The sequence below is a fragment of the Punica granatum genome, chromosome 8 (assembly GCF_007655135.1).
Source record: "Punica granatum isolate Tunisia-2019 chromosome 8, ASM765513v2, whole genome shotgun sequence".
Lineage (NCBI taxonomy): Eukaryota > Viridiplantae > Streptophyta > Magnoliopsida > Myrtales > Lythraceae > Punica > Punica granatum.
The window spans coordinates 12,955,009-13,027,097 of record NC_045134.1 but is presented as its reverse complement, the minus strand read 5'-3'; the positions used below and the strand labels follow the sequence as shown (position 1 = coordinate 13,027,097).

Sequence of the window (72,089 nt, the reverse complement as noted above, 5' to 3'; positions counted from 1 at the left end):
CTCGATTGGCTGACTCGCGAATCCCTTATTCTTTTCTATCTCTATCCCTTTGATAAATCTATCTTCCCATTATACCGTACATCGAACATCAACCTCCGGTCCTTCGTCGACCTTAGTTCGTCCATCGACCTCGAGTCCTTTACCTCATATACTCAACCTCGGGTCCTCAAGTCCTCGACCTCAGGCCTTCAACTTTACACCCTCGACCTCGGGTCCTCAGGTCCTCGAACTCACGTCGTCCTCCACCTGACATCGTCCTTTGACCTCACATCGCCTGTCGACCTCACATCGCCTGTCGACCTCGGGTCCTCGACCTGACGTCGTCCTCGATCTCACGTTGTCCGTCGACCTCGGGTCCTCGACCTCATGTCATCTTCGTTCTCATGGCTTCCGTCGACCTCGGGTCCGTGACCTCAAATCGTCCCCGACCTCACGTCGTCTCTCAACCTCATGTCGTCCCTTGACCTTGGGTCCTCGACCTCAGGCACTAGACCTTGGGTCCTCTATTGCCTTCCTTCGAATGTTCCCCTTACCCTGCAACACCCCAGGATTACCCCCACGGAAGACACTTTGACGCCCCAGTTAGAGATAGAGAGAGAGAGGCTCTCAAATGCTGGAGAAGGGAAGAATGTACTTACCTTTGCCCTTTAGTGCCTCCTATTTATAGAGAAATTCTCCTTCCACATAGAGTACTCGAAGTGTATTTAATGGCATGTATAACTTACGACTATACACAATCGGATATTAAGATAAATCGTTGAGGTAGAACAATAATGTTATTTTAGACTTATCCGTGTTTGTCGTATCACTTCTCCTTCTCAAATTATCTTTCATACCAGACTTCAAGGCTAAGGGGATTCGATCGAAGTCCATCTCCCAGGATATGAAGTGGAGAGGCTACCATTCAGAAACACAGGGGCGGTTGAGGGTTTTATCGAGGGCCATTTTTGGGGTTCTATGAAGAGATTGGCTGTGGTAATAGGGGTTCCATGGAGGTAGAAGGAAGAAGAAGGTACAATGATGATGCTGGTAGTGGCTAAGATGAAGGTGGCAATGGAGACTAGGATGGCTGTGGTGGTGACACAGATGAATGTGAGACAAGAAAGAGGCAATTTTGGAATTTAAGATGACCACATGGTGATAATCCAGAGAGCCTCCCAAGATGGCTATTTGCATTACTACCAAGGTAGTAATGTAGATTGCTGAGGCTACCCAGATTAATGGGAAAAGTGTCCCAGTCAAACAAAGCAACGTGTGGGTCCAGGAAATTTAAAAGTCACATTATCAATAATCTGGATAGATTAATTATACCAAACTTCACCGGAGAGTAAAACACTTTCCATATGTTTACTTTCAGATCGATCGGGAATAATTTTTTATTGGCAAAAAAATTTTAAGTTCTCACACCTGGAAATTGTGGAAATTTCTGGAATAAATGGAATCTTAATTAAATTAAACTTGTTTGTTCAGCATAAGAAAATGACAAAAAAGCACTTGATAAAACTTGCTTTTCTTTTATGCTTGATCAATCAACATAAATTTTTTTTTTCAAAATTGCGGGCAGTGCCCCCGAAAATTTCTTGATACCAAAATGGTCCCATTTGGGATCAGAGATAGAAGGAAGAGAGAGTGAGTCGAGGAAGGCGACGAGGGGAGAGGACGGTGCAAGCCCCATTTCAGCAACCACCAATCCTGACTAGGTCGCCAAGATTGTGAGCCACCTTGTTTGTTGCAATGATAGCCGAAGTTGGAGTCACCACTGGCCAGAGTCTCTTCCCAAAGAGAGTGGTGAGATACGAGGTGGAGGCCCCGATCCTACCGACCGTCATCCAAATGAGGTCGCCGGTACCACCGTTTAAATGAGGTCACCCGCGGTCCTAGATTTCAAATTTTCAAAATTTGCTCCATCAAATAGTCTTACTTAATCAATTAATGACTAAATTGCGAGTTCTTAGATCAAGGAGAAGGTAAAGGCACTCAAAATTCTCAGGAATTAAAAAATTATCACTGGGATATGGATCATTATTTCGAAATTGCAGGAATTCGAAATGGAAGATCCAACATGTACCTGTAGGGTGATGCTAAACTGGGATGGACCCTTTTTTTAATGAATAATCTGAGGTAGACTTGTGAACGAGATGTCGCATTGGGTCTGACTTCAATCGCGGACTTAGTCGGAACTTCGACACCAATGGCTGTAATTCATAGACCGGCCTGTGTATGTCGAGAAGGGATGACGTTGCTGCGAAGAAGGGCTAACCGAGGACAAGGCCTCAGATACGGTACGAATTTTCTTGATAAAAAGGTAAAATATTCTTTTTCCATATTGCTATGTTTTTTTATTTAATGAAGAGAAATTGACATAGAAAAGAGGCAATATTTGTGTTGCACTAACAGACAAGAAACCTTCGAGTCATTTGATGCTTCTTTCATCTCCATAGTCACAACCTTCTCCTGGATTTTTATTGAGTTCTGCAGCATCAACAACTACTTTCTGAGTACATTCCGGTAAAATCGAGTTCACTGTCACCACCTACATTCCGGTAACATCGAGTTCACTGTCACCACTGCGGGTGATGAACTATATATGTATGGTGAAATCTTCGTCGTCACCACCGAGATGTACCATGTAATTCAGTTACAAATCTTCACGCAAGAACCAAGAAAAAATTGAGGAAAAACAAATTCACCAGCTCTTGTATGGGTAACTCACGGGGTTCCGCAAGAATCATTATTCGTATACCACCTATAGGTTAGAAGATTTTACTGTGATCTTTTCAATTTACAGTCTGTACAGTATAATTACATAAGCCTCGGAGTCCTCATAGAGCTTTCTGATCGAGCCTCTCGTTCCAATTCAGGCAACGAATCAAGCTGTGGAACCAGTCCCCTGTTTGGTCAGACTTGTTGACCGTAGGAAGCGGGTGCTGGCTCATCGATATTCGGACAGCATCCCCCCTCGACAGCTGCTGCCTTCTCTTCCCATCAAATGAGACCCACGCATTGCTCCGTGCATTGTCAGGAATCTGCATAAGCAGAATCCCAATCACCACAAATTTAGGACAAGTCTTTAAAGTGTTGAGAGAGAGAGAGATAAAGGAAGAGCGAACTGCCTTTCGGAGTAGAATTCATAGTTCAGACAAGATAACTGTTCTTTTGGTTAACCGTCTTGGAACTGTCTTGAAAACACTAAGTTCTAAAAGGTGTCTTCCTTTAGAGATTATCAGGAAGCAAACTTTTTGCTGCCAGTTTTTGCTAAAACCAGAACTAAACCGAATAAAAAATGTAGTTTTCATCAATCCAGCAATTGCCCCTAACAATAGCTACCACCGATAGCGACTGATTACTACAGGATTCCGATCATTAGTGTCGGTTTCAAAAACTAATTCTAAAAACAGCTTGCCAATCCACCCGATACCCTCTCCAATCCTCTTTCAACATCGGTCATACGCAAAATTCCACATTCACTGCAGTTTGGTAACAATAATTGCAACATATTGGGAGGGGGGGGGGGGGGGGGGGGGGGAGAGAGAGAGAGTGAGTGAAAAAAAACACTACTATGCTTTGTTTGTCTCCTCCTTTCAAGGAAACTCATGTAACAGACACTCAACCACCACCAATCAATGTGCTATCTGCAAATTTTATGCTCATAGTTTGCTTACCTTCAACTCGAGACGTGCAGAATCAGGAAGAATGACGGGTCTGAAAGAGAGGGAGTGTGGGCAGATCGGGGTAAACAACATACATGGAACATTTGGGTGCACCTGAATTCAAAAGATCATGTTAGGGAAACACCGCTACACTACCATAAACTGGTGCTTTCTTCCTATAAACATCGCTCCCTTAAGCCACAACTGAATAATAATTATACAGTAACTAGACTCTGAACATATATCAGACCCAAAGCACTCCAGATCAAGTCCTTGAATAAGTTTGTTTCCTTATCATAGAGCGTATACTGAAACATCAAAATTTAAGAACCATGAGCGCACCATAGAACCTCCTGCAGCTGTTGAGTAAGCAGTACTGCCCGTTGGTGTGGCTACTATGACTCCATCCCCTTGCACCTAAACCAAAAATAAAGGATTAATTGGAATCATCAATAAACTTAAGCTATATTTTCTATATATTTTTTTCATTTAGTCTTATTTTGTAAGAATGCAGTTCTATAAACTGACCTTAGTAATAAGACGCTCATGCTCATAGCATTCTATTTTGGAGAGGTAAGGATTGGACCCTCGGTCAACCACAATCTCATTCAGCACATCAAATACTTTCCCGGGCATCGGTTTACCATTTCGGAAGATTTCACAGCGGAGGCGCATTCTGAGAGTTATATAAACACCTTCTACCGTATCATTTCCATGGATGACCTGTCTCAAATCCTTCCTGTAATCTTCAAACTGGATAAGTTACAAAGAGAAAAGGGTCAAATATCTGACTTCTCATTGAAGATTAGCAAAAACCCCGGGGTGGGGGGAAGGGAAAAAAAGAACTGCCCAAGAGATGGAAAAAAAATATAGAAATTTTGTTAGTCGACTGATTAGAAGTTTAAAGTGAGGAGTGGTAACATATATCAGGTTTGACTTCCCACAGCATTGTCTAACAAGTTCCGAGCCCTCTGACCACCATGAGGGTTTTGAAGAGGCTCAAATTACTTGGTACACGGGCTTTTCAATGACCTAGGATTAGCTACTTAATGAGCCTCTCGAAATTCAAATCGTGTTCCTTAAAGAGAGAAGGGAGGAAGACTTACAGCATGGGAAGTGAGAAATCCTAGTGACCCTAGATTGAATGAAACCACAGGTGGGACAGCGCCTCTGAATAAATTTGATGCATGTAATATCACACCGTCTCCTCCCATACAAGCCACAAAATCGACCCTCTCATGAAGATCGCTGTTTAATAGAGTCAACAAAGATAAGTTGCTGTTTTTTAAACTAACATAGAATTTACTAATATGTGGTAATTTTGGTTACTTTTTTTCATTCTAATCTCAAGTTTCAATAAGTACCTTGTATCTTGACTATAAAATGTTTGGATAAATCCAAATCCTGGGATTCTAGCAAGGATATCATGCACCTCAGGTTCAACAAGAACATTCATCTTCTCCTGGTGATACAAGAAAGAAGCAACCTACGGGAGAAAATAGAAATGGTAATCATTATCACATAACACAGCCTTCAAAGATACCAGACCATGGCAGTATTATCCCATTTTACAATCAGTAGTAAAGAGAATATCAAAGAGCCTTCAAAAACACCTATTTTATTATAAGTGGAAGTGGACGTTGCCCATTAAACATAAACATGATAATACATCATCAATAGGCTAGCCTTTCCAAAAAAGAATAAAGAACATGTAATTTCAGGCTATTTCCAAGGACAAAAACGCTCAAGCACTTTCAATTAAAACGTAACAGTAGATCCAAAGTACATGATGGCTTGTTTTGCTTTCATAAAAACTGTCAGGAAAATTGCAACATAAATCAATTAGACACATGATTCACTTCTTTATGCAGTATAATTGTCCAACTTCATCAGAGTTTATCTACACACGTTTCCTGCAAATATTAGCTGTAAAAGAAATATTACAATGCTAGCTTATCACAAGCAACATTAGATAAGATAAACTTTCAAATATTACCTCTTTAGTTTCTTCCATGAGTTCAGGCCCGATCTTTTTCAACAAAAGAACAGTCTTTGGAGTAGATTTCCACATAAGCATCTGCTGCTGTGTACTAGGGTGGGTAAAGGCCAAGGATGACTCAGTCACCTTCTCCCGGGCGCAAGAGAAACCATCTGTCCTGACCAAAAACATCTCCGCTTTCTTTCTCGATTGCACTCTCACAACACCAGTTGCAGAAGCACACATGTTCCCTTCAATTTGCTCAAAACCATCATTACCTAGAACTACAGAAGCGGTTGCTCTGTTTCTTTCCTGATTCTGGACAGTTTCCTTGGCCAGATTCTTACCGTTGTCATAGTCTACTTTGATGGGTGCACTAGTAGAGACAGAAGCAACCCTTTCCTTTTCAATAAACCCATTGACATACCCCTCCTTCTTATCATTGGTAGCTGGTTTTCCATTCAGATTTGGAGACGGATTCTTGGCTGTGAGGGATCCATTAAAGTTTCTTGCGTCAACAGATTGTATTGGTGATTTAGGAGTGGAGTTTTTGCCCTTCAGTGTTGCTTCCATAAGTTTACGGTGAAAACTGAAATAAGTGGGAGGTGAGATACTTCTGCTTTTGAGGAAACTTGTCATCTCCTTGCGGGATAAAACATTGGGTGGAGGTATCTGAGCTCTCATAGGGTCAATGTCTGTGAAGCTCCTCTGAGATCTCACCACATTACTATTTGGCTCCAGAGCTTCATTGCCTCCACTAGACCTATTACCAATGTGGCCTCCTCCAACACTTCCATTTCCTGTTTCAACTTTCAAGGGAGCTTTCTCACTAGATATCCCATTCGAGCTGCCCACTTCGTTAAGCATTATTTGATCTTCCTCTTCTCTTGGGGACGAGCTACCTTCTACGATCAACGATTCAACTGAATTATCCACCCGAGCAGTAGCTTTTTCTTCTGAGTCCATCAAAGTAGGGACAAGTTGATTAGAAAGCCTACTCATGTACTGCCGCCATCGGGAGACCATAGCAGAAGTTCTCCAAACTCCTTCCCTGCTGTGGAGATACAAGGGCCTCTTCCTACAATCTGCCACCAATGCAGCAAACTTATCCACCTGCTCCATTGTAGGAGCAGTCCCCACCTCCACAGGGAGCCGGAACAACTCAATCTTCCCATGCGCAATAGCCTCATCTAGGACCCCTTGATAAAATTTATCCTTCACTGATTCTGCTCTGAGATCTACGATAGTCTTGAACCCTTTCATTATCAGCCATTCTAAGCCCTCTTCCGTCACCTGTCCACCCTTCCAGAATGCAACCTCGGAGTCCTCACTGGCCATGTCTTCCTTCGATGTGGACAAGTAGACAGGTCTCCAATTAGCAAGCAGTGCATGAGGAGGAGTCTCATCACCACGGCCAAAGCCTGTATCATAACATACGTTCTTCAGTCTCTGCAATTTTCTCCACACGTCAAGGTTCCGATCATCATCATCACTAGGTGTTAAAAAGTCTTCAAGGGCAACGTGTAAGCTCTCACAGCACCGTTTCATCTCATTCCTGAAAATGGCGAGCGGGGGAAGATTGTCCTCCATCAGGCTCATGTCTCCAAAGTGGAATGAGTTGTTTGCCATGGAGATTCTTCCTGAGAGAACATCCTCTCTCCCTTTGTTCAACAGAGATATTATGCATCCCAGGACTGACACTATCTTGTCTTCCAGCAATGGTTTCTCCTCAGAGGGATAATCGTAAGGAACAGTGCATTCTCCAGTGAAAGGATTGCAGAGCGTATCCATCAGTGCAGCATGAAGCCCTTCGGCTGCTCGGAAAATACGGCAGTAGGCTTCGACCTCCGCAATGTCCCCAGGGACTGGCCCGATCCAGTGGGACTGCGACTGCGATACATCATGGGAGTAGCCAAATTTCTGATTGAAACAAAAACAGTGTCAACTTGGGGTATTATCCATCAATTTGTCTAAAGACAATGCAATACTCCCAGAAAACTGCTCATCAAAAGATGCAAAGTGTTGATTGCAAGACAAGAAAGCTCTCAAAATTTGATTTTTTTTGCCAAACTTCAGATACAGAACTTATAGTTGCGAAATACCGAAACCGAGTCAAAACAACCCGTAATAAGAATAAAAGAGGAGATTACAGAACTGCAAAGAAACATAAACTTCGAAGCTACTGAAGCATTTCAACCCCAACTTCTCCAAGATTCGACGATCATCTCCCCAACTTGTCAGCTACAGCAAAGCTAAAACGAGCAATCGAAATCAAACTCATTCTCCTCCCTGAACGCCTCCCTACTAAGTTCAAAAGCCAGAATTTTTCCGGTCGAAAAGTTCCAGTCGATCTCCGGCACAGTAGAAGAGCAGAAACCGAACAGATTAAAACCCGAAAGGCATAGCGCAGAGCACACACCAGACACCAACCTGAGAGTCCAGCCGGAAGTTGGGGGAGAAGGGCTTCGAAATCTCCGCGCTAACCACGAACCTGATGCGCTTGCTGGGAGAAACCAGGGACCCGTACCCGAGAATCCGACCCGAGTGCAGACTCAGCACCCGGGGGCAATAATGGGCGGCCGCCGGAGGCGACCCGTTCATGTCGAAGACGTCGACCGCCAGGTGGCGCGTGAAGAAGCAGCACGTCACCATGCGCGTGAACTATAAAATGAATCCTCCCCTTTCAGCTCGATCTGCTACTGGGTCTTTATGGGTTCGTCATGCCATTGCAGGATTTGCTCCATGTAAGAGGAATTAACCAGTGGTTGTGTGATTTGAAGGGGATGATGATGGGACTGTTGAAGGGGATGAGAGAGTGGATAATATCTTTTTGGAGGAGTGTGGATTATTGGCGGAGGATTAGTGGTGGTGGCAGTGTTTGGGGCTATGTGGATTTTGTTTCCTTCCGTTGTCGAGTGTCTCTCGTTTGCCGCCTGCGAGAGCTTGTTCTTGATTTTGACAGTCATTGGCGTTCTCAGATGTTCTTCAATGTCTGTTTCGAGCAGGGAAGGGAAGCGGGTGAAGGAATCCTTTGCCCTGCACTGCCCTGCCGCATGTTTCCCACCCTCGATCTTCCCGAATGGTGAAAATTGACACGAGTTTATGACGTGAATTTGCCGCTGCAAGAGATGAATTTAATTTTGGACATTAGCTATCGGGGTCACACCTGACCGTCGGATGCGCTGTTGTACGTGGACCCCACGCGGATCCGACACAGGCGAGCCCGCTCGATCTCTCTTTAATTTTACCTTTCCTATTAGTTTTCTTCCAATAATGAGTTGCATTTAGTCGATCAGATTAATAGGATTTATGATTAAGATATGATGTAAATATAAATTGGACTATGCTAAAAGGTGTTTGCAGAGCGTTTGGTTATATCATCGTGATATTATGTCAATTTACTATACTGCCTTAACTAATTTAATAAAAGAAAAGATTTTTCGGTGGACTAAGCTGGCTAACATCAATACAAAAAAGTAAACCGGCATGTGATAATGGAGGCCTTAATAATATAGTCTAATAAAAAGCGACCTCAGCGGTTAGGAATTGGACGAAGAGTGGCAACTCTCATTAGAAATAGCTCTGCTTACAAGCTAATTTGTGCAGCTTTCATTACTTTAAAAAAAAAAAAAGGAGCTAATTTGTGCAGCAATTGTCGTACTTTTTAAGTATGAGACACCGTAATCTTTCAATTCCTTGCAATGAACTCCCTAACTTTCTCATTAAAAAAAAAAAAAGAATAATCTTTTACTCCAATACAACTCAAGTCTATGTGAGAGAGGGAGAGGTGGAGTTTCTATTTTTTCTGCTTAACCTATGATCTGGCTTTCCTGATCTTCTTCATCTTCTCTGATAATCCAACAATCCTCTCTAATTACTGCAACCAAGGGGTTATGATCAATGAGCCCCAACCACCTTGATCAACATAATTGTCAAGGAAAGGAAAAGAATCACAGACATCGGTCGAGGTCAACCTAGTTCAGTTGACCTCCGTCCGGCCTTGATCAAGTCATCATCAAAGACTTCGCTAAGTTCCAGCAAGTCCAAATGAGGTCGCTTCATGATGCGGCTTGTAGGCCATTGCGATTGTTATTAGAGGGTACTAGAGATGTCATAGAAAATAGCAATCATATCACATCTATTGAATTTGAATGATATGATTCAACTAGAGAAACCTATACACGGGCATGACGAAGGATCACATGATGACAGAATCAGACATGAATGCGAGTTTAGTGATGTGCACGTGCCAACTAGACCAATTACAAGAGCACGAGCCAAGCGAATCCAACAAGTCATGCGAAGGCTAGTATTGTCTGTCCTTGGAGGAGAGGTTGAGCTCTAGGGCGAGATACGTGTGGAAGAAAAAGCCACGACCATTATTATCCTACAAGTCCAATTAGAAGATAATCCAAGTATAAAGGACTGAATTTAGATTATTTGTTCCAAGATATAATTAGTTGCTTTAAATAAGTTGGGCCTATTTCATTTTTGGGGTTGCTATACTTAGAATTTGTTTTAACAAAGTCCATAAGTCCATTTAAATTAGTAGTTAGTATCACTATATATAATGGCATGTGGCCTCCATAGAGAGATCGAGCAAATTACATTCAATTTGTGCGAGATATTTTCTCCGAGTTGCTCTTCAACAACTTTGTGGCTGATGCAAGTGTGATAATTTGTAATTCCCGATATTTATAATATTGGTTTCTATCTCCTTATATAACTAGCAGATCAATATTTCATATTATAACATTAGTTTCTAGCTCTTTATAGTCAGCAAATCAATATTTCCTATCATTGAAACCTTCATTGGACGATTCCGGGTTTGACCTCATCCTATTGTTGCTAGGTCTCGCGGCAGGTTCGTCGAGGTTCGTATCATTTGGTATCAAAGCAACTAGCAATTTTCGGTGTCATGACCTCAGGCCTTGTGGTACCTGCAATAGCTATTCGGATCATTACTCACATCCCCTTTCTTCTTGACTTGTGAGGGCGTTGCTAAACCAAGTCGCTCGATCTCATTGAGAACAGCGACTTTCGATGCATTGAGGGGTGTAAACTTCTGGAACCAAGTAGACTGCTTTTGGTCTAGACGGTCTTCCTCTTTCAAGTGATCTTTTCTTTTCTCACCTACATGCTCTTTCTTCTTCCATGCGGAGACGGACACTTCGACGACCATGGACTTCATGTGAGTGTTTATGTGTTCACACGGCACATGTTGGTAAAGGGTGAGAAAGACCACATTGTGCCACGTGAAGGCAGGTGTTAAGAGAGATTAAATATTAAAGAGAAATCTACGAATTTATAAGAGATTGAGTTTCACAATCTACCAACTTAAATTTTTGTATTGGAGATGAGTGTCAATTGCTTATAAACCCACTGAAATTTTAAAATATCATATCTAATATAAAACCCCCTCCATTTCGAATACACCTCCACTTATTTATCCTAATGAGTCCAAGTAATTATCCTATATTGTATAGTCTACCACCAATCATGGGATCAGACGATTTTGTCTGGTTGAATGTTGACCAGCCATACCATGCATTCAAATTATCATCATTTAGGCATATTAACATTCGCTTCGTGACCAAATATATGATAGTAATTAGGCGTGTCATCTTAGCCTTAGGGTTAATCTCACTAAGGACAAAAAAAGAAAAGCATTAAAATAGGATCATTTCATTAAACCAAAAAAGAAAATGCATAGTTAACTTAGCCATCCTCAATTAAATAAAATGAATTGAACCCTAAGCATTATGATATAGTCTTAGGATTAATTCCGTTACACATTGTAGGTCCATTGAATGAAGAAGATACATGTAGGATAAATCATTAGCTAGTGCATAGAGACATAAACAATGGCATATAGACTCGGGCTAATAACTTGAAAACACAAAAAGAATAGGTTTAGACTAGATGCATCGCTCTCGTAAAAGATACAGTTAAACAACTTGGGGGAGGAAATTATCTGTTTTTTTTTTTCCTCAGCTGGAGGAAAAAAATTATCTTAGCCCTTAGGCTTGAATGAGGCAAGTAGGCTAACAAAATTAGAGATTAATTAAAAAAAAATTCGTTTAGCCTAGCTGATAAAAAGACATCTCACGAATAAGGCTTGGACTTTCGGCTCCCAGTCATCATCTTGGGCTCATAGATTTTAATCTAGATATATGCACTGCACTTCCTAGCACATTGGCCCAATCCATCTTCGGATCATTAATCTCATAGGCCCATCTCAACTTAAGCCTAGGCCCATTCTTTCGAGCCCATTTCCTATAGGCTAAGTCCACTTAGATTAGGCCCACTTGCCTTGCACAATCTACATTCACTTGTTTTATCTCCATCAAAGCTTTCTCTCTTTTAAACCGTTTCGGATAACGTGACCCTGACCAGCCGAATAGGTAACAATTGGATTTGAATGAAAAAGGACCAAAGTTAATCTATCAAAGGTACGGTCCATATATCTCATAGTTAAAATTAGCATGTGACGAAGGAAAATCTAAAAATTATCATGCACCTGGAAGCTTTGCATCCGCTCATCGCTGTATGCACCTTTCCGTTGCCCTGAAATATTTTCCGTAGGATTACCGTGAATTTACTAAGAAATTTTCCTCGGAAAATCCCTCAGTAAATCACTATGTTCTAGTTCTGGTAGCTAGGCATATTCCCACGCGTCTTTATACTAGACGAATTATAAATCACTATTAATTCATAAAACACATATAACCTCAGCTTTCAGAAATTTATATAACAAGAAGAAAATAGTCACATGATTGTTTCATGTATAGGAAATACTAAAACTATCATATGTTTATGCACGTAATCTAATTTTAATTGTCGTAATCTCATGATTTTTCATTATTTTGTGCGACTACGAGATTACCTCAAATATTTCAGTTATTAAACATTAAGAAACCGTAATGTCAGTGATCCAAAAGTTGAGATTAACTTGAAGTAGTCTAGATTATTTTAAGTACTCACTTTTCACTTGTCCGTTACTCTTTTATTTATTTATTTATTTTGCTGGAATTCACTTGTCCATTACTCAAAGTCTAATTTGATCCAATAAATAATTTGTTAAAATGAGTGGTCAATATTAAGTGACACCATTGGCCGACCATTTGGAAAACTTCCTGCACCTCTGAACGGAGCACGCAAAGATATGTTGTCTTTCTCCCTCTTCCACTTTGGCCCTCCTTATCACGGCCGATTGACAATCTCCGATTTTGATTTGACGGTTTCGATTTGATTAAATGTCATTTAAGGTCCAATTATAAACCCAAGGGACAAGACTTGTTAGTTGTTTAAAACTTTCAAGCACTGTCCGATAAACTAAAGTATCTATACAGAAATTGCACCTTTTATCGGGTTGTCTGGAGATAATCACCTTGAGATATGCAATCAAGCATTATTCCAAACACCACTGTTAAAGATTTGATCAACTTCGTTATTTGCCCTTCATCTACCTTGATTACAAACTCTATGATAAAGCTTGCTTTTCATTATATATCGCCATTACTCTTTATCAATTGTGGATCTCACGAAATGATGTCTTATATGTAGGTAAATCTACAGACCTACATGAAACTGTCAAAAAAATCAAGAGGACATACAGGGAGCCCTCCAGCACTGGACACAACATGGGACAACAAGAAGGAATCTTGGCATTCGCATCACAATAGCTAGAATCAAGGTTGAAACCTACAAGATATGAGTGGGGCTTCATTAGCACTGATGCAACCTGGAACATCAACAGATCATGCCTTACTGGTGTCTCACAGCGACCAAATAGACCAGCAGCACTCTCATGGTTCCAAATCTCGCGTGAAGCAAAGCCACTGTAAGCAGAAGCCAAATCTGTCCTTCTTGCTCTGTCCATAGCTGCTGACAGAGGATGGCGAAAGATTTGGCTACGTTGTAACGCCATGCTTTTAGTGAATGCCATTTTATACCCACACGATGCACTATGGGAGATTAGGAGTATAGTTTTGGATATTATTAGTGTGTTAAATCTTTTTACTGAATGGTTATGTACTTGGATCCCAAAGTCGGATAACTCTCTCGCTCATGACTTGGGCCAGTTCGATTCTATGTCAAATTTTCACTTTCTATGTACTTATGAGGGGTGTTCTAACCTTATGTAGATGCTACTACGGATTAATAATATTGTGCATTATCTAGCCAAAAGAAGAAGAAGAAGAAAACTTCCAAGCACTGACAAGGGGACACGTGTCAATTACAAGCAAGGGCCAAATCCGTATATTTTACGTGTAGCAAATTAGAAGACAACAAACTCTGTCGTTGGATGATTTTCTGACTGAAATTCAATTTGAGTATTGTTGAATTACTAAAAGTATTAAATTTAATTACAAAGTTACGTGTTCATTTATTATTTTTCATTGAATATAAACCCTTTTATAAAATTTATTATGTTTAAAAAATATTTTGAATTACTAAGAAAGTAAATGTTAATATAGCATATTATAGTATTTGATATGTAATATGATACGATGAATTATAAATAGTCCATTGTGCCATGCCGGTTAAATAAGTATGAAAATGATTTAATAGTATATTCGGATATTTAAATTGCTGTTAAATAGGTACACATAATGGGAAGAATGACGAACGTTCTTGCATTATCTTCACATTTATGAGTTTAGGAAGTATTAAGGTATATAAACTATCTAATTCGTTGGTTAAATGAAAAATCTCTTATATATATATATATATATATAGACACTTACATATAGGTGTTGACGATGGGAGCACCAAGAAACAGGCAATCATGACCTAAGAGTATAGCTCTAAAATGCTTACATGAGAAGCTCTCATTTCATGAGAATAAATAAATAACTTCTGTACATATAGATGTATGATCTATGCCCAACCATCAAACACAAACTCAAGAGCGTGCAGGAAATTATGTTTATACCCTAATATTAATTTCACGTAAAAAACAGGAACATAATTTCACGGAAATTATATTTACTCACAGACAATATAAGTAAAAGATAATGTAGTTTAAAAAATCAGTGTGTTTATGAGATATATATATATATATATATATATATATAAACATAACGGAAGTTCACAGCTGCTAGTATAGTCTACTTAGTAAAGTGGCAGAGCTACAAAGGTCATTTATTTATTTAATTATTATTATTATTATTATTATTCCAAAATAGTTGGCTTGATGGTTAAAGGAAGAGACTTGGTGAAGTTGATCCCGCATTTAAGTCGCACTAAAAGTCATACTAGGCCATTTACAAGCATATGCCCGGACTGACCTATCCCTTGAACTTAGGGGATATTTATATGAATATTAGTGAAACCGGAACGTTTCTTACAAAGTTTTTTTTTGGCAGTATAACACACAAGTTGAGTCGTCAGAGAAGTGGGGAAAGGGACCACTGGTCACTTGGGTGAAAATGGAGACCAATTGCAAAAGCAATAAAATCAAACATAAAGACATCAGTGCCAATAGCAGTTGGGTTGGCTTTGTCAAGAGCCCCATGAACAAACCCTTACTTGTTCTGCCACTCCGAAAGTTTATGGTCCTCTTAACCCATAATAGAAATGTTCTTTAGTCTTTAACTTACCCCTTTCCCATTAACCCATGCTCCCCCGTCCTTTTCCTTTTTCCTCCTCCTTTTTTTTTTCCCTCCTTTTTCTTTCCAATAATTCTCTTTCCACATCCATATATCTATATCTTAATTCTAAAACATAAAAAGCATTTAATTACATATACTTTCGGAAGACAAAAAACAAAAAAAAAACAAAAACAAATGCTCAATCGTGTGGACAACTTATTTGATTCTAAAATGTCGTCTACTTCATTTATGCATAATAGTTAAGAATTGATATGTGAGTACATAACATCTCATATGAAGACTGGTTTATCGGATCCATGTGTTGCACGAATTTTGTTAAAAAAAATCTTATAAAAATTTAAATATGAAAACTATAATTTCTAAAATTTATAATTTATATCAACATGTAAAAGTTTAATTTTTATATTGTATAAATTTTAAATGCAGTAAATTCAGACTTTTGATAGAAGAATATATATATATATATATAAAATATCAAAAGTTCTTAAGTAAGGAATTCATGTAATATATACATTATCACAATTATCAATATAATTTCTACAAAAATTTATTTAAACTTTAAATATTTTAGATCAAATCGTTAGTTTTATCTAATGAAAGAATAATTAATACTCCCATAGCCTATCAAGATTTTTAAAACTTCAATATTTGCTTGTTGTTTATTATGACTGATAGTTCATATATTAATTTTCTTAAATTTGAATACTTTAAGATAAAATGACCTAATCACTAAATGAAAAATTGACTTAATTAAGCTTCTATAAGATTAGCTATAATTCTTAACATTTTTATATTGATTTTAATTTTATATAATTATAAATACTTTTTAATTTTCTTAATTATGAATATATTTATTTATTAATGAAATAACTATATATGATCGAAATTTTCAAATATTCTTGAAATTTTCAAATATTATTTTCTTTGAATATTTTCTTTATATTCATACATATTTTTATTATTAATTATAATATTAAATAATATATGTTAATTTTAATATAGTATATTAGCATATGAATTAGTAATGAATTTATTGTTTTGCCCCCGTAATCAACTTTATATATATACGAGGATGTTCAACTCGTGTGTTGCATGGATTTTGTTCAAGAAATTTTATAATAAAAAAATGACCTATGAAAATAATAGTTGATATGGAGAAGAGAGTTTGCGTACACTACAATTTTTCATCTTTTTTTTTATTCTACAAATTTGAAAATGGTAAATTTTATGTTACAATTATAAATATTTAATTTGAGAATTATATGTAAAGATTTGTGTACATAATTATCATTTTAATTATCAACGAAATTTTTTAATAAAATAATTTTAAAAAATTATGTTAAGTCCAAATTCTCGATTTTGTTCGGTAAAAGAATAGTAATTATAAGACCTTTAAACTTTTGGACTTTTTATATTCTCCTATGATTTTTTTTATATAATAAGTGTTCATGATTTTGAATAAATTGATTTTAATAATTTATCTAATGAACCTTTAATTTCTCTTTTCCCTTATATCATTATTACTCATAATAATAAATTATTATCATTTAATTTCATTATAATATATTGGTATTAATATATGAATTAGTAAGACTTTTACTATTTTACCCCTAAATATTAGGTTGGGAGTCAATTTTATATATTATATAGATGTATCGATGTTACATGAAGATAAGAGTTTCAAATATTAATGTTACACGCTTTTTTTTTTAACTTAAAACTTTTTTTTTCTAGTGTAATTGGTATTTAGAAGTCCATTAGGCCATGACTAATCCAGTTTGAGCCGAATCGGCACACTAAGGGGTAAAGTTCTCTCAGCGTGGATTTTCTCCATTCACAAAATTCGAACATGAGATCTTAATTTCAGGAGAACAAGCGTTGAATCACTTGAAACAACCCTCGTTAGTTATGCTATAGTACTTTACAGATTCATATATGAGGATTGGAAAAACAACTTAGACCCACATCTTTAAAAAGATTAAGGACTATAGTACGTAGCACATGATGAAATTTTGAGTCGAGTACTGTCTTAATTTTTTCAATTATAAATGAGCCTAATACGAGAAAATAGAAAATCTATGGAACCTCTAAATTTAAGTTACCAAGCGAGGACATGTGTCACTGACGTAAATCTCATTTGTCAGTAGTCTCTTAATTTTCAAGTGAGATATTCATAGATATCTCAGCCTATTTTTACTGAGATTAGTCCTATTCGGTTATCAACTAGAGCGATGCAAGCCTAGCATGCATAAGGAATTCCACTAGTGAGAATCGAACCTAAAACCTCTGAATCCCAGATCGAGTGCAATGCTGCTGCACCAGACCTTTTTATCTTTTTATTATTCCCCTAATGGTGTCTCCCTCATCTCTCCTTACCCTTTATATCTCCTGCCTGTCTTCTTTATTTGCAAGAAAGAGAGGCATATTAGGTGGGTTTAAAGAAGGAGGAGAAGAGATCAAGAGAAGAGAGATCAGAGAGAGATGGGGAGAGGGAAGATTGAGATCAAGAGGATAGAGAACTCAAGCAACAGGCAGGTCACATACTCCAAGAGGAGGAATGGCATCATCAAGAAGGCCAAGGAGATCACTGTCCTCTGCGATGCCAAAGTCTCCCTCATCATCTACGCCAGCTCCGGCAAGATGCACGAATACTGCAGCCCCTCCACCACGTATTAATAATCATGAACCCTTACAATTAGTTTTTTTTTTTTTTTTCCTTTTTTGATGATTTTCATGGTTCTTTACGAAATAATAATTTTGAAAAATATGTCTATATGTCTCTGTGTGTGTGTTTCATGAATATGGAAGGTTGGTCGATATACTGGAGCACTACCACAGGCTGTCCGGGAAGAGGCTCTGGGATGCTAAGCATGAGGTGACTTATTTCTTCTTCTTCTTCTTCTTCTTTGGAATTATTCTCCTTTTCTTTTCATATAATATATGTTTTGTTGCAAACCCTAGGTCGAAATCTTTCGTATGTGTTTGTTTTATTTGTGTTTTTCTCCGAGGAGGATGATTTTTCTTTCCTTAAAATATTTCAAGAAACATGAGTAATGAGTTTCATGAACAGATCCATAATTGGTGTGATCTTGAGATTTCATAGTACAAAATTTCATTATTTTATATACCAAAAAAAATTTAAAAAAATTAAAAATAGTACGAAATGCAACAGCTATGAACAGATCTGGTAACTTAACATCCTCCTGCAATTCCCTTTTATGTGCAAAACTTGCAACAGCTTGAAGAGTTGATTTTTGGTTCCCTGATGGAACATATTAGATCTTCATTTATTTGCAGACCTAAAAGCTATAGCTAGGGAGTTTGTCGAAAAATCCGCCGTGTCTTTAGCTGTTTCTTAATTTGGTGAAATACATTAGTGTACTAACAGCTAGGGTTTTTCAAAATCGTGTGAAAATTGTTCTTAGAATCTCAGCAATGAAGTGGACCGTGTCAAAAAGGAGAATGACAGCCTCCAGATCAAGCTCAGGTGAGTTATCTACTTCAATTTTTATCAATCTCTCGAACCCTGACATTATTGAATAGTGAATACCCCATGGTTGTCCAAACCATCAACTTACATTACTATACATTTGTTCCATGTTTTGAACATTTTGAGCTTTGAGGCAAAAATCGTTGTACATGAGTGCCCGATGGTCTATGTGCCGCATGTTGAATTTACCTAACCGTGAGACGACTCTCCTATCAATTCTATGATTCTTTTCTACACCTGTTTGTGACGGTAAATTTGAAATTATAGACTGATATCTAAAGTCTATCTTCTTTCGAGATTTTGTAGGCACTTGAAGGGAGAGGATATCACATCCTTGACTCATAGAGAGCTCATTGCACTTGAGGATGCTCTTGAACAGGGCCTTACTTGTGTTCGACACCAACAGGCGAGTACTTGAACTACGAGTACATTAGCATGTGAAAAAACTTTGTAAACCTTGTGAAACAAAAGCAATTAATCTATTGCGCATTCTTCCTTTTCTTTTTCTTATGAAACTTCTAGATTACCACATCCTGCTTTAAAAACTTCACTTTGTTAGATAATATTTATTACTTATTCATTTACATATATATCTTGTATCTTTTTACAGTCGGAGATTGTCAAGACTCACAGGAGAAATGTAAGCACTAAATAAATAAATACGTATAAATGTAACTCTTGAAAATTGTTGATTGGAGTTATTAGTCATTGGGTTAACTTCGATTACTTCATTTTGATCGAAATTGCAGACAAAGATGTTGGAGGAGGAGAACAAAGAGCTCAATTATATTCTGGTAATCTGTGCTTCACTCACCCACCCGGACTTCTTAAGCAAAGCCATACTTGCAAATGTGTGAATGACTCTTTGTTTGTCTCAATACATTTCAATCCAAACCTGCTCCCCCAATCCACTCAAAAGAGAGGCCTAAGCCTTTGAAGAACTACCACCAACTTATTAAAAAAGCTCTTTAAGCTTGTTTAAGGAATGCAGGTTCGGTTTATTATTTACTACTTTAACAAAACTTTTCGAATCAACGAGGATTCATTCAAGTACAAGAGTCTCTCATCTGAATGAATGATCTGTTTTCTTCTTGCATTCTGTTTAGTTATATTTGTTTTTATTGTCATATAAAGGTATCCAATTCCCGATTCATATATATAAGCTCCATGATCACGCTCTTGCTCATTGCATTTGTATATTGATGCCTGTCAAATGGAAGAAAACTTCTGTCCACGTGAATCTTAGTTGAGCATCATTGGTTTGATCATCCTTTCCCATACCAAAATTCGTAGCACGATCATCTATCCTTTTTTTCTCTGGAAAACAAGATAATCCATAGTATAGCCTGTCCAATCTGATGATATTATATATTACTCAATCAATCTACTAAGAACCTTTATTTTTCTCCCCGAAAAATCAACGATCCATTTTTACAAAACGATATCTCACTAGCTCTTTACAATGGTTCCCGTTATTTTTGTCTTGGTGGCAGCAGCAACAACAACAACGGGAAATGGCTATGGCAGCCGAAAATGTGAAGGAGGCAGAATACTACCAGAGGCTCAGGGACTACCACTCTCAGGGCCCTTTCGCCTTCCGCGTGCAGCCTTTCCAGCCAAATCTGCAGGATCATATGTGAAACCTCCTGCAATTAACAACTAAGAGAACTGTGTGGAAAGGGTTTTGGTTTCGTGGTTGGTCTATGTGTGATCGCACAATCAATTCCACTAGCAATTAATATGTAAGCATTTCTGGTGTGTGTGTCTCTGCAATATGTGATGTCTAAGAAACCTCCTCGCCCGGCATGCGGAGTTTGTATGCTTTGTGTTTGTCAGAACTAGTAACGGACAAATATGTGTGTGGAATAAATTGCTTGTGAACTTTATGACCAAAGTGCTTGCAGGCTTATATAATTCTATGGCCTTTATGTTATATATTATCTTTCACTCACTCTCTCCCTATGTGTGCTGTTGCATAAAGTTTGAGTGCATCTCAAGAATAACGGTTTTTGTTTGTATTTTGTCTAGTCAAAATTGTTCGAACATATGTTGCATATGTTGATTGGTATAACCCTACACTTTGTGTATTTGGTTTGATAAGATTGCATTTCCACACTCACAACGAAGCCCACTTGTAGACTCTAGTTCGTATTTCTACCAGATCTATAATCATTCGACATGAAGCATGAAGACATGGACAAGGAAACTGCTGATATTCTCATATAAAGGGATGCGAACAGGGCGGATCCAAGATCCAAGCACAACGGGAGTAATAATATTATGAACTTGCTATATTCTCCTAACCACTCACGATGACCTTAGGTTGTAAAATCACCAAAATGCAAGGGTTGTTCACTATATCTAATTATTAAGGGGATAATAGGATAAGTAGGCTTATAATTTAAGATGAGTTCAAATTTTTGTAATAGTTTGTAACAAAAAAAAATTCAAAAACTGAAACATTAAGTAGAATCTATATATATATATATATATATATACACACTATTATTTAAGCAAGAGTTGGATTTTGTAATAACCTCCACATTTTTAGGATGGTTGAAAGATCGAAAATAACATTTTATTCCTACTTTAAATATCATAAAATTCAAAATAAAATAGAAAAATTGAAGGACAATATTGTCCATTTGATATTGTTTTCCTCTCTCTTGTTCCTCCTACATGTCATTCTCTCATTATTTTGTTCTATCCACTCTCGGACTCTCAACTCCAATACTTACTTTTTTTTATTTTGAGGTATGCCTTCCGTGTGTAACGTGGGTATTCTCTAGTATATATGAAAGCAAGAACATGTTCGGCCTAGTCAGATAGTCTCAAAACGGCAAGTTGTTGAATGAAATTTTCTCAGATTTTTTAGTTTTTTTTAAGATATAAATCTGTTTAAAAATTTTGAAAATATATAAATATAGATTCGTGGCGGTCATTATTATGTCATATTTTAGCTTTCTTTAAAAACGAATTTTTAATTTTTTCGAAACATACTAATTTAGATTTGCGGGACTGTCTTGATTATTTTCTCAAATATTGAGCGATTTTTGGAAATGAAATTTTAAATTTTTTAAAACATATAAATCTAGATTTGTAGAGCTGGTTGTTGTTTTCTCGGTTTTTCGAGCTCTTTTTAGAAAATAAATCTTTTAAAAATTTTCAAAACATATAGATATAGATTTGCAAGACCAAATATTATTTTTTCAATTTTTGAATTTTTTAAAAATATAAATATTTTATGAAATGATTTAGATAAAATAAATCACGTAAGTTCATATTTACTTTTTTTAATAAATCAAATCGATCATATCATATTTATCATAGATATGATGGATTATACAGTTGATTTTCAAAAAACAAATCATATTATATTTTTTTATAAATATAGATATGATATGATATCTATATAAGGCGAAAGTGCCACACATAAATTGTGACCAATTTGGCTCTAAAAAATTATTGTTACCACTAGACGCAAGTTCTTTAATTTTTGGCACGCATGCGAATATATTTTAGTATGTCTATCATTAGACGTAAAGGTGAACTCTTCAACTTTTTTGTCTTTTCTCCGGCATAAAGTTATGTACAATTTTCAGAATCTCCAATTTTATGTATGTCATTAACATAAGACACGATTGAACTCTTATATATATATATATATTTTTTTTTTTTTTTTTTTGCCAGGGGTGCACGTGATTTCCTCTATTTTTTAAAGGCGATTGTTTTAATTTTTTTCTCTAATAAAAGAACTATGTTAGATCTTGTGCGATGCATGGGTTCCACGATTAATATAATATTAAAATTAAAACAACTGTAAGGGTTCTTTTATATTAGTTTGGAAGGAGAATTGAGAGGTATCATCTATAATTGACTCTACAATTTTATTTTTTCCACATGTAAAGGAGTGAAAGAGAAATTAGTGGATTCAAATTATGTTTTACACCATAATTATTTTATAATTTACCAAAACATTAAAATTATGGGAAATAGAACCACTTTTTCTTCTTTTAACATTTTTTTTACCATCCAGCAAAAATAACTTTTAATTTTTTACCAAAATCGAGTGGGTCAGCTGACCCACTTCTACCGACGTGGATCCGCTCCTGGATGCGAAAATAGCGTTAGACAGATATATTTTATTTCTACTGTATCTTCATGTTAGGATGCTCTGTAGTTTGATGCAGTTAAAAATTAAAAGAAAATATCAGGTTTATATAGGCAATAAAATTTTCCTGCTATTATAAGTAATACTTTCGGCTCTCGCCTCGTAATCATCTATTTTTTATAAAAGGACAGGGGAATAACCAAGTCGGATGTTCCAAAACAATGAAAAAAAGAGAGTAAAATACACTTTACCTCCTAACCTTTGAGTTTAGTTGCACATTATTTCTTAACCTTTGAAAATTTGCATCAAACCCCCCAACACATTAAAGAATAAGCACCGTGCACCTTCATTTTAATTTCCGGCCAGAAAATGTCACATGCACCTTAAGTGACTAATTCAAAGGTAAAAAAGGTCCATATATGATCAATTGCATTAAAAACAAAAATAAATAAATAAACGGGAGGACTTGGGCATGGCTAATGGCACCGCTGCACCACCCATCGTCACCTCTATCTCTTCCAAGATGATATTATCCCTCTTGACACCCAACTCAACTAACCTATCAAGTGGGAGGATTTTTCACTACCAAAATACAACGATGGTGGAGAGCCGAGCATTTGATCCCAGGGACTTGAATAAGTCCAGAGTATCCAATATGCTTGATAAAATTGTTCATAGTTCATCATCTTCACTATATCCTAATGTTCTCTCCATATCTCTGATTGTGTTTTATTGCCCTTCTGATGACGTATTGCAATACACAAGCTAACATTTTCCTTTTGGATTGCAATACCCCGATTTGAAAATCGTGTCTTTCCCAACTCTTGCAAAGCCCAAGAATTGATGTTGATGGTTAAAAAAAAAATTACAGACCGTGTTGCTTCATGGCATATTCTTTGTCAAGAGATGATCTCAATCCTTCCTTCTGCCCTGTTCTTCGAGTGCAACTCTATTGGATTTCCCATTTTCTTGGGAAGGATAAAGGAAATCGATCCAAGATCTGTCTTTGTGTATCATCACTGTGATCTGAATCAGAAAATGCAAATTGTTGAGCAAACATATTTGGCAATGAAAACATGAATCAAGATGTCTGTATTCCCCAATACAAAATAGTGAGCAATTCGCATGTTGATCCTGAATACAAACAATGTTTTCTTTTTCATTTTCAATTCAATTTTTTTTGCTGATTTTTTTCTTCCAATTCAATTAATTGTATATGGACCCTTTTGACCTTTAAATTAGTCACATGAGGAGCATGTGACATTTTCTGACCGGAAAAGTGTCCGAAAATTAAACATAGGATGCACAGCGCTTATCCCTTAATAGGTCGGGGGTTTGACGTGAATTTTCAAAGGTTAGGAGGTAATACTGGACTCAAAGATTGGGAGGCAAAGTGCATTTTACTCCAAAAAAAAAGTTGTGGATGAATTAAAGGCTTCTCTTTATTATTATTATTATTTTTTTTTATGAATTGAAGGCTTCCTACATATCCAAGAAAGAGCTTCTTAATTTTCTTTTAATAGGTCACATTCCCAAATTAAACAAGGCCTACCCTCATATTAAAGTCAGGCCAAGTTAGGCCTTTTTCAGCCAATGCCAACTAATGAAAATGCACATTTGGCTCGACTTCATGTAGTAGAACAAAAGGGAGCCTCTAAAAGGTGGATTAAGCTGTAAAAGCCAAATTGTATTCCTCTAAAATGTACAGATATGGCTCTAGCCCTTAGGCCGATACAAGAAAGAGAAATTACAAAAGGAAGAAAATAATCTACCTACCAAGATTACATATGAGTATTAATGCTATTCTAATATACAAGATAAATACAAAAGATCCATATTACTCCCCTCAAGTTGGTGAAGGAGGATCCAGAATTCCCAACTTGCTGAGTAAGAATTGGAACCGGTCACAACCCAACGCCTTAGTAAAAACATCTGCAAGCTGCAGTTTAATAGAAATATGTGCAGTAGCGATGAGTTAGGGCTTGAGATGCTCACGAACAAAATGACAGTATATCTCAATGTGTTTCATTCACTCGTGAAAGACCGGGTTTGCAACAATGTGGAGTGCTGCTTAGTTGTCACAGAAGAGTCGGATAGGATGTGAGAAATGAACTCCAAGAAAAGTCAATGAATTGCGTAGCCAAATGATCTCGCTGACTGTTATTGTCATGGGCCTATATTCCCCTTCAGCCAATGAATGAGAGATGACTGTTTTCTTCTTTGTCTTCCAAGAAATGGGACATCCCCCTAATGTGATGAAGTAGCTTGTGATAGAGCGTCAAGTCATCGAGCAGCTTGCCTAATCTGAGTCGCAGTAAGCCTCGAGCTCTAAGGAATTCGGCTGAAGATATATCCCTTGTCCCGGAAATTATTTAATATAGCGGAGCACCCTCATAGCAGCATCCCAATGGGCCTGCCTTGGATCCTACATGAACTGGGCAAGTATGTGAATTGGGCAGCTAAGCTTTGGTCTTGTGATTGTTAAGCAAATTAGACGACACAAGACGCCTATAACTCCTGGGATTAGAGATTGGAGGACTGGAATCAGTAGAGAGCTTTTGTTGTTGCTCCATGGGATATAATGATGGCCAAGAACCTAACATTCCAGTTTTAGAAAGAATGTCCAATGCATATTTTCGTTGGCAAAGGAAAAGACACGAAGACAACCGCGAGACCTCTATGCCTAGGAAGTATTTGAGAGAGCCCAAATCCTTGATATAGAAGCAGCAGTCGAAATGGGTTTTGAACAGATTGTAGTGAGTAGAATTATTCCCGGCAATGATCATGTCATCTACATAGACAAGGACCGCCAGATAAATATTGCCCCTGCACTCTGCTTGAAACCATACTTAATCAAGGTTGCAGCAAACTTCGAAAACCAATTGCGAGAGGCTTGTGTAAGACCATATAAAGACTTTTGCAAGCGACAAACAATACCCTAACTATAGGGCGTGTAGCCAAGGGGGGAGCTCCATATAGATCTCTTTATCCAAATCACCATGCAGGAACGCGTAATAAACGTCCATCTGATGCTTTCCCATCCACGAGCCACTGCTATGTCCAAGATGCATTGGAGGGTGACGAGCTTAGCTACAAGTGCGAACATTTTGTTGAAGCCCACCCCTTTGACTTGAGTAAAACCCCTAGCTATCAACTGAGCTTTGTAACGTTTGATCGGTTCTCCACTTAATTTTGAAGACCCATTTGCAGTCTATGGGTCTCTTCCCTGGGGGGAAGACGTTCTACGGCCACGTCTGATCTAATTCCTAGGCTCGAAGCTCCTCGAACATAGCTTTGGGCCATTTGGGATCTAGAGCAGCCTCTTGGTAGGACCTGGGCTCATAATCACTGTCGATAGCAGCCAAGAAAGACAGGTGCCTATTAGTAGCACCAAAATATGTGAGAAATTTTTCAAGGGGATAGACCGTACATGAGGAGGAGTTGGTTGTGGGTGAACTTGATTGTGAGGACCGAGGATCAATACGGGTAGTATGAGAGACGATGAAGTCCGAGAACCATGCTGGAGCTTGTGTTTCTCTGTTTGAACGTCGAAGAATTGGCTAATTTATTGGCAACTTGTCTGGTGAAGTCTTATTAGAAGCAATTTACCCTGCTGGTGATTGTGGCTCAGCTAATTCAGCATATTTAGGATAGGAGTAGCCCGCTGATGATTGGGCTAGTGTCACTGATTGTGGGCCGAGCTGCTGAGGCGAGGTAGATCGCGAGCTGGATCGAGAGGGTGTGGCGAGCTCGGGTATGTCGCGCAATAGCGTACCGAGTTGAATGGGCTGCGAATCGGGTCGTGCATCAGATCTTGCTTGCGAACTCGAGTCCAGCCCATTCACTGGTTTCTCTCATGGGCCTGGATTCAGCACAAATGGTGGACGAAGCCCATCATTGCCAGACTCCCCTGACTTCGTTTATCAGAATCAGCGAATAACGTGTCTATCCAAGATCTGATTGCTGACTCGAATTTTCAGAGAATGGAAAATGTCCTTCATAAAAGCATACATCGCGGGAAATAAAAATCTCTTGGGTCTCCAAATCATAGACTCGCCACCCCTTTTTATCATGAGGGTATCCAACAAAAATACACCAATGAGCTCGTGCATCTAATTTATCCTTATCTCTGGGCTTGTGATGACCATAACATAAACAACCAAAGACCCTCAAGTGAGAGTAGGACGGCGGCTTATTGAATAATACCTCGTATGGACTCTTCCTATTGAGAATCGAACTCGGGTTGATATTGATTAGGTATGCTGTAGTAGCCACGCATTCTCCCCAGCGAAGCTTGAAATAATAATATTCATGCAATATTCAAAATGTGCAGGTGTTTTCGCTCCACACGCCCATTTTATTGTGGTGTTCCGGTACACGAGGTTTGGTGTATTATCCCACTACGGTGGAAGAAGTCCCGCATCACTTTGGACAAGAATTCCGTTCCGTTGCGACTACGGATTATTTGAATCGATTGATTAAATTGAGTCCGAATTGAATTGCAAAAGCTAATCAAGTATCTTTGAGCCTCAGACTTTTCTCGCATTAAGTAGAGCCATACACCACGACTGTAGTCATTGATTTTGGTCAAGAAATAATGAGCTCCATGTAAAGACTTATGCTTATAAGGCCTCAACAAATCGCAATGTACTAGCTAAAAAATGTGGTCTGCTTTATTCATACTTAAAGTAAAGCTAGAGCGAGTTTGTTTCACTCGATGACGAATGTCACATACTTTCTAATTATTGGACTTATCAATTAACAGATTAATGCCCTTAAACTTCAATGGACGTCCGAGACGACGATGCCATACTTCATCCTCTGCTTCATTGGCCGCTTGGAAAGAAGTGATCGGAGCCGTCACCTATCGCAAGCAGTAGACCTCCTAAGGAGTTCACCCACTCCAATCGTCCTCCTCTTGGTGCGGTCCTGCATGAAACATAAATTCACGAGAAACATTACTTGGCAATCCATGTCTTAGGATAATTGTGCGACATAGATCAAATTGCAATCAAATTCGGGCACCAATAAGACATCGGACGACAAGAATGTCCCATCAAAATATTGACTGTGCCTCGGTGAGTGGCACGAGATGTCCCTCCATTTGCTATATAAACTGGAGAATCTCCATTGACAGGAGATAAGGAGATAAAGAAATCTGCTCGCCTCGACATATGCCGTGACACTCCTGAATCAATAATCCAGTCATGTCCCAAATCAATACAAATTAAATCATTACCAGTATTCGGTTCCAGATTAATCTGATCGGGATTCACATTTTAAAGGAGACGCTGAACAGCCTCTGTCAGCGGAGCAGTGGGTCGATTGGCAACGTGGGCCTGATGGGCTGGCTGGCTTCTACTGCCGGCGAGTTGGACCTGGCCGGCTGTTTCTGCCGGGCCTTCCCTCCGCTGGCTGCATATTGGGCTCGAGGATTGCCCTTTCTTCGGCTTTCCCTTTGTCCTGCCACCCGGTTTGAATTTCGATCCTGATTTCCGGGTCGTTCCGTGAAGCTTCCAACACGTACTCTTCCAGTGACCCAACTTCCCCGCAGTAGTCCAGGATGGACGAGACCCTCCCCCTTGTTGCCATGTATTTGGCCCAACAGAATCAGTTGATTTCGCCACAAAGACGGCTACATCATGAACAACCATTTGGTTGATATACCTTAGTGACGGACGGCATGGAATCCTTGCTCAGTATGTTCGATCGCACATTACTGAACTCGGAGCTCACTCCCATGAGGAACTGATAAAGCTTTCTCATGCTCGGCACGTCAGTAGTATTCACGAACAAGCCGCCCTTCCAGTTTCAAATTAGAAATTTCATATTTGATCTGATATATCCGAACATCATTACCTTGAGAGAGTCTCTCCCTAAAATCCTGTAAAAGCCAAATTGTATTCCTCCAAAATGTACAGATATAGCTCTAGCCCTTAGGTCGATACAAGAAAGAGACACTATAAAAGGAAGAAAATAATCTACGTACCAAGATTACATATGAGTATTAATACTATCCTAATATGCGAGATACATACAAAAGAACCATATTAGAGCCCAACATCAAGTAAACCTTCTTCCCTTTTTATTTTTCTTGAGTTCATTTTCCAAAATTCAGACAAACAAACGCACTTTATATGCATCGTAACAATCCCATACATTAGAAAGGATTTCTCCAATATGATTTCCTTTTAAAATAACTTTACCAGGAACCTTATTTCCACAGGACAAACATAGCGTACATATCCAACGTCGTTTTTCGGTTGTTACGGACAAAGTTCATTGTGAAACAAATCATTTCCAGTTCCAAATGTATCCCACCACATCATTTACAATTCACCACTCCCATGTTATAGTAACGATGTCGTATGGCATTGTCAGTACTTCTTCAGCATCCTTCTGATCTTGACAAAGCACCAAGTCTTAGTCAGTGTCTTGTACTTCTTCCACCCCCCGAAATACCTCCCAATCACCTTCTTGTAACTTGGCCTCTGCCTCACCATCGCCCAGTAATCTGCAATATTCGGCCTGCTGTTTACGTACTCGTCCTCCAGGTCCAAGATCGCCAATCGAGCAAGCACAGGAATGAACAGAACATCAGCCATGCTGAACTCTTCCCCTCCCAGATAAGCTGTCCCACCGAGCTGCTCATCAACCTCATCGAGGAGCCTGATTAGATGTTCCTTGCTCCATCTTACGACTTCCGAGTCCCTCAGTTTCTCTTCCGTCTCATAAGCTTCTTTTAGCTTCTGGTGGTAGGCACTTGCAAGGTCAGGGGATTCAGCCATTCTTGCAATCACAACTCGCCTTATGAACTTGGACACTTGGAGGCGCCGTTTCTCGGGGACGTGAGAGAGGGTGAAGAATTTTGGGTTCCATGCCTGTATTTTGTGCATCCATTGTATTATCTCCTGGTTGCTCTCTTTTATGTTATCGCTAATGAACGAGACCATTGAGATTCTCTCTATGTACCTAGAAAAGAGAATTGCAAAGACAAGGCAGTGCAATCAGTAGAGTTCTGAGATAGTATCATAGTACTTATTCCGTCCCAAACAACTGCATCACTCCATTATATATCCACTGCTAATATTCCTGATCAATTGTACTCTATGCAACCAAGAGCATACATAGACCTTACATAAATAAAACTCTGACGATTTACAGGGAGAGGAACAAATAATGTAAAAGGTTTTAGCTTTAGGATGAGACTTACTGGATTATTTCAACTGTATCAAAGATAATGTGTGACCCGTTCTGGAAAACAGGGAGTTTCGCAGTTGGGTTCATCCGGAAGAATGATGGGCTAAAGTTTTTTCCCATTATTGGGTTCACATGGTATGATGTGTAATCGATGCCCTTCTCTTCCAGAGCTAGTCTCACCTTTTGGCTGTCCAAAGAAAATGGGTGATGATAGAGCTGCATATTATTTTACAGCATGCACTCAGTAACGCGCTGTTCTAAGAATTGTGGGCTCCAATTGTTGGAAATAGCACTCACAAAAATGCAAAGTTCTGTAGACTATCAACCTGAAGATAGAAAGAATGAGAGTCATCAACATCCTCTATAAGCAGATAGATTGTGAGCTGCAGTTTTAAGTTAGTCGTAGCTATCACTTTAGCAATAAGTCATCAATAGATAACATCGTCGATGAGCCCCAATAAAAGAAGTTCGTGGATTGCAGATTAAGTAAGTTCCAACGTTGAAATCATTAACAAGCCTTCAATTACAGTGTTCAATATATAGAGGTGCTGAAACCAAGACGTATGATCCAAAAATCTCCACTAGATATAATAGACAGGTAGCTCTACTTTAAACAAAATGTGAATAATTTGTTCAGAAACAGATTTTTTTTTTTGTAATAATAACGGTGCCGAAACAGATTTGGTAAAGATACAATCAATTAAATGCCATAGAAAGATACAAGATTAAGACCACCAAATGGCAATAGGAGTTATGTCCCGTTTTTCATAAGGAAAAGATATCTTCACATCCGATCGCACCACATACATACATGAAAGCTTGTATACATTCTGTTATGTCATCAAATAACTCTGACTGAGGCACACACGTGTATATCAGGCATAGCTAATTTGACGATCAACGAATGATGGATGGATAGAAAGAGACTGTTTTTGCATGCTTTCTTAATTGGAAGAGAGCAAGAGTAAATAGAGAAGGCAAGCTAATTCAGTTTGCGGGAGCTGCTATCTTGCGGCAGACAACATCGATGCTACACTTTCTCTTAATGATCGAGTACTATCTATCATCATCAAACTGTCGATAACGGTTGGGTAAAAGACAGTAAATTTGATCACATGTTCGATAATCATTTAGCTAAAGTAATAAAAGAGGGTCCACTGAGCTTTCATATTAACAACGTAATCGAAGCAAATTCACATCTCTGAAGCAGACACAATCCATCAAAATCAGAATACATCCGCACAAACGGAGAGAAAGGAACGACCGGAGCAAGTCGGTCTTCCTGTTGCATTAACCCAAACAACCGCTGGGACCCCATCATAAACGAAGCAACTGCTTCTGCGGACAACATCTCAATATCCAAAAACACCAAATTCCAGAGTCCAACGTCGAGAAACTAACACCAATCAAGACACCAAAACAGAACAGGAGCAAAGAGAACAAAGTAGACGAACCTTCAACCGACTGAAACCTTAAAGAATCCCAAAACCAACAACGAGCCTATGCCTAGAACGGAAAAAGAAACTTGCCCATCAAGGCGCGAGGGTCAATTGACGAGAAGAGATGAGGTGGGCTTACCCAGAAAAGCAAGAACAGGAGCAGAGGGTCTCCAGGGATGATAGATAACTGTAAAGGCCAGAGCTTTCGAGATTTGTGGGGGCAACATGGGGGAATCCAATCCGGCGTGCGATAAGGGGGCAAGAGCTCGATTTAAAATAAGCAGCCCCACTCACAAACACACTCTCTTCGTGACAGATGCTTTTCCCCTTTCGATGGAATGGAAAGCTGAAGTCGCCATTAAAGGGGGCTTAAACAAATGGTATTAGTAACCGTCCCAGCCGACTGGCGCTGTACGGAAAACGGGGAGAAGACGACACGCCATTGACATGGGCTTTGACTTCCACTCTGTTGAGTAAAGGAATTGACACTACTCGCTTGACGGAAGTGGACGCGTGGCCGTGCAGCAGACGTTTGTTTGTTCCTCCGCCTCAGTTGAAAAACAAACACCTGACTTATGGAGTTTTCGTTCGAGTATTGTTAGACCATTGGAAATATCATACTGAATTACTCGAAAAGTTAGTATCGAAATGTCGGATTGTTGAGCTTGCGATATTATTATTATTATGTTTGGTAAATTATTATAATTCCGTTTCGTAAATTATTGTAATTTCGAAAATACAAAGGGCAATGCCAATGCGTGATAATTATATCTGGTAAGCAGATAAAATGGATGTTGAATAACATGTGTAATCTTATAAATATGTTTCTTTGGGTGAATAATATCAAATATGTTTTAATTTCTAATTATTCTACTACGCATCTATCTAAATCTATATATATTCTAGACTTGCTCTCGCCCCAAAAAAAAAAAGAAATAATCTTACCTAGAAAATATCTACAGACTTGCATCTTTATGAGTATTGCGGGGAAGGTACGCTGTTCAAACTCTCGAAACCTCTTTTAATTTCTCGGTATTTTAATAATTTATTAATATTATTATATGTATTATTTAATTCTTATCAATTTTTTTAGATAAAAGAAAGATATTTTCTCCTTACATGTCTATATTTCGGTTAGAAAGGAGATCCATAAGTATAGTACTTAGAAAAGAATTAGGTAAGACTATACATATACCGTGTCATGCAAACTTTTAACGAAAGTCGAACAAATTTTCCTCGGAGCCTACAAAGGAACTAGAAAGTCCTATTAAGGAAATCTAACTCATTATTTCTTAATTTCATATGAATGCATACGTCGTCACGTTACACCTCTTTTTCTCAATGAGTAATTTTCTTCCAAGTAACATAAATACATCTTCATTCACCAAAAAGAAAAAAAAAACATAAATACATCTTCTATACTACTATAAAGGGAGGTGTAACTTTATTTTTTTCCGAAAATGTCCATTATAATTTTTTAATAATTAAAACCACTAAATCATGAGAAATTAAAGGGTGTTTTGGTCAATTTAAATCTCTATTAACTAACAACTAATTCACTCATCTTCTCTCTTTCCTTCCTCTTTCTGTCTCATCTCTCTCTACTCACTCTTTTATTTTTTCAGCTTCTTTTTTCCCGAATTTTATATTAAAATTAGGGAAAATGATGCAATACATCATTGTATAAGAAACAATTTCACTCCACATTATATTTTCAATAATTTTCACGACACATCATTTTTTTTTAAATTCTCACCGCACATCATATCGTTACATTTCCCTCTATAATTGGATTGAATAGTAATGTTACGACATTTTTAGGGGCACTATTACACAAAAGAAAACTTGAGGGATTTAAACGAAATTAAATGAATAATGAAAAAAAAAAAGAAAAAGAAAAAGGAAGGAGCTGATCAGGAGGGGAGGTTCAGGGGCCTCGCTAGCAGTCCACCCTCAATTGGGGTTGCCGTCTGGCTCAGACTAGGCCAAGGACCCCAATTGGGGGGTCGACGGCCCTCGCCAGCCCCTGTCGCCCCTCCCTCGCCCCCCTCTCCCACTCCGTTGGCCGTCGACCCCCCAATTGGGGTCGCCAACCCAATCTAAGCCAGCCGATCGATGACCCCAATTAAGGGGTTGATTGCCGGCAGGGGTGCCCCCGCGCCCCCTTAATTAAGGGTATTCCGTCATTGGGATCCCTCAAATTGGGGAGTTGAGGGCACCCCCTCCGGGAGTCGACCCCCTACTTAGGGTCAACAGCCCCCAATTGGGGGTCCACTGCCGGCAGGGTTGTCGGGTGGCCGTCGAGGCCCTCGAACCTCCCTTCCCGATCAGTCCCTTCCTTTTCCTTTTTTTTTTCCCTTTTACATTTTTCATTTAATTTCTTTTAAATCCTTCAAGTTTTCTTTTGTACAATAGTGTCGCTGAAAATGTTGTAACGTTACCATTCAATCCAATTTTGGACGGAAAAGTAACGATATGATGTGCGGTAAAAATTTAAAAAATATTTCGTGATGTGTCGTGGAAATTTTTAAAAATATGATGTGTTGTGAAATTATTTCTCAAACTGTGAAGTATTGTGTCATTTTTCCTTAAAATTAATAAAACCTTCCTTTAATATGTACTAGAGCGTCGACCAGCGTGAAGCAAGATTAGAAAAAAAATTATTTTTTTGAAATTGTGATTTACATTTGATAAATAGAATATTTTTACATGCTCTATTCATCTGCATAGGAGATGATTTGCATGTCATTTATATTCTTCCTATTATTATTTGCAGAGGAAATAGAAATTTAAGGGTGAGGAAAAAAAGAGTTAAAATAACACAGTGTTCTCTTTCGTTTCACCTTCTACGTCAAAATCTGATTATGCCACAGATAGGACAATAGCATAAATTATATTTTGCAGAGAAGAAAATGGTGTAAGTTGAGTTCTGTTTGTACTTGTTACAAGTATTAATTTCCTTTTAGGATTAAATCCAGTAGAATCTGCTATTAGCTGTCTTCCAAGAGCGTGGAATTTTGCATGCTGTGCAATCGAATTTGATAATACGTCTCTGTATGATAAGTTGTTAAGCCATGTAATAAAAGAACAGATCTATTTGTAAACTAGGAAATGATCTATTTATTGCATTTACGTTTTAAAATTTATTATTATTTGTAATTTCTAAGGAAAATTCCATTTTATAAATGCATGACTTTTACTGTTTGGCAAAAGATCATTAATTCAATACTTGGCAATGACCATGAACAGTCTCTTCGGTCTCAAAACTTGAACAAGGAGAAAAGAAATATCCATATTGAGGTATATATGTCTGACCTTTAGTTGCTCATCTTTATTACTTCCAGGTCACAATTGTTGGGATTAATACTTTATGGGAGACGCTTGCTTGTGGCCAGTATTTTGAATATACTGAAGAAGAGATGCCATTGCAGATATACTCTCTTCTTCTGTTAAAATATCTCTTCGGATCCACTTTGTAGAGATTAAAATTATATGGTCAAAATGAAAGTTTTGACCTTTTACTGTTGCCTCACGCCTATAGCAGCTTCAGTTGAATGGTGATAAATCAGAAACAGTAACAAGCTTTTCGACCATCTGCTATTTATGCCTAGTTTCTAGCAACTTCTTATGATGGTAACTTATGATGGTAACTTACGGGTTAAAAAGATTTTGAAGATGGTACTGTTCAGTTGAAGGATGAAGAGAAGTTGAAGAGGTATCATCTGCAGAAAATTTTATGGATGCTTAAAATTTTTTGTAGATTTCCACTGGTGAGAATTAAAAGCTCTTGCTCTAGGCTTATACCATTAGTGTGGGCAAAAATATTAATTAAGAGCAATCAACGTGAAAGTTGAAGAGGTATCACCCTCGATGTAGGACCAGGATGTCCTGTGTTTAATTTCTACGAGTGAGACTTCCATGCATCTTTATTTCCTCTACTTTCTCTATCTCCTTCCAGGGCCAAAGAGCACCTAGAGAATGTAGCTATCCAACTGAACCTGACATTCGTGATGAGATCAGGTGCTCCGTCACCTTACAGGGCAACAAGCCAGGGAAGCCCCTTAATTTGACCAATCTGTGCACATATTACTAGTCGCATAGGATCATACATTGGATTACTTCAAATGGTAAAGGTCAATGGGTAACTATTCGTCGTTTCACTTTCATTCGTAGTTTCACTTTCATTCGTAGTTTCACTATTGAAGTGCATTGATGCCACTCTATCGATGTTCACTAATGTTATGAAGACTGTTAGGATCTGGCAATTGTTGTTGGGCCCGGGAGTATACCAATAAGTTTATCGAGTAATACCTTGACAAATAATAATCTCCACTATAAGTCGGGAAATAAAATCAGTACGGAAATAATAAACGAATGATAATGAAGGATACTAGGATTTAACGTGGAAAATCTCAGAATGCAGAAGGAAAAACCACAAGGGATCAACGGGCAAAGATTTCACTATGTAATCAATTTGCTACATAGACACCGGTCTCTCTGTGAACCCCCAATAATTGGATCAAACACAATCTTATCAAGGACCTGGAGACCCGATATATTAATTCTATGTGATTAATATATCCAATACCCCGAGAAATGTCCCCAATTACTATATAATCTTGCCCCAGTACTCTTTCAGTAGAGTACATAATTTCTCACACCCCCATGCCGTTCTCTCCCACTCTTTAGCTCTCTCACTCTCTCTGGAGCACTACCCAAGCTCTCTCAATGGAGCTTATGTTTCTTTGTGTTTGTGTGTTTGACCCGAATGGGAGAAGCTCCTTTTATAGGCATGAGAAATCAATATTATATTAATGCAACTTGCCCATTCTCTACACCGAATATTGAGATGGGATTTATTTGCATGATTTTTTTTTTAAATCTCAAGCAAGTGGGAAAGGAGTTATTGGCCCCCACTGCTAACAATCTCCCCTCTCCGGTCCCACGAGGTGGAGATCCTTTGCTCACCTCCTCACTTGGAGTCCATCCCGGCCTGCTTCGAGCAGAGCTCTAGCTTCTCTCTAGGAATGATCTTCGTTAGCATATTCGCGGTGTTATTATTTGTGTGGATGTTCTCCAGCTACATTTGCTGCTCCTCCATCACTGATCTTAACCAGTGATAGTTGACATCGATGTGCTTCGTCCTTGCATGGTACATGAAATTCTTGTTCAAGTCTAATGCACTCTTGACTATCGCAAAAAACCACGTACTCGTCTTGCTTCAAGCCCAGTTCTTGAAGAAATCTCTTCATCCAAAGCATTTCTTTTTCTTGCTTCATAGGTTGCAATATACTCAGCCTTTGTCGTGGAAACACACTTTTGCAAATTTAGACTATCACGAGACAGCTCATTCGGCAAAAGTAAACAAATGCCTCAAAGTAGGCTTTCTACTGTCATGGTCACCCGCCATATCTGTGTTTGTGAATCTTTCAAGAATTGGCTTCCGATTGCTGAAACACAGGCACAACCTCGAAGTGCCCCTCAGATAACTCAGAATCTACTTCACTACTTCCCAGTATATCTTCCCGAGATTCGAAAGATGCCTACTCATAACGCCAACTGCAGGACCAAAATCCAGTCGCATATGGCATATATCAATGAACCAACTGGAGAGGAATAAGGGATATCTGCCATGGTCTCCTTTTCCTCTTTCGTGGTTGGACAAGATTGTCTACACAACTTGAAGTGGTTAGCAAGAGGTGTAACCACTAGCTTCGCTTGTTTCATGTTGAAACTCTCAAGCACCCGTTCGACATGCTTTTCTTGTGATAACCATAACTTCCCAGTTTCCCTATCAGATTTTGTCTTGCAGGACCCAAATCCTTCATGTCAAAGGACTTGGACAACTCCTCTTTCGGCTTGCAAATCATCGCCATATCTTGTCCAACAATTAACATGTCATCTACCTACATTAACAAGATGATGAAGTTGCCGTCAGGAAACTACTTCACATATACACATGGATATGCCTCTGTTCATTTATAACTATGCTTGGTCATAAACGAATTGAACTTCTTGTACCACTGTCGTGGCACCTGCTTTAGCCCATACAAGCTTTTCTTCAACTCGCAAACCATGTGTTATTTTCCCTTTACTTCAAATCCTTCCGACTGTTTCATGTAGATCTCATCCTGCAAATCTCCATGCAAGAATGCAGTCTTCACGTCAAGTTGTTCAAGCTAGCCGCCAGGCCTAGTATAACTCCGATTGAACTCATCTTCATGATTGGAGAGAAAATCTCATCAAAGTCAACAGCTTCTCTCTGTGCAAAGCCTTTGACCACTAATCGAATTTTATACTTCACCAGCTTGTCACCATCCTTCTTTAGCTTGAACGCCCACTGCCTTTTGGTGCTCCACCAATTCGTAAATGTTGTTCAAGGAACTCATCTCTTCTTGTATTGCTCGAATCCAACACTCATTATCCTTGTGCTTCTGCACATCATGGAAGTCCTCCGGCTCCCCATCATCAGTAATTAAGATATACTCAAAACTGGGATACCTCATAGATGGTCGGCATTCCTTCTTAGATCTCTTGACCTAAGGTACCGGGGTTAGTTCCCCCTGCTCAACACCTTCGTTGTCTGGCTCAACTGTACCATCCATGCTAGTAGCTGGCTCCTCATCATCCATTAATTCTGCTTCATGAGGGTCTATTCCATCTATGGCATCTTCTTCTGGAATAGGAATCGGTGTTATGTCGCGAACACCATCCATAGCTTGTGTTTGCTTTTCTTCTTCCAAGGTCTCCTGCTCATGGAAAACCACGTCCCTGCTTTTGCAGACTTTTCATTTCTCTGGATCCCATAACTGTAGCCGCACTCCTCGTCTCCATTCCAGACAAAAATGCACTCCTTGGCTTTGTCGTTCAACTTTGACCTTTGTTCCTTCGACATGTGCATGAAAGCTTTGCAGCCAAATATCTTCAAATGAGAGTAAGATGCATTCTTACTCGTCCACACCGTCTCCGAGATGTTGTATTCCAAAGGAACAGATGGAGATCGATTTATCAGGTAACAAGCAGTGTTGACCGCTTCAACCCAGAATGGCTTGGGCAATTTTGCCATTATCAGCATGCACCTGACTTTCTTCAAAATGGTTCAGTTTATCCTCTCGGCTACACCGTTGTGTTGTTGAGTACTTGGTTTGGTCCTCTTGTGTCGAATTTCGTAGCGCGCGAATAATCCTTGAATTCTCTCTAGGTGTATTCCCCGCCATTATTAGTTCACAAAAGCTTCCCCGTCTGTCTTTCCACCATGGCGTGAAACTTCTGGAAATGCTGGAACACCTTGTCCTTGGATCGCAACAAATAAATCAAGGTTTTCCTGAATGCATCATCGATGAAAGTGACAAAATACTTATTGTCACCTATAAACTCCACCTCTATAGGACCAAAAACATCAGAATGGACTAACTCAAACTTATCTTCTTTTCGTTGGGACTGAGTACGAAAAGAAACTATGTGTGGCTTCCCAATCATCACAAGAGTCGAGTGACGAACCTTTTGCAAAAAGAATGAGGGACTTCCTTGCCAAAATCTGTAACCCTTTCTCACTCATGTGAGACAGACTTTTATGCCACAAATTTGGCGAAGCAATATCTACAACCGCATTCATTTAGGAATTGCAAACCTTCACGATTGTCTTGTGCAGTGTGTAGCACAGGCTCCCTCTTACGACCAGTAACGATCCTCTCTAGTCAGCTTCTACATACCATCACCAAGTTGGTGACTATATCCTTTTCTGTCAAGCACCGTTGAAGACATCAAGTTGAACTGCAGCTCCGGTATGTGGCACACGACCTTCAAGGTCATTGTACACCTTACACTAGTCCGTATCCCTCACGATCTTTGCAACACTTTGGTTGCCCATCTTCACACTGCCAAGATCTCGCGTCTTGTACAACTCACATCTTAGGGTGTAATGGTAAGAAGCTGTAGAGTCGACTATCCACTCAATGATTGGATCTTGGATGTGTCACTGCTGGCATAGAGTAAGGTTTCGCCTTCTGTATCGAATGATGATGCAGCGGCTGCGGTGTTTCGATCATCTGCCTTCCGGTCATTACCCTGTTCCTATTTTAGCGATCTGCAGTTCCATTTCATGTGGCCAAGCATACCGCAATGGTAACATTTCACCTTGCTCCGAGACTTGGACGTTCCTCTTAATTTGTCACGCCCCTTCTGTCCTGATGAGGATGGCGGCCATGATGATGAGGCTAATGCACACAAGCTTGGAAGTCGGATTCATGAAGATGGAGCTGATGCACAAGATCTTGGAGGCTTACATGTTCCGAGTGGGCCAATCACACGAGCGAAGGCCAGACAAATCCAACAAGCTGTAGAAAGCTTGATGATGGGCTTTTTGGGCCAAGAGGAGTTTAATTCAATTGGGCCTCCAAATGGCTTTATTCAACTGACTTGCCATGAGATAGTCGATAGCCCACCCAAAATTGAAATAGATACATAAGGAAAGTCGAGAGGTGCTGAAAATGGAATAAGAAGAATGCTTGATATTCTAGGTGGCCTTTGTTATTTCTGGTTTTAGGAAACTAAGGTTATTCTAGTTACCAAGTTTATTACTTTCTAATTTCTCCTAGGCTTATATAAAGGATGCTAAGTAGCTGATCAGAAGTTAGATTATTCTGGTATTTTGGTGAGTGTTGGGAATATAAAAATCAATTGGGAAAAGTTAATCCCACATCGGAAGCATAAAAGAAAATAGAGTGGTTTATATGGGATTGAATCTCACAACTTATTAGCTTGAGATTTTAAGTTGAAAATTGAGTCCAAGCCCATGTAAGCCCAATAGAATTTAAGATGGTATTAGAGCCCATGGTAATGATCTTGGGGGCACGTATGTGCAGGAGCCCACACCACGCCAGTGAAGTCTGAGACCGGAAGTATAAGCCCGACTCATAGTAGTTGATCCCCCTTGCCCCGAGTGTGGAAGAAGTAGCCCACCTCGAGGCAGTTAAGGCCCGAGTCCGGAAGAGATGAGAGACCGGCTCGAGAGCAAGTTCTTGAGGGCGGACAGTTAAGGTTCACGTAGCCCGTGTAGGCAAATCATGAGAAAAACCACACGGTACCACGTGAGGGCGGGTGTTGGGAATATAAAAATCAATTGGGAAAAGTTAATCCCACATCGGAAACATAAAGAAAATAGAGTGGTTTATATGGGATTGAATCTCACAACTTATTAGCTCGAGCTTTTAAGTTGAAAATTGAGTTCAAGCCCAATAGAATTTAAGAGTTTTCTCCTTTATTCTTGATTGGACGAGAATTTAAGAGTTTTCTCCTTTATTCTTGATTGAACTCCTTCGTCCGCATCATGTTCTCTGTTATGACTCCTGCCCCAAATTATCATAACTGTCAGGTAGAATACACAGCAAGGTTACTCTTTTGTCTTCTTCCTCCATCTGCTCGCAAACACTTTCGAGTTGACTTACGATATTGTTAACACTTTGGTGCCTTCCTTCATTTTCAAGGAATATAACCGACACTTTGGTGCCTTCCTTCATTGAGAGACTTTGTCTGGTAAAACCTCTTGAGCTTTGTCCATAAACTGGCCGCTATCTTTTCTTCCTTTACATTGAAGATTACTTCATCTGCTAGGCACAAGTGGATAGTGGATACCGCTTTCTCATCTTGCTCGTCCCATTCATCATCCTCCATGGATTTCAGCTTCTTCTCCTTGCCAAGCAACGCCTTGTGGAGTCCTTTCTGAATAAGGACATCACGAATCTTGATCTTCCATAACTTGAAATCCTTCCTACTATCAAACTTCTCCATCTCTAAATGAGATTTCTCCATTATAGCAAAAAATCTGTGGCTTTTCTACCAATTGTTAGGCTCGGGAGTACACTCACATGTTTATAGAGTAATAACTTAACAAATAATAATCTCCACTATAAGCCGAGAAATAGAATTGGGAGGGAAATAATACATGAAGGATAATGAAGAAGGACATCGGGATTTAACGTGGAAAACTCTCATAGTACATAGGGAAAAACCACAGGGGGCAACGGGCAAAGATTCCACTATGTAATCAATTTGTTACGCATACACCGATCTCTCTGTGAATCGCTAATAATTGGACCGAACACAATCTTCTCAAGGACCTACCACTCTTTCTATATGGAGACCCGATATATTAATTCTCTGTGATTAATATACTGTATACCCCGAAAAATATCCCCAATTACTATATAATCTTGCCCTTGTACACTCTCCGTGGAGTACATAATTTCTCACAGCCACGCACCCCTCTCTTACACTCCCTTACGTTCTCTCTCTTTGGAGCACTACTCAGGCTCTCTCAATGGAGCTTCTACTTCTTTGTGGTTGTGTTTGAGCCAAATAGAAGAAGCTCCTTTTATAGGCATGAGAAATCATATAGTATTCCTGCAACTTGCTCCCATTCTCTGCACTAAATATTGAGATGGGAATTTGCCAGAATGAAATCCTATCTTCTGACATTGCTTGCAATTGGCATTGCAATTTGCATATATTTTTTTAATCTCAAGCAAGTGGGGTCGGAGCAATTGGCCCCCATTGCTAACAATTCTTTGTCTTCTCATACATGCGCAAATGCAATTGGAACTTGTGGATTTGAGTGGTTCTGTAGATGCTAGTTCTTCAGAGCTTAGAATGCTGAGGCTTTGACGGGCTCATTCTTAAGTACCTGATTCACTTGATGTTCCTTTTCTAGCCGTGATTTACTTAACATAGTTTTCGGCCTCTCGTGATTATTAGTCTTGAAAAGGTTAATGCAAGTCCTGGCTGGACCAAACAATGTTTACATATATATATTTGTATCGAGGGCCTCCTCCAACATGCAACCATGTACATTTATTAGCGAGTTTTATATTATGAAAACAAGATGCTTATATGATGAAGAGGTGATACTTACAGAGGCTGAAATACAGAATCACTTGGAAATCACTGATAACACCAATAGAAAATTAAATCGAAACCGGCACATATGTTGCTAACATTCATTCCTAGCTGAGTGGACAAGGTCATTAGTTGTCCTTCACTTTCTTATCTTTCTACATTCTTGTGGCACTTGGGGAGCTTCTCCTTTATCTTCTCCAGGATCCCTTTCTTCTTTGTAGATCACTCGGGTTCGGGTTCTAGGTTATTGTCCCCTTCATGTTTCTTCTCGTGTCTAGGGTGCTCCTCTTTGATCTTCTCGAGGAATCCTTTCTTGTCCTTAGGATCATTGATGCCATTGTGACTAGTACTTGCTTTCCCTTCACCATCATAAACTTATTTCGCAGCCTTCTTTGATTTTTTTTTCTTTTCCTATGATTCTTCCCTTCTTCATCGCTTGATTGCGATCCAACATGTAGGTGGTAGTTAGAAAAATCGTGACTCAACTTGATGGGTTTGACTATACTCGTTTAAGGCCATGCTAACGACTTTTTATATTATTGAGCTAGGCTTACTGAGAGAGCAGTGGAACTACTCTTGGAGAGTTGGATTTTATCCATCTTTAATCTCTCTATGAGCTTCCTTCATCTCCGCATAAGCTACTTCTACCGGAACCTTGTAGCCACTTCTGCATCCATGGCACTAGGCTTTCTGAACCACCATTGCTTAATGCTGAGAAAATCCTGAACGAAAATCTCTAGAGATCAAATGACAAAAAAATTAAGCTGATATATTCATAGATATGCTTTGCTTCCTCGTATTTATAAGCAAAGGAGTGCAACTTGAACTTGTTTTTTAAGGCACAGTGCAGCTCATTTGTCTCGACCGTCTAAAAAAATCGGTTAATCCTGAACATTTGCTCAAGCCGAGAGCATAATGGTACGTAAGAGTTTGAAATGACTCTTGCAATTGTTTCATAGAGGTTGTGGAGAAATAGTACATTAGGGATATGGATGGTATTGGTTACTTGGGAGTAGAAAACCAAAGAGTGGTCGGTCCGGACAAGTTGGGATGGACACGAATTAAGAGATGACCTTCAAATTAAAATTCTTTTCACGAAAAATTTCGAGATCGGGAAGCTTGTGAAGGACCAAGTGCATTGATCAAGCGTATCTTTAAGACTCCGCTATTTACTGCTGTCATCCAAGCATCGTACTTAATGTTGCCATTTAAGAGCATGTCTTGACCGTTGATAACTCTATCTTGCTCCGATGTCATTGTTGTCGACATGCCAGCTATAGCTCCTATAGTTGTTTGCTCTTTCCTTTTTAAAATATCAACCTGATCTTCAACAGATACAAATCAAAAACACTTAACAAAAAATAATGATGTTACAATCGTTTCAAAGTCTGAGTCCAAGGTTATTCTTATATAACAATCGAAGGGCTAGAAGAAAAAGAATCGAAAGGCAAGTTACAGATACATCACTGCACTATTGATGGAACTATTGGATATGTTCCTTATTGACTACTGCTTCAAAAAGACTTGGATCCCTTTCTCGATGGCTTTGGCCTCTCGCCCTCCGAATCTATGGAAGGAATTTCAGTGCTTTATCAATGCAAGATCCTATTGTTGGTCATTTTCGAGAAAAGACCCATTGTTGCGATGAAATGGCCTTTTATAGCGTTTATGTCAGGTCACAGCATTATGTCATTTTATAGCACTTATACCTTCTTCCACTGTATCGACACTTCGTTTCACATCTTCCATCATTTCAACAATGCTCTTTCGCGTATATCATCCTTCAATTTAGTAGTGGTCCATCCAACTCCCTACAAAATCATCATATAGAACATTCATCATCAGCCCATGTTCCAAACAATGGTTGACTTGTTCATACGACATGATGGCATTGATTCACAAAATTGGAATATTGTGCTTGACTTTAATACTATTGTACAACGATGAGCAGAAGATTCCGTTTTTTAGGAAAAATACCCCCCGTGCGTTTTGAGCAAGTTATCCGTTGGTTGAAACATGTCATGGGCAAATAATGAAAGTTCTATATGATTTTACAGGGAGTGCAATGGAGCATTTTTGAAAATGAATGAAGATATGCAGTGGAGCATCACTGAAATGAAGAAAGATGCACAACAGAGCATTAATGAAAGTGAAAGAAGATATATTTTGCTCTATCAAATGTTTATGCTATCAATTTCCTCGAAATGATATATTTTGGCAGAGGCAATTTCCTTTCGCGGATCATTTTTCTTTTGCTTGGATTGAGGAAAAGGAAATTTGAAGAAAGGGGAAGTTTTTCAAATCTGGTATAATTTTATATGGGATTTTAGATGCTTACCCTCTCATCCGTTTTCTAGTTGAAGGTGAATGGCTCCTTATTATCTCTTATACATAAGAGAGGAAATCATGTTCATATTCCATATATGATATTTTGGTAAGTAGATTCATCTAGGAAGTACTCAAATTTTGATAGAATTGTTGTAAACAATAGTTTTCAATAGAAAGATATGCATTATGGTTTCGGCTAATTCTTTGGCAAGCCCAAATATTGCAATAGCCTGCCTCAACTCTTTTTTTTTTTGGTGGAAAATCAAATTTAGGAATGTGCTTTGATTAAACTTTTAGTATGTTATCAAATTTATTTACTTAGCCATAACGTATTTTTAGAGCCACGAGGATTGATTTTTTGAGGTGCTGTATTTCACACGATGTGTAAGTTCCACAACTATCTCAATAATTTCATTTTTCTTAGGTTTAAAATTTAGATTGCTACAACATAGTTCTGTACTTGACGTATAATTGCAACCAATTGGTGTTATACCATCAATTTATTTTACCAATGAAACAACACGCACTTTTGGTCCTCAACCTTTAGCATTTTTATTATTTTGGTCATGTTTATTAAGGGTGTTCGGGTCCGAGTACCCTGTAAATTTCACGATACTTGGACCCTACCCTGTAAGGAACATGTTCCAAGATTTTGGAACCGGACCCTACTTTGTTGAGTCCTAGAACCGGAACCTACCCGAAACCTGTATTATATCACAGGTTCCGAGTACCTTGTTGGAACCTATAAATTTTTTTGTCTCGCTAAATAAAACCAAAAATATCTCATCCATAATCAATAATTACGTAAAAACAAAATATCGACATAGATTTAGATTAATCCACAATACATCTACAACAAAGAGTAATATGTCGAGAGAGAGAGAGAGAGAGAGAGAGAGGTGTTGGGAATTGGTGTATGCCCTAGAGGCAATCTATAATCAGTTTTGTAATATGATATCTATTTCATTATAAAACGAGGCATATCTGTTATTGTGTAGATTGCGCTAAATATGATTTTACACAATAATGTCCTTGGAATAGTAGGTTCAATAGGCATCAAGTGTGACTTGATTGTGAGATCCTATAATTACTGAACATTATTCCTAAATGTCCATAGTCAAAGTATTATCGTTAATTAGGACAACGGTAATACGGTTAGACTAGTGTGAGTGTTGATTGATGACCAAATCTCATAGGTCATGGATATGGAGATATCAAATTACACCACATGTATACATTAAGAGTAATGTGTATTGGACTAACCCGCCATGAGATTGTTACATGGGTTGTTACGTGACTGTCATTAGTATATCTCAAAGTGACTATAGTGTAATGGTCCTTTGACTTGAGGTCACCATGGATTCCTACGTGTAATGTCGTATATTTTGATACTGTCAAACGCCACCGTAACTGGCTGGTTATAAAGATAGTTATTGGGTATGCCACAAAGCATGGAAAAGAATGTGAGTGACCAAGATAGGATTTGTCCCTCCTACAAAACGGGAGCGATATCTCACGGCCACTTGGTGGTTAAGTCTAAAAGTGTATGCATACCCAAATGAGTCGATATAATGATATCGAGCTCATTTGCTCTGATAGACTTACCCGGTAAATCAAGAAAGAGAGATATTAAGCCATACAAGGATGTCATCGACCATGCCTTGGGCTCAATAGAGATATAGAGGACAATGGATTATATTACACGGTAATATAGGTCACGAGGTTCGTCGAGAAATTGACTTTCCGATTACTTGAGTAACAGTGATGCATTGCTAGATGCCGCTCACTGTTTGTAATATTAAAATAGAGATTTCGATATTACTATCAACGTAATTGGGAACCTACAGGGTCACACACTACGACTAACTTGACGAGATATTTTGAAACAACAAAATTGTCTAATAAAGATTAGATGATTTATGGTGCGACCGATTAATCGGATATTTAATGAGATTAAATTTGCCGATTAATTAGACCCGATTTATTAGATTTAATGGTGTGCTAAGTGGTTATTTTTATGGAACCACTTGGAGCCAATTATAGAAAGAAACATGGGCCATTTGTATGATAACACTTAGCTATACACATGGACTAAGTAAATGATGTCACCTAGACTTACACATGTCACTTGGAGCCTTGATTCTCCTTAATCCCACATCGGTGGGGCTTTGAATTTGTCTTCCCCATATTGCTTATAAAAGGGGCAGCATGCATGTTTAGATATAAGAGATATATATATACATGTATATGGGTATACGTGTATAAGTGTAAGGAAATTCAAGTTGAATTGTTCAATTTGAATTAATCCTTCTAGTCTAATAAATTTCGGGTGTCGCATCGGGGTGTTTCTTTCGAGTGTTGGTCGCTAGCACCGCCGATCTCGAAAACTCGTCGACAAAGTCGGTGTGGATACCAGTAGAGGCGTCACGTGTGGGACGCTCGGTCGACAACTTTAAATATTCAAGGTACGCTTTTATTTACTCTTACTCTTCTAGTAGGTCTTGGAATTAGTTTCACGGATAGGAAATTTTGAATTTCTGTTCCTTTTACGCTTCCGTTAGCCCCGTGGAACTAGCAATTGGTATCAGAGACTAGCTAGTTAGAATCTGAGTAGATAATAGCATAAAATATGATTTTATGCTTGGTACTGGTATGATTATGTTTGATATTTGCGGTGCATGACTGTTAGACATGGACTATGTCCTAGTTGTGTTAGTATAATAGTTATACGTGTGGACTATTATGTAATAGTTACATAATAGTGTATAGTGAGATCGATTAAATGTTAATCAAATCCCTCAAAATATTAAGTCCATATCCTTCCACCGTGTAACGCTCGTCAAGACCAAGATCGATGAGTGTGTAGACCTTGCCTTCGCAGGATGCCCTTATCTATCCTAGTAAGACGTTGTGTTTACCAGTGGGTCGGACTTAACTGAGCAAGCCTAATAGGATTAGGAGTTCAGAGGCATGTAGTTGGGCATCGATCTATAAGATAGATTTGAATAAGGAGTTATTCACTCAACTAATCAAGAGTTGCATGTGATGCAATTGGGAAAGTGAGTTCCCTACCTAAATAGCCAGTTCTGGGTGAATCAGCCCTCGCTGACTCAGAGCTTGGTGAGATATGGATCTTGAGCTACTATGAGAATGATATTCTCTGAATCAATGTTGAGGGTCATTGATTTGATATAAATAGTGGGAGCAATATTTATAAAGTCCTCATTAAATATTGTTGTGTCATAATACTTATTTTGTATATTTCTATGGTAGTTACCATGGCAGGGAGCACTTCTAGTACTTTCTGTTTGCGATCCGTCCTTGATAAGGACAAACTGTCAGGGAATAATTTCCTTGGTTGGTATCGAAACTTGAGAATTGTTCTCACCCAAGAAAAGAAGCTATATGTCTTAGAGCAACCTCTTCTTGCGCCACCGCCTGACGATTCCCCCCAAGCTGAGAAAGATGCTTATAGTAAGCATCATGATGATGCCGTAAACGTCGGATGTCTCATGTTAGTCACCATGGACTCGGAGCTTCAAAAGCAACACGAGAACATGAAGGCGTACGATATGATCGTGCATCTCAGGCAGCTCTATCAAGAGCAGGCCCGACATGAGAGATTCGAGATCTCTAAAGCACTTTTTCAGGCAAGGTTGATTGAGGGTAGCCCGGTGGGTCTTCATGTACTCAAGATGATTGGGTACGTTGAGACTCTGGGAAGACTGGGATTTCCTCTTGGTCAAGAGTTGGCCACAGATTTAGTCCTACAGTCGCTGCCCAGCAGTTATAGTCAGTTCATTATGAGCTATAATATGAATGACTACAATAAACCATTGCCTGAACTGCTTAGCATGTTGAGAACAGCTGAGCATGATATCAGCAAGGGGACGTCCGTTCTAATGGTCCAAGGGACCAAAAGAAAGGGCAAGAGCAAGAGTAAAGGCAAGAAGGCTAAAGGTGCATCCAATTTTGACTTGGGTGCGTTGAAGCCTAAAGCCAAGGTGGCGAAGAATGATTACTGCTTCCATTGTGGCAACACTGGACATTGGAAGCGGAATTGTAAGATATACCTGGAAGAGTTGAAGAAGAAGAAGGGAAGTGAGACTTCCACTTCAGGTATCCATGTTATAGAGATTAATGTATCTACTACTTCTACATCTTGGGTATTAGATACCGGATGTGGTACTCATATTTGTGGAAATATGCAGGACCTAAAGGACAGTAGATCGTTGACAAAGGGCGAGGTGGACCTACGAGTTGGAAATGGAGCAAGAGTTGCTACATTAACTGTAGGGACTTATCACCTAGTTTTACCTACTGGGCTTGTATTAGATCTTAACGACTGTTATTATGTACCTGCTATTAGTAGAAACATAATATCTGTTTCTTGTTTGGACAAGAAGGGATTTTGTTTCACTATAAAGAACAAGTGTTGTTCTATGTACATGAATGATGTATATTATGGCAGTGCACATTTAAGTAATGGTCTGTATGTTCTTGATCTAGATACGCCTATTTATAATGTGGAAACCAAACGGCTCAAATCTAATGATTCGAACCCGACTTACCTCTGGCATTGTCGTTTAGGCCATATTAGCGAGAATCGCATCTCTAGACTCCATAAGGATGGATTACTGGACTCGTTTGATTTAGAATCGATCGAGACATGCGAACCTTGCTTAATGGGGAAAATGACTAAGGCCCCTTTTACCGGAAAAGGTGAGCGAGCTAGTGATCTTTTGGCTCTCATACATACCGATGTATGTGGACCAGTGAACAAGCTTGCTAGAGGTGGGTATCTCTACTTTATTACATTTACTGATGATTTCAGTAGATTTGGATATGTGTTTTTGATGAAACACAAATCTGAATCCTTTGAAAAGTTCAAAGAATTTAAGAATGAAGTGGAGAATCAGTTGGGTAAGAGCATTAAAGTTCTTCGATCAGATCGAGGAGGTGAATATTTGAGCTATGAGTTCGCTGACTATCTTAAACAGTGTGGGATTTTATCTCAACTGACTCCACCTGGAACACCACAATGGAATGGTGTAGCTGAGAGGAGGAATCGAACTTTATTAGATATGGTTCGATCTTTGATGAGTCATGCAAACTTACCTGACTCCTTCTGGGGATATGCTCTACAGACAGCTGCTCTCATATTAAACAATGCTCCGTCGAAATCAGTTGAAAGGACACCATATGAGATGTGGTATGGGAAACGTCCCAAGATGTCTTTTCTAAAGATATGGGGTTGCGAAGCTTATGTGAAGAGATTGTCTTCGGATAAGCTTGGCCCTAAATCGGACAAATGTTACTTCGTGGGGTATCCTAAGGTAACTCGAGGATACTATTTCTATAATCCCATCGAGGGCAAAGTGTTTGTCGCTCGAACTGCGGTATTCCTTGAGAAAGAGTTTCTCTTCAAAGGAACTAGTGGGAGGAAATTAGAACTTGGGGAAGTTCTACCACAAAATGACATTGACCAATCGACGGGCAATGTTGCAGAACAAGTATCACAAGTTGTTGTGGCACAATCTTCTACACAGGTGACACAGGAGCCTCGTAGGTCTAGTAGGATACGTCATGAGCCCGAGAGATATGGATTTCTCGTGACTCAAGACAATGACGTATTGCTCATAGATAATGATGAGCCTACAACCTATGCGGAAGCCGTAATAGGCCCAGACTCTGAGAAATGGCTGGAGGCCATGAGATCTGAGATGGAGTCCATGTACACTAACCAAGTATGGACTTTGGTTGATCCACCTGAAGGGGCAAAACCCATTGGGTGTAAGTGGGTCTTCAAGAAGAATACTGACATGGACGGTAATGTGATTACCTTTAAGGGCCGACTTGTGGCAAAAGGTTTCAGACAAGTTCATGGTGTTGACTATGACGAAACCTTTTCCCCGGTAGCTATGCTTAAATCCATCAGGATCTTGCTTGCAATTACAGCTTATTATGATTATGAGATCTGGCAAATGGATGTCAAAACTGCTTTCCTGAACGGGAAGCTCCTCGAGGATGTGTTTATGACACAACCTGAGGGTTTTGTCGATCCACATTGTGCCGGAAAGGTTTGTAAGCTACAACGGTCTATTTATGGATTGAAGCAAGCTTCTAGGAGCTGGAATCTTCGTTTTGATGATGCAATCAAAGAGTTTGGTTTCATCAAGAATGAAGATGAACCCTGTGTTTACAAGAAGGTTAGTGGGAGTGTAGTAATCTTCCTGGTGTTATATGTAGACGACATACTTCTGATTGGAAATGACATTCCTTCCCTACAGTCTGTGAAGACTTGGTTGGGAAGGTGTTTCTCTATGAAGGACTTAGGCGAAGCTACCTACGTGCTAGGTATTAGGATCTATAGAGATAGATCCAAGAGACTGCTTGGCCTAAGTCAGAGTGCATACATAGATAAAGTGCTTCGGCGCTTTAGCATGCAGGATTCTAAGAAAGGGTCGCTGCCTATGTTACATGGCATAAGCCTTTCGAAGGCTCAGAGTCCTTCTACTCGAGAGGAGAGGGACCGCATGAATAGGATTCCATATGCGTCAGCTATTGGATCCATCATGTATGCTATGTTATGCACTCGATCAGATGTCTCGTATGCTTTGAGTATGACGAGTCGATACCAATCAGATCCAGGTGAAAGACACTGGATTGCAGTAAAGAACATCCTTAAGTACTTACGAAGGACTAAGGAGATGTTTTTGGTATATGGAGGCGAAGAAGAGCTCGTTGTAAGAGGTTACACCGATGCTAGCTTCCAGACCGATAAGGACGACAGTAGATCGCAGTCAGGGTATGTGTTCTGCCTGAATGGAGGTGCTGTGAGTTGGAAGAGTTCCAAACAGGAGACAGTAGCCGATTCTACCACAGAGGCCGAGTATATTGCTGCCTCTAACGCTGCAAAAGAGGCCGTTTGGATCAAGAAGTTCGTGACAGAACTTGTTGTGGTTCCTAGCATCGCAGACCCAGTGGATCTCTATTGTGACAACAATGGAGCCATTGCGCAAGCTAAGGAACCCAGGTCTCACCAGCGATCCAAACATATACTCAGGCGCTTCCATCTCATTCGCGAGATCATCGACAGAGGAGATGTGAAGATATGCAGAATACCAACAGATGAGAATCTCGCAGATCCACTTACGAAGCCTCTTGTGCAGCGCAAGCACGAGGCTCACACTAGATCTATTGGCATAAGACATGTGCCAGATTGGCTCTAGTGCAAGTGGGAGATTGTTGGGAATTGGTGTATGCCCTAGAGGCAATCTATAATCAGTTTTGTAATATGATATCTATTTCATTATAAAACGAGGCATATCTGTTATTGTGTAGATTGCGCTAAATATGATTTTACACAATAATGTCCTTGGAATAGTAGGTTCAATAGGCATCAAGTGTGACTTGATTGTGAGATCCTATAATTACTGAACATTATTCCTAAATGTCCATAGTCAAAGTATTATCGTTAATTAGGACAACGGTAATACTGTTAGACTAGTGTGAGTGTTGATTGATGACCAAATCTCATAGGTCATGGATATGGAGATATCAAATCACACCACATGTATACATTAAGAGTAATGTGTATTGGACTGACCCGCCATGAGATTGCTACATGGGTTGTTACGTGACTGTCATTAGTATATCTCAAAGTGACTATAGTGTAATGGTCCTTTGACTTGAGGTCACCATGGATTCCTACGTGTAATGTCGTATATTTTGATACTGTCAAACGCCACCGTAACTGGCTGGTTATAAAGATAGTTATTGGGTATGCCACAAAGCATGGAAAAGAATGTGAGTGACCAAGATAGGATTTGTCCCTCCTACAAAACGGGAGCGATATCTCACGGCCACTTGGTGGTTAAGTCTAAAAGTGTATGCATACCCAAATGAGTCGATATAATGATATCGAGCTCATTTGCTCTGATAGACTTACCCGGTAAATCAAGAAAGAGAGATATTAAGCCATACAAGGATGTCATCGACCATGCCTTGGGCTCAATAGAGATATAGAGGACAATGGATTATATTACACGGTAATATAGGTCACGAGGTTCGTCGAGAAATTGACTTTCCGATTACTTGAGTAACAGTGATGCATTGCTAGATGTCGCTCACTGTTTGTAATATTAAAATAGAGATTTCGATATTACTATCAACGTAATTGGGAACCTACAGGGTCACACACTACGACTAACTTGACGAGATATTTTGAAACAACAAAATTGTCTAATAAAGATTAGATGATTTATGGTGCGACCGATTAATCGGATATTTAATTAGATTAAATTTGCCGATTAATTAGACCCGATTTATTAGATTTAATGGTGTGCTAAGTGGTTATTTTTATGGAACCACTTGGAGCCAATTATAAAAAGAAACATGGGCCAATTGTATGATAACACTTAGCTATACACATGGACTAATTAAATGATGTCACCTAGACTTACACATGTCACTTGGAGCCTTGATTCTCCTTAATCCCACATCGGTGGGGCTTTGAATTTGTCTTCCCCATATTGCTTATAAAAGGGGCAGCATGCATGTTTAGATATAAGAGATATATATATACATGTATATGGGTATACGTGTATAAGTGTAAGGAAATTCAAGTTGAATTGTTCAATTTGAATTAATCTTTCTAGTCTAATAAATTTCGGGTGTCGCATCGGGGTGTTTCTTTCGAGTGTTGGTCGCTAGCACCGCCGATCTCGAAAACTCGTCGACAAAGTCGGTGTGGATACCAGTAGAGGCGTCACGCGTGGGACGATCGGTCGACAACTTTAAATATTCCAGGTACGCTTTTATTTACTCTTACTCTTCTAGTAGATCTTGGAATTAGTTTCACGGGTAGGAAATTTTGAATTTCTGTTCCTTTTACGCTTCCGTTAGCCCCGTGGAACTAGCAAGAGGGAGAGGGGAATAGGGTAAAGTAAAAGGGAGAGATGTATCTATATATAACTAGAGAAAATTATTATCGAGTTCGGGTATCGGTTCCAGTTCCGTTTCTGAATACTCTATATGCCGGAACCGGAACCTGTTTTCACCGATTCCTAATTTTAATACCCGGACCCTACTCTATTTTCAATACGAACTACCCGAACCCTATCCTAACGGATAGGTTCCGATCGGTTCCGGGTATACCAAGTATTCGTGCACGCCCCTAATGTTTATACCCATTTTCAGGACCTTTTTCTGCTAAACCTTTTTTTTTGCTATTCTTATCCTCAATCTTTAATGGTTTTGCCACTTTGGTCTACAACATTTTCTATCAACTTTGCTTAAGTGGCAAAAAAATAATTTTTAGAAATTTTAAACTAAAATAAAACAATAGTTAAAAAAAAAAGAGGAACAATCGAGAGAGTGGGAGTGAGGGCTGCCACCACCAGCCACCCAACCCTAATGGGGGTCGTTGGCGAAGTCATAACTTGTCGGCGACTACCGTGGGGGTGGGGCCTGCGGGGGTGCCCCACCCCCTTATTTTTCCTAATTGGGAGTTTTCCTGATTTAGGGGAGAGTAAAAAACATTAGGGGAGTGGGGGCACACTTGCTAGCTATCCACCCTAACGATGATGGTTAGCGAGTTCCGACTTGGCTGGCGACCGGCAATTGTACCCCTACACCTTGATTTCTCCCGATTGGGAGAAATCAAGGGATGGGGGCTGCCATCACGGGCCACCCACCCCCAACGGTGGTTGTTGGCGAGTTCTGAGTTCTCTGGTGACTCCTATCGGGGATAGGTGGTCAGCAATGGCAGCCCCACTCCCCCTCCCCAATTCTTTTTATTTATTTATGTTTTTAATATTTGTTTTATTTTAGTTTAAAATTTCTATAAGTTATTTTTTAATTGTCACGTCAGCAAATTTAATAGACAATGTAACTATAGGACTAAAGTGGCAAAAACCGCTAAAGATTGAGGATAAGATTAACAAAAAAAAAAGTTTAGGATCAAAACGATAAAAAATGCTAAACGTTGAGGATAAAAAAAATACAATAGGAAGATAAAAAGAGTAGAACATACGCGAGAATTGGGAAGGGGGGAAAAATGCGGGGACAAAGAAAGAAAGCATAAAAGGTGGACACGTGTCCTCAATTGCAAAAGAGAATGAAAAAAATAACCATCAATACGAGGTCCTCAATGGTTATCTAATATATTTTTGTTTAAATAATTATTGGTTAACCGCCCTTAGGTCATAGAAGTTAACCAATAATTACTTACCACATCGGATCAATCTGATCATTTAATGCTCTGATCCGAATTTTTCAATGCCCAAAGTGGCCCTTATTACAATTTTGGCAATACCCTAATTGATTCTCTCTTCTAATTAATCATCTCTTCTACCCAAAAAGTAATTCTTTCTCAATTACTAAATTTGATAGATATACTTTTGCAGTTAAATAACCCTAAAATCCTATTTAAATTCCGAAAACCAAACCCTGTCGAATTTTAAAATCTAATCCTAAAAAATAAAATCTTGTATTCCTAAAATCCTAAATCCTAAAAATAGAAAACCCTAAAACCTTAAAATCTAAAATCCTAAACTGTAAAAAAAATAATCAAAACCCTATTATAATTGGGTTATGTTACATAGTTTCAAATCTACTAGGATTTTACAATTATGCTTCGAATTTTTCCCGTTTTAGATTTGAAACTTTCGGTATTGTAGAAAACTTTTTGGATCATTTGTCACAATTATGGATGTCCATAATAATTTCTATTATTTATAGTAATAATTGATTAGAGTTTAATTATTTCCAAGATCAAAGGAAGGGGTAAACTAGCCAATGAAAACTTCAAATATAAGTCAATAAATGAACAATTGGTCAAATTTGGTAATCAATGATTGGTTAACCCATACCCTCAGGGCATAGGATAGAAAAACCCTAGATAAAATAATCAAATATTTTTAAGAAATTACCAAACTTGATTATATTTTTTCAAAAATTTTGCAATAACAACAGTAAAATGTTAAGGCTGCGCATAGCATGGGTTACGTCCTATAGTCGATAACGGATAAGAATTAATTTTTTGAAATACACATGGCAATGGGTAAGTCGGGCAAGCGCTGGATCGAGCAAGTTCCCAAACCAAACCTACCTATGGGGGATCTGAACTTTGAGGCCAATTGCCTAACCCTAAGTGACAAAGGATGGGTTTAACCTAGCCGAAGTGGGACACTGTAAACATCATGGATCCTAGGCTTGTCCTAATCTTCAACATTTATCTCTTTCTTTTTTTCCTTTGTTGAATTACCTTTAAAGAAGAAAAAAAAAGTTTATCTATTTTTCAATTTCATCCTAAATTTTTGTTCTTAATTAAATTATATCCTCCATCTTTTTCATTTGTTCACTTAATCATTTACCAATTAAAAAATGATGTTCTAGTGCCATTTATTGGAATGAGAAAAAATTTTACACCCTTTATTGGGGGATCTCCGATCGACAAGATCCCTCACCTAAGGGGTGAGGAAACTTCACATATGGTCCCCTCTCCCACTCAAAGGTCACCAAGCGACATCCCCTCCCCCTTAAGCTATGTTTGGATCATGGGGTATGAAGGGGTAGGGCGGGGTAAGGTGCGGAGGGGTTTCAAATCTAATGTTTGGACAACATTAGTAAGGGGAGAGGTGGAGTGGGTGGGGAAGGGTTCCAAATCTAATGGATAGCATTAGTAAGGGATGGGGCAGCATGGAGAGGGATTTCGAAGTCTCATGTTTGGATAATATTAGTAAGAGGGGTGGGGCGGGGTAAGGTGGGGTTCCAAATCTAATGTTTGGATTGCATTAATAAGGGGTAGGGTGGGGTGGGGAGGGATTTGAAATCTCATGTTCGGATAGTATTAGTAAGGGTTGGAGTAGGATGAGGAAGGTTACTTTACGTAAAATGACTAAAATAATCTTACCTGATTTCTATGATTTTATAACAAGGAATCTGATCAATACAATTGAGATCTCTTTAAAGGGGGATGGAACTCTGCCAGCGGCTACCTTCCCTCCCATTTCCCATCGTCTATTGCTTTTTCCTTTTTTTTCCCTACTATTTTGTGAAATTATATTTTATTCAAATAAAATGCGACGTAAGTAGTTTTGGGATTAAAGATGATTTTGAAACTAAAAGTGAATTACATGGAAAAGTTTGAGAACAAGAATAGATTCATGGTAAAGGTTGAGTACTAAGACTGGCCTTTTCCAGAAAACTTTACAAATACGAATTTTAACACGGGAGGTTTCGTGATAGTCTTCGTAATAATTTTTGAAAGTCGTTGAACAAGGAATACATATATAGCCTGTGGCTCCATTAGATCACAGATGGGCTAAAGCAGAGAGGACTGTTTGCAGGTCATGTGGGTTGGGCTTGAGATTCTTTTGATGAATAACTAGACTCAAATGGGCATACTGAATGTTATAGATCTAAGGAAATTTTCGTTTACGCATATATATCCGTTCCGTTCAGTTCGGTTGGGTTCAACTCGATCTACAAAATGATTCTTTTAACTTGACTTACCTTGACATGTGAAAATAATAAAACAACTCGTTTTTCAATTTCATTTTTTATCGGAAGATTTCTATACTTTACCGTGTTGATTGCCATTGGACAATAATTAATGGGCCATTGGGCTTTTAATGTATGTTTTGGACATGATGAGTTGGCTCTCCCCCGTCCTCGAAAAGCTACAATTGTATGGCATAGAACATATCACACCACGCACCAAGTGATTTAGCAATAACAATTATAATCCTTTCGGGCCCGGCACCGAGCGGTTGCTGTTTCGATACTCACTTGACGCAGAGCTCTTGTAGGCCAGCAAGGGACGGTCCCCAAGTAGGAACTTATCCTTTTCCTAATCTTTCCACTGGCTTTTAGAAAAGGATAGCAAACGTACCGTTGTTGCAATAACATGAGTCAAACCACTACCAACTAAACTTCGGGATATTATCAACCAAATTTTAGGACAAGAACATTTTATTGGAAGTTTGGCGATACTAATTAGTTGCATTCTAATAGCTAACCCAATATGTTATATGGGATACAAGTAGAGAAACCAAAACGACAGGTTTATAAGACAAGACGTGTTTCTATATATGGGAATTAATGGACGAACTAACCTGATGACCGATTTGTAATAGTTTGATTTAATGGAATGGCAGAGGGAAAAGGAAAACAAACCTACAAATGAGAAATGAGGGACTATGTATATTATATATATGATGAAGTGCTTTATTATCCATATATGGGTGCTTTTAATGTGGATGCATGGGATCTTATATTGTAAAAATATCTAATATATATATATATGATTCACATGCATGCAGGGAAAGGAAAAACTAGACTCACCTAATCGTGGAGTCCAACATTAAATAGTGACCTGAATTGTGACCCGTAACTGACACATTTATGGTCACAATCTCCAGAGCCTCACACATATATATGTGTGGGTATTATATATGTCTCGACATTATTATACATAATAAAAGGATAAATAAATGAATAATTATAATGTTCAGAGTATTGTGAAATAATATCAAGCAACCATATGGCACCACGGGTAATAGGTTTCAATCCGGTAGAATGCATTGGGCTGACTTTCAATTGGATGATACCGAAAGAAACCGAATTTAAATTATCTAAATTGAGGGAAAATTCTTTTATTTTTAAATTTTTAAATTTGAAAGTCAGGTTTATTTATTTATTTATAGTTTTTATTATTTGAGCAGCGCCGATGCATATTAATTGCCCTCTGAGAAGTTTAGTCCACTATAAAAGGCCATGCTGCTCTGCAAACTTGATCTAAATTTCATCATTTCTTCAGCTTTTTTCTTCTTTTTGTAAATATATATATATATATATATATATTTCTAAATCTTGCCCACATCTTGATAATTACTACATAAACTGCCTAAACTTTAACAATGCAATGCAGTAGGAGGAATTCTATGCCGCAATCGACAAATTTGTTTGCACTATACTATCAGGTAAATTACTAAAAATGTAAATAAAAACTAAGTATTTTACTAAAACATTAGATAGAGTTCTTTAAAATTTGGATACTTTATTTCAAAATTTAAATAGTTTACTTCACATGTGTAGTTTCTTTGAAATTTGTGGAACTTACTCTCTCTCCCTTTTTTTTATGGAATTTATTTTCCCTTAAGTAATTTATTAGGAATTATAGGAATTTATCTTGATTGCATGAATAGATTGCACCATAGACCTTCCCATGCAGTGCAGTAGTCTCGAGCAAATGTATTATTCTCTTGAAGGATAAAAATAAGGAACCCATATAGTATTACTGACCCCCGCTATTTAGTTTCATGAATATTAAAGGACCCAGCACATTTTATTTTCACTTGAAAAGAAAGGTCCTTAAATCTAATAAAAAATAAGAGGATGAGAAACAAAGGGGATGGAAAGTTCAATTCAGGAGAATCAAGTAAAGAAAGTAAAGCATGTCGACTAGGTGTGTTATAAGAGCCAAGTTGCATAGGTTCCGTTCCAAGTCATCGGAAGAGGAAGTAGCAATGCCCACTTTCGGCTGGGCATGATCGACGCTTAATCTATTTTACGTACAAATTTTTTGTACTTAAAATCTCGTTAGGGTTAGGATAACTATCATCTTACAAATGAGGTGTTGAGCACGCCCTTCTGTGAGGCCGTTGGGCCTCAATAACTAATAAATCACACGAATACACTTAATAAGGTTAGCCTTTTAATACATGCGGTCATAGGAATAACTAATAAATCACACGCTTAATTTCATACCAATAATTTATTTTTAGTAAGGGAAGGGGCAAGAGTCCAAATAGAAAATTAAAAAATACAGAAACGGGATATGAAAGCCCCAATGACATCAGCTAAAATGAGATGGCCAAGACCGTTAGAAATCGAATCAAGATAATGTACTCCAAGTGAAAAAGAGGAAGCTTTTCGTGCAAGTCAATCCGCACAACTATTACCCTCCCGGTATATGTGAATAACCTGAATTTCCCAACTTCTCGCAATGAGTTCTTTGATTTCAGCAAGAATTGGTTTTTTTTTTTGATAAGTTCAGCAAGAATTGGTTGAACATTTGGAGTTCCAGCCCCCGAACCCAAAATAAGCTGGCAAACAGTGGACGAATCAACTTCAATGATAAGCTTCCGACATCCTATTGACTGGCAAGCTGAAGGCCCAATCGAACTTCCCACATCTCTGCTAGCACGGATGTTGAAAAACCAATATCATGAACAAATTCACGAACCCAGTTTCCTGCTGAGTATTGAATAAGATCACCTGCTCCAGCTGTACTAGGATTACCTCGAGAAGCCCCATCTGTGTTTAATTTAAGCCATCCAGCAGGCGGCATGATCCAACTAATGAGTCCCCATTGTCTAGTTGGGGGCGGAGAATATTTTTTCCAAAAATAATCAAATGTTCCTTAGATGAGTTTACAAAATTTAAAAAATATATATTTTCTTGGGTTTCAGCGCCCACATACGAGACCTTTTATCAGCACATACCATATTAGAGGGCGCATCCACAGCTACGAAATTGACTGACTCATTAGTGTTTCGAAAAGGATATAATTTGGAAAATGGGATAGGAATTTTTTTTATGTGCATTTTGATATCCGAAAACTCAATTTAGAACCAACTAATCCAATTCAAATGTGAGGTAGGAAATATTACAAAGGGGTTTGGTGAAACTAGAGGTTGACCGTAAAATTCGATAGAAGTAAGAAGTCATGCACGTGTGGTGATTGTATGATGAGAAGCGTTATGTACTCTTCGCAAACAAATCTAATCAGATATGTGCGAGAGGTTGACTGGAGAAGGGTCCAAGTCAAGTTCCCATTGATTAGTGAAAACCATCATTAATCTAATTCTCTTTTTTCATAATTACTAAGCATAATGCCACCCCAGAACAAGACCACCAACTGACAAGCCAGGTATCCTTTTCCGACAGTTAAAAAAGAAATTCACAATATGGAAAATACTATATTCTTTATAATAATAATAATAATAATAATAAAGGGAAGCTGGCTTTATGGTTATTTTGTCACTGTTGATTTTGTTGAGGTTGATGTTTCGTTTTGGTGTTCCAAACCCCCATTTTAACGGCAGTTTCGTTGGGGGCAGAGTCATAGTTCTAAGCAATCATAATAATATGCATGACTGAGAAGCTATATATAGTGCAAGAGTCTCTGCTAATTTAAAGGTTACACGTTTCGTTATAAAACTATTATAATAATTAATTATATCACTTTATTAGGTTTTTTATTTCCTTACATTGTATCTATGGTTTCTTTTGTAACCGAGAAATATGCGAAAGTGCTTTCATTTTATATATTTTTCTCAGTTTGAATCATATTATTCGTCTAAACTAACTTCTGCTTAGAATGGCTTGTTGCTTTTTTCTATCCATGAAATACTTCAAACTAACATCGGCACTGCCGTCTGCATACTGCAACTTGTGTATAAGCATTGTCATTGATTTAATTATCGGAATTAATGGGTCGGACCCGGGAATCTTGACATTGTTAGTGCCCTGTCTTGAGGCACTATTGAAGGAACATGTCTTAATCTGGATGTAAATTATTGTTAATCAATTGCCTTATTCGCAGTGTGATGTATTGAATTAATGCGGGTGCTTTCATGACAGGAGACACATTCCCGCCCTTATAATGATTTGTGACAATTAAATCCTCCGCTCTGTTTAGTTTCAAGTCCATCCTAAAATCTCCATGTCGAAGTCGAACTATTGTCAGTAAATCTTTTCCGCCTAATGAAGATATAAAAAAAAACTAACAATTAAACGCAACAGGCATGAGGCGATCGCAAGAAGAATATTATGCTAACGTAATTTACAAGATATCGACTACATGATGCTTAGCAGGTTGAAGCACACTCCACGTACTCGATTATATGTATGCATGTACTATTTCGATATAAACCACGTCTGCACGAGGTACAGTAAGGAGATGGGTGTCTTAGTAGATCAAGGATGTCGAAATGTTGACAAAATAATCCTTATTGCCTGCCTCTATGTAGTTACATATTGACGTGGAAAGAAAAGGACCATTTCGTTTCACTATTTAAAAAGTACCCCTTAAAAATACTATTTTGATCGATATCAGTTTTTTTTTTTTGATGGGCTAACGGGCGAGCGCCCAAGGAAACTTAAACAAAATAAAGATGGGTATGGTAGCCCCAACCAAGTCTTCCACTTAAGAGTACGAGTCAAAGTAAGATAATGGAAGCCTAAAGGGCGTGAGATCGCTCGCTGAGCAGCCATATTTTATTTCCTTTTTTTTGCATTTTCTTTAGATTAACCTTTCTGATTTTACATAAATTCACTATAGATAGAATTTACAACAATTTTATATATTAATTATATAATTTTGTAATTTGAAAAGGAAAAAAAAAAAGAGAGGAGAAAACTACTTTATATGCATAACACAAATTTCGGATTTAGGAATCTACCATACGGGGAAGGCTTTGAACTCCTTGCCGTTGAAATGAATCCAACGGCCTGGGGACGCCGCACCGTAGAATTTCCCTCTCGATGACTTGTAATATAAACAATATAATATAATATATATGCCTGATGATGGAAATATACCAGAAATTTCAACTTGGAAGCATTTCTCTTCTTCTATAGCTAGTCAACTCCCTGACTCTTCCCATGGTACGCATAAAATTCCGGTTGTCAGCCGAACATTTAGAAAAGGGTCATGTACCTGTTTCCTAAAATCTAGGGGTCGTGTTTGAAATTCAAGAATTAACAATATTTCGAAAATATGCATTTGACTCGTAAGCCTTCTCTATAATTTTTTTCCTTAACCAAACACGTTTTTTGTAATTGAAAAAATAATATTACTAAAATATTTCTTGCAGTTTTTCTTTTTAATTCAAGGACTTTCCCTTTTTTCTTAAAGAAATGTTCTCCTTGGGGTCAGAATTCGCAAGTCTCTCCGACCTCGCGGACCAAGTCCCATCCTTTGGAGCTTTACAATGGCTCTATGAAAGGACAGAGTCCAAACACCCATTAAGAGTCGTGAGACGGACTCGAATTTGGAATCTCTCATTAAAAGTCTGATCACCTTGGCACCCAACCCAAGACCTCGATATGGTCAATCCATACATCCTTGAGTAGCTATAAATTGAACAATTGCATATATGAAGAATGTAAATGGCATAAAATAATGAGAATATATATATATATATATATATATATAATTATGTATATATATATATATATATATGATAATAGAACTTTTATTTAATTTTTATTATTATAGGAGATATTTATGATTGTGATAATAAAATAGATATAAAAACTTAAGAGATATTAGAAATATTATTAGTGAGAATCAAATTCAAAAGTTTACATTTTTTAAACGATGATGTACGTTAGTGTATCACTTCTCTTTTTAGAGGCTGAACTTGACATATTGCGCTATATCGATAGCATGATATGACACTTACCTTCTCCCACTTTCGGCAATGGGGGGCTGTCCGTGACGATAAACTTACACAAGCCTTTCCCTATCAACATAAGCATCTTTTAAGGGGTCACGGAAATAAATGTAAGGCGCTTTTCTTCCTATTCATATCGTATGTCCCCCTGCACATGCCCGCTCTTTACATGCGCCATAGAAAAATATATGGGCACATGGTCCCGTCCCAACTGGGGCCCGCAGCAACTTTCGATCTCGACCGTCCGATCTTGTTTATTTAAGCCAATTACTCTTTCTAATTGGAAGGAAAGAAGAAGAAGGAAAGAAACCATCTATGGGCCCACCCCATTTGCCTAAACTCAAAAGGCCCCGCAGAAATCTACGGATAGAGATTTTCATGTTTGTCGCTTAGCCGTGGGAGGGAGGAATAGGATGGCATCCATACATACATAAGTCTAAACCCCCTCCATGATGGAATTTTTGGGAAATTTTACTTATCAATCCCCTAAAAAAATTGGAAAACGGGCGATCACTTACCACTTCGTCCTATTCATGGTTTCAGGGACTACTCTCAAAACGTAGGTACGTTCTATCCACTTGCACTAGTAAGTGCATAAGAAGAACTATTATTTGTAAAACATGCAGCTTTTTAGAGAATGTCATTATTAGGTCAAGTCGCCTAAGTAGTGGCTATAGGAGTGTTGCGTGGTTCATTGACTTATTATAAGGTGTAATATTCGTTCAACTTTCCAGTCCTAATTAATTATTTCAAGTGTTATCATTTCACCATGTTTAGAGAAGTTCTCTCTCATCTTATCAAGTATAATTAACTAGTTAGAGTATGAACATCATCAGCAAATCATTGTACTCGATGCATATACGGTGACTACAATCGAGCTAAGAAATTATTGAAGAACTTTTTCGATGAATATATCGAATTCCGTGATTACTCATCTTTCAGGGCGGATCTACGCGTGTATATAAATGGCATCAATTGAGCCCACATCGCTTTAAAAAGCATAGGAGGAGGTGCTAGGAATTGTATATCTTTTGCATCACTTCGGTCCCATTGATTTTAACATATTAGAAAAAAAGGTGTTATAAAAATATAATTTGAACTTATTTTCTTCTCCCAAATCCTATTCTTTTTTTTTTCCGAGTGCATCATGGTATCTGGAAGTTCAATAGATCCGAATTAATTTAATTCGAATCTAATCGATTCACTAAAAAGTAAAACTCTCCCATTCATTTCGAAAAGCCAAAAAATCTTTTAAACTTTTCTCCCAAGCGTGCATGATATTTTTACACAGGTTTTATATTAATGTTTGAAGTTTCTGGTTATCTTTTTACAGTGGTGCTATTATAGAAGGCCCTGATAAAAAATATAGAAGTAGTTTGAACAATGTATCCGTAAATTAAAACGAGATCGACATTTGCATCGATTAACTCTCTTGTCTTGCAGGACTAATCAATTTCGACCTAAAATCAAGAGAGCCTAGATCTGATTCCAACCAGTACAGAAACCCTCTATTCTCTCATATTTGCTATTGTTTATCTTTTCCTGCTAAATTTATGACCTTTCTATAATTAAAGAAAGATTTAATTTTAATCTATCTTTATTGTTTGCTTTTTTTTTTTTCAATTTAATTTCTGGGTATCATGGCCGCGGGGCAAGGCAAGCAGGTTACTCGTCACTCACTGTGGTCCCATGACGGAGACGTGCTTCGGTTCACCGACAGCCCACCGTGAGCAGAGGAAAGAGGGATCAGACCAGACTTTTGCGGATCCCAATAAAAATTGACTGTTACAATTAAGGAGCGGGACTAGGATGATCCTCGAGCCCATAATAAGATGAAAAGTTGGGACCATGTAACCGACGAGAAAGTTTTATACGTAATGGATATATTACATATGTAATACTTTCACGTAACTGATGTGAGACCTGCTTATATTGTAGGAATCTCTCACATGCGGTGTATCAACGACAATTTGGTCTCGGACGTAAGACGGATTGCGATGCACTTCATGGTGATCGGTGGGGGGTTCCACCCACCAATAGTTTCCCTTGGCCTTTGGGTGCATATATATATACATATATATATATATATATATGTATGCAGAAACGGGCCCGCGGTATGTCTAGCTAATTTTGGGTATTAATGTGTCTTGTGATGCTTCCACCCCTGGACTCATCTATGAAATCCTGCACGTGGCTTTTGGCAAATGAAATCAATGCCCCCTTATAAGTCAATAAAGAGATTACAGGTTTGATTTTCATTGTGAGATTTCATGTATTCTTTTATTAAAAGAATATTATATTAGAATTTTTATTTCGTTAAAATAGGCTCATCAACATCTCTTATAAACCAAGTTAATAATACTCATCATCAACTGATTGTCCATCTCAGAGCTGATGAATTTGTCGTGAGCAGGTGATGGGAGATCGGTTGCTAATTGTTCTGTTGCTCCATGGGTGTGATGCGCTTCTAATTTGAAATAGACAAGGAGGGTGATGACCCTATTCGATCCTCCACTATGCTTAAGGCAGAGGAGCCGTAGCCATTGTAGATTGTATTTGTTTATAACTTAATGAAATAAGTGTAAAAGTTAGTTATAAATTATTTAGAAGGAAAAATGAATAGGAAAAAGAGGGAAAGATAAAAGATAATAGTCTAATCTACTTAATCATTGATCATTAAGTCAAAAATCACTTAATGAGTAAAGTTAAAATATTTTAACTTAATGAAATAAGTCATTTTTGAATTATTAGTACTCTTTTCCCCTCACAAAACATTTCTCATCCTTATCATTCATTCTCTCTTCCTATACATTTCTTTCATTAACTAATTTTTTAAGCATTTAATTTAACTAACACCACCGTAGAGTAGAGAGAAAATTGTTGAAATGGGAATCTGTACCTTCCATTTATAGTAGAAATTCCTGGCGTGTCTAATAAGGGTGCGGCGTCTGATAAGCCTTATGCGACCTCGCATGTGTCGAAGTCTATTGCCTGAAACGTTGACGTTTGGTGTTTGATAGTCTTCGATTCTTGCTTTGAACCTTAGCTTGCGTTTGATTTTCAAGTTGGATAATGATCCAACTCAATTTAATTTTATGCAATGATTGTAAATGTTGACAAATATATTAATATGTAAGGATATATATATATATGTGAAAGTAAATGAGAAATTTATTATTAAAAATTAATATGTATATATAAATATGAAAGTATATGAGAAATTTATTATTAAAAAATTAATTATAAAAATAGTTAGAAAAAAGCACGTGATAAAATTTATTATTAAATTTGAAAAAGAGATGAAAAAGTAACGATTGTGTTGTTGAATTCGGAGGAAAATAAAATTGAGTTGAGTTGAGTAAGATTATTATTTAGAAAACAAATGTAGACAACCTTTCCTGAAACTTCAGGCTTTGTTTTAACTTAGCCTTTCCTTAAACTTAAGCGTGCCTTATGTAGTCCTAATTGACATTTCCTCACCTAGCTAGGTCCCAATGTTAAAAGATAGAGTGAAAACAAAAGGGTCTCTTTTACCTTCTTTATTTGTTTGTACCTCATCACTTTCCTAGCTGCTTCACATAATAGCAGTCCATCTACAAATGTTGGTGAGGATTATATGTATTGCCAAAAAAACAAAAACAAAAAAAAAGTCGGTGAGGGCTTGCTCGATACTACTGTACAAATTCAAATAACCCCATTGAACGACCAGGTGGTCTAAGGATGCGATCGACTTTCTTGAACAAGCCTTTTCTGTAAGAGATTCAAGTTCGAAATACGCATATATCATTTAAGAGAATACTTGTACTGTACCACCTAACATAGTTTATATAATTGGATTGACTTGGGCCATAAACTTATGAGTATTTATATGAACTGTGAGAATTACTCGAATTTGATACTCAATATTATTTTTCCAATAAAAATCTACAAAATTCTTTTTTTTTTCCCTGAAAAATCCACGAATTGAGGGGTATTGGTGGGGATATATTTTCTTAACGGCTGAAAGCCACGTGGCGGTCAGCTTGTGGAGCAAGAGTGAGGTCGATTGCCAACGTGGGCCTCAAGCATGGTGGAGGCGCCACGTGTACGGTTTATGATTGGGAATCACGTGATTGTCTTAGGAAGTGGGAGTACTGCAGGTTCAGGTGGTAACTTGAAGGCACTCACGAGCTCAGACTCCAGCTGCTGTACTCTCACACACCGCCTGCCCAATGAATGAACAACTTATAGGACGACGTTACCATCGAAGGCGGTAACTCAGTAGAACGGATTTTAAAGAGAAGTTAATAGATCGAAACTCAATTTAAATATGAAATTATTTGTATTAGTAGATCCTTATCTTCAATTATATGGGAGTTATTCTGGTTCACTATATACTTTGGTGGGGACCATGGTGATTTAGGTCGGCTGATGTCTCACCGAGCCTTTTATCTATTCGGGTGAATGAAACATTCTATGACGGCTGTGGAGTTTCTCTGGTCTCCAAAGGGGATTGCTATGCTAAATTTCCATTAATTAATATTTGTGCTGATTATTTAGTTCGTCCGAGATATTCGCAGTTAAATACGAGAATTCGAACATTATATAGCGAGAATAGCAATATTATCATCAGTGTTCCTCACCATATTACTTATAAAAAAAGAAAAGGGATCTTTATCACTGCATCTAAAATGATTGATCTTTTGATTTGATATAATTATAAGCAAGTTTTTTGTTTTTTTGTTTTTTTGTTTTTTTGTTTTTTGCCAGTAAGACTTTCGAGTATCGATCTGCTTTTGACATGTGATAATTTTGAACTCCTGTACTATAAATAAAATTTGCTTACTGAAAATTCAATTTGTTATTTGAAATTCAATTTGTTATTTTATCACATGGTTATAAGTACTCTTGAATACTAATGAAGTTATAACTAATGTCATTGTGGATAGTTGAGTGAGAGAATAATTAATTAGGGGATTTACCGAAATTCGTACAGTACTCGGATAGCTACACTTTAGATACTAAGCTTAAGAACTTCGAACTTCACTTTTTAGTTCTAGGTTTAATCCATAATGTAAGATTTTCTTCATAACTTCAACATGGGTCATTATTATCGCGGAATGAAAATTCTAAAGTAATGCACGAGTAAAAATTAGTTTATAAGAATCCAATGATGTTAGATTTATCGATTATGAGTAGCTGCTCTTTTTTCTTTCGGGGCTAGTAGCTGCTCTTAAGCATGTTCTGCATATTGTACGGAATCACCCACAGCACACAATGCATCATGCACCCCATATATATCCATATAAGAATAGATGAACACCTGCTCTAAGCAGGGGTTTCACTAAATCTCGGGAACCGGGTACCTTAAATTCTATTATCTTATTATATCGTACACATAATTAAATTCGGGTGACTTTTTTGTATTAAAAATTTAAAACTTTATAGTAAATTATGAGAAATATCAATAAATTAATTTTTTAAAAAGGTAAAGTGTTGCGCGTTGAATTTGGGGTGAGGAAGAGAGAGAGAAAACTGGAGGAAGAGAAAAGAGGGAAGTGATTGTTGAATTTACATATTTGTCCTTAATACAGTAGATTGTAAAAATTGAAACATACGAATGAAGGGTATTTTCGGAAGATGAAAGTGAGACGAAAAATTATCTTTGATTTTTTATATTAGTATAGGTAATTTTTATCATATATTAATTATTGTATAGAAATGAAAATACATTTTTTTGGGTAAACTGAAAAACATTTTTAAATAATTATAATATTATATAATCAAATTAATAAAAAATGATTAGATGATAGAGAGGGAACCTGGTGAGAGAAAAGAGAAATAAAGGGTGGAAGGAGAGAAGAGAGAAGTGAGTGGGTAATTAACATTTACATAAATTTATAAAATTATCCTTTAACTTCTCCTGATTCAGTGGCATAGAATTAATCATAATATTTTTGAGATGAGTATATCTACTTTCCTTCTCCCATTTGGATAGTATAGATAAAGGAGGAATCTCAACGGAGATTGATAAACGATGCGACGTCTCACAAATAACTAATCTTTATTTCTCGGGAAAATTTTATTTTACGAATTAACAGAAGCAATTGTATGATATAATCAAGTGAATTACTTAAATAAAAAGTGAAATTCTCTAAAATCTTTATAATTCACTAACAAATCAAAGCAAAGATACCTGAAGTTTAAGTAATTACTTCGCAGTAATTTATCAGAAACTCAAGTATATTTTACTCTCAACTCTCAAGTTATTTGCTCCCTCAATCATTAGATTCTTTTTACTTTAAATTGAAGAATTATTTTTTTCACTATGATTTTATTTGATTTTATTTTGTAACTTATTTTTGAAGTGATTCATTTGGATTGTATTTTACAATTATTTTCAAGTGATTACGTTACAGATTTTTCCAGCTTTATCAAGGGTAAACAAGTACCTAATCGTAAAACCCAATGATCCTGTGAAGAGCCGAAGTATATAGCTTAGAATCGCACTGAGGTTAAATTATTGGTCCATGCGTGTACTTTTATTAAATAATTTTTAATTTCCGGGATATTGTTAGAAGTATCTCGGCATCAAGCCTGAAAAATTCGAAAGACCTGAAGACTTGAAAATGAGAACGTACATTGACCGAAGAAAAGGAAAAGAGCAATTAGGAAAAATTGTCACGGCAATATACCGAAATTGCCACAGCAATTTGGATAGAGGCGAGACAGGAAAATTGTCATGGCAATTGTTGCGATTGCCGCAGCAAATTTGGCCGAGAGCATGAAAATCTTGAGATTTGATTTCCGTTTCGGTGCGATATCGTTGCAACTCAGAATCTCTTCAAAAGAGAAATATTTCTATTTCATTGGTGATAAATATTCTAGGATATATATGTGATACTATGGAGATGAGTCTTGTAATCTATATATATAGAGATAGTTTTGGAGCACTAGGTGAGACGTGACGGTGAAGATCGTGAGAGAGCTTAGTGTAAGACTTGGTCTTGATGATAATAGATTGGGGTTTGGACTTGGGAGATATGAATGTGACAATCACTGTAATCTCTTTTGTGCGATCTAGTGGATACTTTTAATTTCGTCAAATTATTCGTATGTCGTTTCTACTTCTATTTTCTCGTCTGTTCGTGTTGGTTGGATTGCCTTCGGGTCTAACAGATATACTGATAGGAACTGCTCTTCTATATGCCCCCATTTGTTTTGACCGCTATGATCAAAACGGACTTTGCAATTGACTGCAATAGTGAAGGAGAGGAATTTATGTGGGCTCTCCGTCCGTCCACTCTTATCGAATGGTCCACGTCCAGTAAAATAAAATAGAAGCGAGTCCTTTGCAGGCGCAACTTTTATTGACTATGTATATATATATATATAGAGAGAGAGAGAGAGAGAGAGAGAGAGTAGACAATATAGATTTTTTTTTTGTAATTACACTATCGGCCCATAAATCTAATAAAGGATACATAATGCAAAATAAAAGCGCCAGAGATTGCTCTATGATAACAAAACTTATAATATTTTTAATTTTACGTTCAGATTAAAAGTGGATATCATTGGGCTATTCATTGTGATCTATGTACGGTTTCCGCACCGAATACAGGTTCAAGATTCCTCTTACCTCTGCTCCTTTATTTTACATTGTAGCACCTCTGTATAGATTCTGCTCCCTAGCATCGACTGGATCCACATTGAGTTTAGTTGTAAGAGGTTGGGAATAGATATACAACAACTTGAAAAGTTTTTGCAATTGTATGTGGCTCCGCTCCCCAACATCGACTGAGTCCATATCGAGTTTAGTATTAAGAGGTTAGAAACAAATATACAGCAATTGGAAAGTTTTTTGCAATTGTATATATATTATCACTTTGTATTTTTCATTTGCAATCATCTAGCGGATCTATTGTATTATTTCTATCATTGTAATTTTCTCTTGAACATTTTACCATGTACTCGTTTTTGCCATCAATGGACATTCATTGACTTGCTGAGCCAAAAAAAAAAGCCTCCTTGGATTTTTATTTTTAATCGTTTAATTTTTTTTTCTCTTTTAGTCTGCCATGTAGTCATCATAACGATTAATTTCGGGAAATAACTGTTGAAGATCATGATTAAAAGATAGACTAACATTTAATCTCGTCAAACATAGGATGTAAAAAAAAAATTGACTAGGAACTAGGTGATCTCTCATACTTATCCATTTTAAATAATGTTATTGTTGAAGAAATTAAGAAATGGCTAGTTGAACAATGAGAATGATGATCACGTATTGATATATGAAGAAGAGAATGACCATATGGGCAACATTGCTTCATTTTTAAACCCTCGATGGCTGTTGAAGGTCTCCCTCAAGTGGGACCAGATCTTATCGAAAATTACTTAATAGAATGAGGCACCTCCACTAATCATCATTTCTTAAAAGAATTTTGTGAATATAATTGCAAAAGTTCCATTTGATCATTTGGAACATATGGTTCTCATGTCCCTCCCGCATAGGCCCCCCCCCATAGACCGAGCCCTCCCTCCATTAATTTGTTTATTTCATAGTAACTTCGTTGATCCACAATTTTCAGGTGTATATAATGAACGTACGATTTATGTTGAAACCTAATCTGAAGCTCATATATTTACAAAAGCGGAGTTGAGTTGGACCCAACTTCGTCCGGTCAAAATATTGGGATTACCCAATGAAATTTCTCATTCTTATTAGTTTTCTAATTAATGTTTTAAAATTTTTAAATCTCAAATAAATATTTTATTATAAGATTTTATTATCTACAATATACTTCTAGAATTTTTCTGGCAAAAAAAAATCTTAAAATTAATTCTTGAAATTTTGAGCTTAAAATTATATTTAATAAAGCCGGAAGTTTTGATTTTCAAATTTGGAATAAATATTTTAAATTTTAGTTGTTC

General features: G+C 38.0%; 3 protein-coding genes across 4 annotated transcripts; 1 reads left to right on the top strand and 2 right to left on the bottom strand.

Moving 5' to 3' along the window:
• Positions 1 to 2,549: 2,549 nt before the first annotated feature.
• LOC116187780 (NAD kinase 2, chloroplastic) lies at positions 2,550 to 8,708 on the bottom strand. Its single transcript, XM_031516710.1, has 8 exons — positions 8,059 to 8,708; positions 5,647 to 7,548; positions 5,015 to 5,136; positions 4,757 to 4,898; positions 4,179 to 4,403; positions 3,993 to 4,067; positions 3,663 to 3,764; positions 2,550 to 3,026 (listed from the first exon to the last, which is right to left on the bottom strand). The coding sequence occupies exons 1-8, from the start codon at positions 8,278 to 8,280 to the stop codon at positions 2,823 to 2,825; spliced, it is 2,994 nt and encodes a 997-aa protein (XP_031372570.1). The 5' UTR covers positions 8,281 to 8,708; the 3' UTR covers positions 2,550 to 2,822.
• Positions 8,709 to 17,583: 8,875 nt separating this feature from the next.
• On the top strand, positions 17,584 to 20,670 carry LOC116187194 (agamous-like MADS-box protein MADS9). Of its 2 annotated transcripts, none has more exons than XM_031515827.1 (7): positions 17,584 to 17,914; positions 18,054 to 18,120; positions 18,671 to 18,732; positions 19,042 to 19,141; positions 19,346 to 19,375; positions 19,485 to 19,529; positions 20,232 to 20,670. In XM_031515827.1, the coding sequence occupies exons 1-7, from the start codon at positions 17,727 to 17,729 to the stop codon at positions 20,373 to 20,375; spliced, it is 636 nt and encodes a 211-aa protein (XP_031371687.1). In that variant the 5' UTR covers positions 17,584 to 17,726; the 3' UTR covers positions 20,376 to 20,670. The 2 variants fall into 2 exon arrangements, with proteins under 2 accessions (XP_031371687.1, XP_031371686.1); XM_031515826.1 differs by having other exon boundaries at positions 20,229 to 20,670.
• An 8,239-nt stretch (positions 20,671 to 28,909) lies between these two features.
• LOC116189320 (glutathione S-transferase TCHQD) lies at positions 28,910 to 31,865 on the bottom strand. The gene is made up of 3 exons (XM_031518943.1): positions 31,625 to 31,865; positions 30,060 to 30,372; positions 28,910 to 29,818 (listed from the first exon to the last, which is right to left on the bottom strand). The coding sequence occupies exons 2-3, from the start codon at positions 30,266 to 30,268 to the stop codon at positions 29,224 to 29,226; spliced, it is 804 nt and encodes a 267-aa protein (XP_031374803.1). The 5' UTR covers positions 30,269 to 30,372; positions 31,625 to 31,865; the 3' UTR covers positions 28,910 to 29,223.
• Between the last annotated feature and the right edge of the window lie 40,224 nt (positions 31,866 to 72,089).

Bases quoted from the DNA above. Each gene is read 5' to 3' on its own strand.
- LOC116187194 (XM_031515826.1), top strand. From the start codon at position 17,727: ATGGGGAGAGGGAAGATTGAGATCAAGAGGATAGAGAACTCAAGCAAC. The intron at 17,915-18,053 runs GTATTAATAATC...TGAATATGGAAG, and splicing joins TACTGCAGCCCCTCCACCAC to GTTGGTCGATATACTGGAGC. The intron at 18,733-19,041 runs GTGAGTTATCTA...GAGATTTTGTAG, and splicing joins AGCCTCCAGATCAAGCTCAG to GCACTTGAAGGGAGAGGATA.
- LOC116189320 (XM_031518943.1), bottom strand. From the start codon at position 30,268: ATGCAGCTCTATCATCACCCATTTTCTTTGGACAGCCAAAAGGTGAGA. The intron at 29,819-30,059 runs GTAAGTCTCATC...TCTCTTTTCTAG, and splicing joins GATACAGTTGAAATAATCCA to GTACATAGAGAGAATCTCAA.
- LOC116187780 (XM_031516710.1), bottom strand. From the start codon at position 8,280: ATGGTGACGTGCTGCTTCTTCACGCGCCACCTGGCGGTCGACGTCTTC. The intron at 4,899-5,014 runs GTACTTATTGAA...TCTATTAAACAG, and splicing joins TTTTATAGTCAAGATACAAG to CGATCTTCATGAGAGGGTCG. The intron at 4,404-4,756 runs GTAAGTCTTCCT...TAACTTATCCAG, and splicing joins GATTTCTCACTTCCCATGCT to TTTGAAGATTACAGGAAGGA.